The sequence below is a fragment of the Lemur catta genome, chromosome 1, assembly GCF_020740605.2.
Source record: "Lemur catta isolate mLemCat1 chromosome 1, mLemCat1.pri, whole genome shotgun sequence".
In the NCBI taxonomy this organism is placed as follows: domain Eukaryota; kingdom Metazoa; phylum Chordata; class Mammalia; order Primates; family Lemuridae; genus Lemur; species Lemur catta.
Window position 1 is genome coordinate 123,948,278 of NC_059128.1, and position 72,089 is coordinate 124,020,366.

Below are 72,089 nucleotides of genomic sequence, written 5' to 3' on the forward strand. Positions count from 1 at the left end.
GTTTTACACATTCATGGAGACAGGAATCACAGGCAAAACCCTAAGTCAATACGTGGAAGGTGTGCATTGGTTCTGCCCCAAAAGACGGGACATCTCAAAGGGGGGGGCTTATGAGTTATAGGCGGATTATAGGGGTTCTTCTTTGGCAATTGGTTGACAAGTTAATCTTTGTCTAAAGACCTGGAGTCAGTAGAAGGGAACACTAGAGTTAAGATAGGGGGTCTGCTGGGATGCTCAAGTTAAGATAAGGGGGGTCTTCTATCTGTCATGTGATGCTTATACCAGAATTAGGTTGAAAGTAAGCCACATTATATAGGATTAACAAAAACCTGTTTAATTGAGATTTTATCATTTGTAGGCATGACTCACCAGGCCTCTTAGAAAGGAATTTGGGCAAGAGAGAAAAAAAAAGGTCAGAGTTCACTCCTCACTTGTATCATTTTGAATCATACGTATTATTAAATAAGATTCAACAAAGCTACTTCAGAGAGGAATCTATTCTGTGTTTCTTGTTTACTATTTGTTTTACTCTCACTGGGGAACTAAAAAACTGAATCACCCCCACTCTAGTGACAAACTTCTCTGGCCGGCTCTCTGCCCTCTTTGTAATCTTTCTCCCTCTTCTTTTCCTCTCCTCCGTACCTCCTCTGGCTATCTGGTTCCTTTGTCATTTTAATCCTGGAAAATTGGCAGAAATTGCATGAAAAACTTAGTTATTTTTAACAAAGGAAATAGATAAGCACTACAATACTAGCAGTGAGAGGGACAGTCCTGCAGGCAGGGGGATACAGTTCTGGGGGAGGGGAAGAAGTGCTGGCAGTTAAGTCTTTTTGTTTTTAGAGATGAGGTCTTGCTATGTTGCCCAGGCTGGTCTCAAACTCCTGGCCTCCAGTGATCCTCCCACCTCTGCTTCCCAAAATGCTGGCCACTGCGCCTGGCCGGCATAAATCTTGACCAGGGAAGATGCCCCCGTTCCACAGGCAGGGGGAAATGAGTGCCCTGAGGAAATGGAAGAGGAAGAGCGAACTTCAGTGGGACTGGGGGTGAGGAGAGCCCGGCAGGCTGCTCCCATCTCAGGACACGGAGCTGAAGAAGGAATTCGGTGCAGAGTTTAGGATTTGGGGTGAACCAGAGGAAGGAGCTGCTGCCCACGTCAGTATTCTCAAAATGCCAGTTGGTTTTCTTGGTTGTGAAAAGCAAGAATAAAACCAGGAATGCTGAGGAGATGGATTCTGAAATACCTGGAATCCTACAGGATGTACAGGGAGGTATCGCACCCCACTGTGGTCTTATCCAGAGACCTCTTTGGGTATATCTGAGCAGATGGGGTCAGGGCCCTCTGCATAATGAATCTATTACTCTGTCTTTGAAGCTTCTCTGCAAAAGGGGAGAGGTCAGAGGAGGGAGAGTGGGACATGTGAATTGATATGGGCCAAGGACTGGCTGGGTGCAAGACGGGCATCCGGTCAGTAGAGACAAAAGCGAAAGTGCCAAGGTGACAGGGAAGAGACGTTTGCAGACAGGGCAGCAGAGGGAGAAAATCCCCACACACGACATCTGTGCTTTTTTTTTTCAGGAAAGAGAAAAGCAAGGTCATCTGCTGAGAATAAGAGGGAAAGGGCACAGGGGTTTGGGAGGACTAATGAGAGTTCATAATTATTAATCTTACATGCCAATTGAAACCTGAATGTATTTTAACTAAAAACTATCAACCCTTTAATTTATACTGGCCTTATGGAGTGCGCAGAGACAGAAGAAACAATTCTCTCTCTCTCCAGCAATTTAACAGGGCTGAGGGACTCTGGAGACTATCCTGACAGTGTAGGTTTAGGAGAGATGAGAAAGGGGAAAAAACACTGACACATTATCAGGAAAGACAAATGGCTTTAAAATTAGGACTGGATGAAATACCTGGGTTCTTTGTTCTTTGGATTTTTTTGCTTGTTTCACTCCTGCGTAACACAAACCGTGATCACATAATCTAGTTGGCAGAGAAACAAGCAAAACTCTGTTTACCAAAATCACACAGAAAAGAAATGGAACGTGATATTGAAATAATAATGTATACTTCTAAAAAATATGTATTGACTACTTTTCATTTTCATTTTCCACCAGCAGTGACAGTACTGAATGAGGCAATTTGAATATGTAGATTCAACCAATTCATATTCTAGTCTTATTTGCATTCATGGATTAAAGAAAGATTATTAAATGTATTTGGTACATATTGATTTAGCAAAACAAAACAAAAATACTCATCACCATTACCCTACCCCAGACCCTCACAATCTCTTCTTCCTTTTCTTTTACTCATTTGCCTTATTTCATTATGATAGAAAGACCCCAGGCTGGGGATTTTAGGTCCTAATACACCAAAATCTAGGCATGTGATCTTGAGCAAGTGGCCAAACCTGCCGGAACCTCAGTCTTCACATTAACAGGAAGGGGGGGAAAGGCACCAGCTCTGCCTCTTTCTGGGATATTGGAAAGATGTCCCCAAGCTTCTGTCTTGCCCAGAGACTTTCTTCTAACTCACTGGAGAGGCGAGAGTTACAAAGCCGACTTTTTTTTTTTTTTAATTTCAGAGTATTACGAGGATACCAATGTTTTTGGTTTCAAGGATTGCTCTTGTAAGGCTTGAGTCAGAGTTATAAGTGTGTCCATCACCCAGATAGTGTTCATTGTACCCATTAGGCAGATTTTCTCCCATCCTTCCCCCCGATTGATTTCCATTGAGTTATACTTCTCTCTATGCACATGTGTGCTCATCGGTTAGTTTCAATTTAAAAGCGAGTACATGCGGTGTTTCTTTTTCCATTCTTTAGATCAGTGGTCCCCAAACTTTTTGGTACCAGTGACTGGTTCCATGGAAGACCGGAGGTTGGGGGGGGGGTGGTTTCGGGATGGTTCAAGCACATTACATTTATTGTGTACTTTATTTCTATTATTATTACATTGCAATATATAATGAAATAATTATACAACTCAACATAGATTGGGAACCCCTGCTTTAGATACTTCACTTAGGATAATGGTCTCCAGTTCCTTCCATATTGTTATATTTCAAAGATCTAGAAAAAATAAGTCTACACTTTGGAATCAGAAAAGAGCCCAAATAGCCAAAGCATCTTAAGCAAAAAGAACAAAACTGGAGGCATCACATTAGCAGACTTCAATCTATACGACAAGTCTGTAGGAACCAAGACAGCATGGTCTTGGCACAAAAATAGAGACACAGACCAATGGAACAGAACAGAAAACCCAAAGCTGAACGTTATAGTTAAGAAAGCACCCTACAATTCCTGAACACTCCAGAGCAAAGGCTCCGGGGCTTAGTTACTGAGAGATGGGCTTCCTGTTTGGGGGGGACTTTTGGAGATTCAGAGTCATGTAACGGGAATATGAAAGTGAATGTGACTTTATTCTGTAGTCACAGGCCTGGAACATCTGAACCACATCTGCAATATCTCATTTAGTCTTCATGACAGACTGGGGGGAGAAGAATTATCGTTCTCAAAGTGTAGATGAGAAAACTAGGATGTGGCCAGTTAAGTGTCTTATTCAAGATCATCGAGTGGGAAGCACAGAGCTGAAATTCTAATCGGAAATTTCTGAGACAAGTCTTCGTTTACAGGACTGCCGTGCTTTATAAAGGGCCCTTTCTGCCCAGGAATATTAAGGTCGCATATTGTCAAAATAGAAATTTCACACATGCTAACACTTGGGCCTGTTCTCAACACTTGGGGCACAACTTAGAGTATAGTTATTTCCATCTGCTTCCTGTCCTAAGCTGTAAACTCCTCAAGGACAGGAGCTGTGTCATAGTCATCATTGGATGTCCAACCAAGGAGAGTTTTTTCAATTAAACATTTGCTGAATGACTGGACATATGTGTGACTAAGCAGATGAATGAATGAACAAACATGCGAGTATGTGTCTTGTCCTCTTGCTGGAGCACAATCCTGAAGAGTGGGGACCCTCATGGCATCTAGTGTAGAGTTCAGTACATCATGCTCAATGAAATAATCAAAATTCTTTGACTGACATTTCTGGTATGATCTTAAATATCTAAATGCACTGACTTTCAAATTGCTTTCTTACAAGTACACATTAAACCATGATAGTTGATATCAACACGCCACAAACCAAGAACGATATTAAGAAGGCTCTAGAAGAGAAGCCAGAGATTGTAAGAACAAGTAACATCCAATAAAATATAGTTGTCTACGCGGTCTAGTTATTTCTGCAGGAGTTTCTACTGCTTTTTAGTTCAAACAATGAAATATCTGCTCACTCACCTGGGAGAGGAGGTTCTATTATAGTCAACTACATACAACTTATTTTTAAAAAATAATCTATATTTGGTAGCGTATGTGTTAGAACCGGTTCCCCATTCGGCCCCAGGAACAGAGTGGCAGAGACCAAGGCTGCAAAAGGCAAAGGAGTTTATTGGCTGGCTCGAGCCAGGGTCCAAGTCCCAGAGCACCAACGCAGTGGTCTCTTTACGAACTAGGACCCCGCCCTGGGGTAAAAACTAAGCTTTTATGCTTTTCAGTAGGTTACATACGCTGTGCACACCATTCCCCCTCCCCCCTTAGTTCATTTGCTCCTTCAAAGGTGGCTTGATCGAGTTGTCTCCTGATTGGTTGGCTCCAAGGTGCTCCACGTCCCAATACTTTTCCAGCTGTTTTGCAGAGTCATTGGGCGGGAAGAGGAGGACCCATCCCAGGAACTCGTGACTTAAGCCCACCCGTCTTGGGGAAACCGAAACTTAGGCCTGTGTCAGGAGATTCAGCCTGTCATGGAGTCACTCCTGCTCCCCCTTCTGCCCTTCATATATATCCTTTTGTTTAATTTTTCTGGAAGAAAATCACTTTATTCTCATTAATTCACAAACAATTAACAGCATAACAGCTCCTCTAAGGAAGCCACACAATCTTTGCCCAGACCTAAATCCACACCATCTTGACTGATTCCTCCCCAGGAAGAACATCCTTCTGCCATTGTGATTCCGAAGCAAATACAGGTTTATCTGGTGGTTTTGCACTTCATCGTTTCTCTGTCCATTTCAGTTGTGTGCTAAATTAACTTGGTCATGAGAGCCACACACTTTCCATTTCTTTGGTTTAAATTTTTTGATTTGGGCTGCTCACTTGCAAACCTGCCCTCCGTCAGCACCTCACTGACCGCCCCCATCCCAAAGCTTAAGGTCACTCTGGGTCTAGGCACACTCCAACAGCTTTCATCTCCTAGTGGCAGGGACTAAACTGCTGCTGGCATGCGGGTGGGACTCCCTGAGGTTTTTGGTCCAGCAGTTACGTCTTCCACTGAAGCCCCAGGGATGGTGTCAGGCGACAGGTCAAACCACGTGCTCCCCAATGATGCCTCGGGACTCGGCACGAGCAGCCCCGGCTAAAACAGACTTCCTTGGAATCTCCAGGAAACCGTTGGGTGCGTGGCGATTGGCAGCTTTGGCCACCAGTTACTTTTCCTCCCACTGGCCCCAGTGAGAAGGTCACCTGTGCTTCCCGGAAATGAGGCTCAGTCGCTCCCAGGTGGCGCCGAAGAGAGCGGGCGGGAGGTGGCGGTGGGGCCTGACCCCGAGCACGAATCAGAGGCACTGGAGGCGGCAAGCCCCGCGTCCCGGGAGCCGTCGGCTCAGGGACAGGAATGGCCAGAGAGCTCGCCTTCGGGGCAGGCCTCGGAGCAACGACCGTGGATCAAGCTGGAGAACCAGCCGACGCTGCAGGACGAGCCGTCGCGGGAGTCGGGGACGAGAGACCTGTCCCGGGGGGAGCCGGAAATCCAGACGCCCCGGGCCACGGGCCGGCGCCGCTGTCCCGCGCCTTCTGGCGGCTGGGCTGGGCGGTGGGCGAGCACCCCTGGCTCTTCCTGCTGGTGCCCGTGCTGCTGACGGTGGCGCTCTGCAGCGGCCTGCTCTACCTGCCCGGGACGAAAAGGAAGACCTCGAGGAGCAGTACACCCCGATCAGGGGCCCCGCCAAGGCCGAGCGGTGCTCCATGCAGGCTCACTTCACCACCAACGACTCCTACCACTTCTCCGCCGCCAGGAGGAGCGCCGAGGCCAGTTTCGCCTCCATCCTGGTGGTCGGCACGGCCAACTCGCTGCTGGAGGAAGACACCTTTACGGAAGTGGGTAGACTGGATGACGCGGTGCAGTCTCTGTCTGTGGGACAGGTTAACGGCACCCAGATCCCGTACACGCAGGTGTGCGCCAAGTACAAGGACCTCTGCGTGCCCCCCAACCTGCTCCTGTACACCTGGCAGAAGAACAGGAGGCTCGACCTGAGAAACGTAACCTTCCCCATCTTCCACCACGAAGGCCACCCCATCTACCTGACCGGCTTCTTCGGAGGAAACACCCTGGGGAAGAGGATGGGAAGGAACCGGTTGCTCCTGGGGACCAAAGCCCTGCGGCTGCTGTACTACCTGAAGACCGAGCGACTGGAGGACAAGCTGCGGAGCAGGCAGTGGCTGACTTGTTTCCTGAACCAATTCAGCAACACTAAGAACCGTCTGAACTTAAAGAAAATCAAGGTACCTGGCGGTTAGAGTTTACAGGGAGGCCCGGAGATGGGAGGGATGAGGAAGACTTGCTCTGACAACACTAACAATGGCACTCCCTGACTATGTGATAGGGTCCTTGCCTCAAAGCTGGGTGTTCTCTACTGTATTTGGTACTTAATCCAACTTTCTTAAATTAGCACCAAAGGATGCCACAAATCATAAATCCCTGGTAACATTCTAGTCCATAACACACATCCTATATCCACCAGGTAGATCTGTGCGGTACGGACATTGAGCTTCACATTTAATTTGGGAGTTTGGATTTCTAATCAAATTCCAGTACTTTGAAATTCTTACTTTTAGTTAGTCTTCACTGGTTTGGGAGAGTCCCCTAAAACTTGTTTGGAGTTCATTGGGACGAAAAACAACTTTTAAGTAAAAGTGCCATGGTTAGGAAGGTAACTAGCTCAGCATTTTTCCAGTGAGCTGTAGAGAGCGCACCTAGCTTAGTGTGAGGAACATACTAGATGTTGAGTAATTGTTGGGTCTACGACTCAACTAATACTTATAAACATGCCTGGCAGAGGTGAGATGGCTTCTGTTAAGAGCCTTTGAAGACCAGGCCGTCTTGAAATGATATTTATGCAACTAAAACAGTAAAAGATACCAACGTAATAAAAATTTAGAGAAAGCTACCCTTTCTACAGTTTATTAATGAGGACAAGATTTCACAGTTTTGTATAAAATTCAGATTCTATATATTCAGGAGTTTTAAACTTTGGATTTTGAAAGAAACTTTGGAAAGTACACCATACATTTGTGGGAAGAAGCATATTTACATTATCTTCTCTATTCTAAAATCATAATCCATGTATTTTGATCTCTTACTGAATTTTAACATGTTTCAATAAGATAAAGTGTTTCAATGTGTTTTGTAATTCACACATGAATACTGGAATTGTAAGTTATTTACCTGAGTATATTTTTGTGGCAGGTGGTCCACTTTACATCACTTTCTAGACAACTGGAATTTGCGGCAACTTCTAAGACAGTGATGCCTTTGTTTCACTTCGCATACATTCTAATCATACTGTTTTCAATCGCATCATGCTACAGGTAAAATGATTTGACTAATTTTTTAATCTCATACTTTGTAAGAAATATTGTGGTAAAATATATATAACATAAAATATGCCATTATAGCCATTCTGAAGTATACAGTTCGGTGACACTAATTACATCCACGCTGCTGTACAGCCATCACAAGAGTTTCTAAATATTTTCCATCACCCCAAACAGAAACTCTGTAACCATGTCACAATAACTCCCCAAGGCCCTCTCCCCTCCAGTCCCAGTTAACCTTTAATCTACTTCTCTATGAATCTGCCTAGTCTAAAGATTTCATGTAAGTAGAGTAATACATTTGTCTTTTTGTGACTGGCTTATTTCACTTAGCGTAATGTTTTCAAGGCCTTGTAGCATGTATCAGAACTTCATTCCTTTTTATGGCTGCATAATACTGAGTCTTCCAACTTTGTTTTTCTTTCTCAAAGTTGTTTTGGTCATCCAGGACTCCTTGCAATGCCATGTGAATTTAAGGGTTGGCTTCCCTATTTCTGGGGGGAAGAAATGGTTGTTGACAGGGATCGTGTCAAATCTGTGGAGTGTTTTGAGTAGGACTGGGCATTTTAGCAATATTGAGTCTTTATACCCATGAACTAAGCATCTTTCCATTTATTTAGGTCTTCTTTAGTTTCTTTTACCAATGTTTGGTAGTTTTCAGTGTGCAAGTCTTTCACCAGGTTGGTTAAATTCATTACTGGATATTTTATTCTTTTAGAGCTATTTAAATGGAATTGCTTTCTTTCCTTTTTGGGTTGTTCACTGCACACCTATAGAAACACAACTGATTTTTGTGTGTTGGTCCTGCATCCTGTAGCTTTGCTGAATTTGTTTATTAAATCTGGTAGTTTTCTTGTGGATTTTTTGGAATTTTCATATATAGGACCACGTAATCTGTGAAAAGGGATAGTGATATATTTCTTCCTTTCAAATTTAAATGCCTTTTGTTTCTATTTCTTATCTAATTGCTCTGGCTGGAACTTTCAGTATAATGTTGAATATCACTGGTTAAAGTAGGCATCTTTGTCTTGTTTCTGATCTTAAGGGAAAAGCTTTCTGTCTTTCACTCGAGTATGATGATGATTCCATGATTTTCATAAATGCCCTTATCATTTTGAGGAATTTCCCTTGTATCTCTAGTTTTTGAGTGTTTTTTATCATGAAAGAGCATTGGATTTTGTCAAGTGTCTTTTCAGCATCTATTGAAATGGTCATGTGGTTATTTGTTGTCCTTTGTTCTGTTAGTGTGGTATTGATTGATTTTCCCCTGTTGAAACACAGGATTTTCCCTGTTGTGTTTCGGGGATAAATGCCACTTGGCTATGGTATACAATCCTTTTAATATGCTATTGGATTGGGTTTGCTGGTATTTGTTGAGGACGTTTGCATCTATATTCATAAGAGATATTAGTTTATAGTTTTCTTGTGGTGTCTTTGATATTGGTATTGGTGTAACGATGGTCTCATAAAATTAGTTAGGAAGTGTTCCCTCCTCTTCAATTTTTTGGAAGAGTTTGAGAAGGATTAGTGTTAGTTACTGTTTCCTGTGACTTTCCAAATTCCCCAGCATACATGGTTGCTTTTCAATGTCTTAAATTGCCAGAGAAGCGCTCCCCATCTTTTGCCTTAGATAGTCTTTTGTACATTTGGGTTGTAATCTTTTGCCCCAGGCATCTATCTGAAGGTGGTTAATTCTGGTTGGTTATGATGTTTGCCAGCTCTTAATACTGTCACACTGGGGGTTACGTTTCAACACAGGAATCTTGGGAGGACACCAACGTTCAGACCATTGCAAGAAGGAAGGAAACATTAAAGATTAGAACAGAGATAGACAAAATATAAAATATAAAAATAACATAGACAATAATACCAAAAGTTGGTTCTTTAAAACAATCAACAAAATTGACAAAATTTTATCTATGATGACAAAGGAAAAAAACATAGAAGACACAAATGACTAATCGGATATGAAAGTGGAGATATTACTACTGACTATTCTACTACTAGAAATAGAAAAGATTATAAGAAAATACTATGAATAACTATATGCCAACAAATTGGATAACCTAGATGAAATGCACAAATTCCTACAAACACACCAATGACCTAAACTGGCTTAAGATGAGATAGAAAATCTCAACAGGTCTATAACAAGACTGCCAGCGCACCAGGGAGGGAGGGAGGAAGGGCACGTAAAATTACTACAAAACCTGTCTTGGAGTGCCTTTTTTTGGATTCATTACTCACTTGGTTGCTGTAACTTTTCATTGTTTTCCAGAGTTCATAAAATTGGTTCTGATGTTTTCTACTTGTTTTTTGATGTTTCTGTGAGAGGACAAGAGCTTGCAAAACTCTGCCATTTTGCTGACATCCAGTGCTAAACCGTTATTTTATAAACCTGGTGACTGAAAAAATTTTACCCATCAGTAATAGTGTATAATCAAATGGAATAGTAAAAATAAACTGTGGCCAGTTTTGTTTGATTTGGCATATCTTTTTTAACCTTACGTATTGCATCAATTATGATTAATTGTTCTATTTTGAAGGCATATAAGTTGTTAGAACTAAAAGCAGTCCTATTTCTACTATGAATTTGAAATAGTACTTTTAATGTATAAAAAAAAATAAGCTCTAATTTAATTGGATGTCTCCATCATTCTGATGTGAGGTTTACTTTGCTAAGCATTTAACAATTGTTATCTAGGTATTAGGGATAGTTTGAGTTCTTGAGATCAGAAAACTAAAATACGAAAGATATCAACAAACAATAGAACTTGGATGTAGAAGGAATCCCACAGATCATTATTCTACATTAGAGTCACCCAGAGAGCCCTAAACCTTATATTCTCAGGCCCTGCCCTACCGAATCAAAATATCTTGGGGTTAAATCTAGGAATCTATATTTCAAAAATTTCTCTAGCTAATTCTCATGTGTAGGTAGATTTAGTAACAAATGATATAATTTAACCTATCTAGATTTAAGGAGGATTGCTTGAGCTCAGGAGTTCAAGAACAGCCTGAGCACAAGTGATACCTCGTGTCTACTAAAAATTGAAAAATTAGCTGGTCGTTGTGTTGTGCCTCTGTAGTCCAGCTACTTGGGAGGCTGAGGCAGGAGGATCACTTGAGCCCAGGTGTTTGAGGTTGCAGTGAGCTATGATGACACAACTGCACTCTTCCCAGGACAACAGAGCAAGACTCTGTTTAAAAAAAAAAAAAAAAAAAAAACAATGAAAATCAAAAGGGCTTCAAAGAGACTGTTACTAAAAGCCTGATGGCCCTTGAAGATGCCAACAGGAGGAGTCTCAAGGCCAGAAAATGATACTGAAATTTCATGAAAGTGAAAATGATACTGGAGGAAAGGGCATGGCTGCTACGTAGCCGCTGAAGACAAAGGCAATGTGAAAGATAAGCTCAAGAAAGAGTATTAAATATAAAGGAAGCAGGACTTCCTGGTTTCAAATATGTTTCCCGTTTGTAGCTTCCTCATGTCAAACTACCAAATGCAGGTGGTCCCCAACATAACAACTTTTCAACTTTACAATGGCACAAAAGCCACAAATGCTGAGCACACTCCTTGACTTACAAAGGGGTTAAGTCTGGACAAGCCCATCATAAACTGAAAATATCGTAAGTTGAAAACATACTTCCAACTTCTGACATTTTCACCTACGATGGTTTATCAGGATGTAACCCCACTGTAAGTTGAGGAGCATCTGTATTACTAAAATCAATGGCCTCTGGGAAAAAATCAAATTCAGGGTGCTGCCAAGAAAATATGCTCTAAAGAGGAAGCCAAGACCATGACTGTAAAATCCTTTGTTAAGACCTCACAAAGATTTACCATGGTGCCTCAAATTCCCTTAAGGGTTTTTAAGGGTATAAGAGTCTTTTTGAAATTAAATTAAATCTTTTTTGATAGAGATGGGGTCTTGCTATGTTGCCCAGGCTGATTATTCTTTGTTGTTGTTAGTGTTCCCTGTTTATCATTTATAATTTATATGTAAACTGATGTGCTGGAGTGTCTCATACTTTTTAATAACCACATTAGATTTTACTATACCATTGTGTAAATGTATCATTTATTTTTATTTTGTTATCTTTAAATTTTTTTTACAGACAGAGACTCACTCAGTCACCCAGGCTAGAGTGCAGTGGCGTGATCATAGCTCACTGTGGCCTCAAACTCCTGAGCTGAAGTGATCCTCCTGCCTCAGCATCCAGAGTAGCTGGGACTACAGCCATGTGCCACCATGCTCTACTAATTTTTCTTATTTTTTGTAGAGGCAGTGTCTCGCTATGTTTCCTGGGCTGGTCTCAAACTCCTGGCCTCAAGCAATCCTCCTGCCTCGGCCTCCCAAAGTGCTGGGATTCCAGGTATGAGCCACTGCGCCTGGCCCTGGTATAAGAATCTTAAAGGCACTGTCCTAATACAGCTTCACAGGAAGAGCTCATCTCCAAAAGATTTCTGAAAGGGGCTTTTCTAATGGCATAAACCCCAGTAAAATTCACAGGAGACTCAAAGTTTATAAGAGAATTGCAGTAGCAATAACACTGCTCGCTAGCTTGGACTAAAACAGTAAAAACGAAAAGAGGCCTTTGGACCTTAGAAGTTCCACAGGAAGGAAGCAGGTTGAGAAAGCTACTTAGCTGCGAACACAGGCCACTGCTCATGAACAGACAGAACAAAGTGCCCAGAGGATGTGGCGAAGAGCGGCGGAGAGTCATTCCCACGTCTGGGACTAAGTGGTAATCAAAGCAGTGGAGGCAGGCATCAGGCTGTGTTTCAGAAGTGCTAAGGGTTAGTGCCTCCTGTGCGCCTCCCATTTTCCCTCTGTTCAGTGTGAGAGTCTTCGGCAGGTCAGGAGACTGCTGGGTGCGTGGGTGGTAGGCAACTTGGCCCTTTAGTTCTTAAGTCTTATATTAAAAGGAATTGTATTCAAGGGCCTATACTCGAGAAACCACAACCCAGGTATGCCATCCCCACCTAGACCTGAGAAAGATGGCAAGATCCCACACTTCAAGCCTGAGTCTGATGCCATAACAACTGAGGTATTGGGGTATTGGGTGGGAATGAGTGTATTTTTCAAGTGGGAGGAATATTTAAAAAAGTGTAGCCTAAGTGTAGATTGTGCTGGTTAAAATATATTTGCATATTCTTTATAATTCATCCCATATGTAGAAATGTCATCAAGATCATTGACTGGTGGCACCTCACTCACCTCCTCCACAAAGAAGGACCAAAACAGCGAGTAGATAACTACACCTTGAATAAAGCATCTAAGAGCGATCACTTAAATTCAGCAGGAAAGTGACAGGGACGCTCTGAGGCACAGAAGGAAAGGGAAGCAAAGCAGCCGGCTCAGCCAGGGTCAGCTTAGAGTCAGGACAGATGCTCCATTACGAGGAAAAGGCAGGCAAGAGTTCCCCAGAGCCCTGGACAGTGTGTGGGGGCACTGGCGGTGGCATGGGCCTGTCTTCTGGCCCCTGTATGGTCCACATTCCCACCACAGACACCTGCAATCCTAGCCCACTCCTCATATGCCCTGAGCCTAGTACAGGGAACTGCCTGGACCCCACGTAACTGTATTGGTCCAGGGAGGGAGCTGCGTCATGGTGCCATTAGAAGAGCCAGCACCCACCAGACTACATCCTGTACTGAGGCCCAACAGCCTCTACATCTCCACATCCCTGGAGCCCTGCTGACATCCCCTGCACCCGCCATCTACCTAGAGGGTGCAGCATTGTGACATCAGCTGGACCAGTGGTGCGGCTGGATTCCTAGCACTCTACCCCACGCAGCACACTATATCCCTGGGAACAGGCAGTCCAGCCCACCAGGGAGACTGCTCCCAAGATGAAGGAGCCTAAGCACATGATCCCCTGAGCCTTGGTCAGGAGTCACCTGACCAAGACCACTGCCACCGACAGCAAACCTGCTCTCTCCAACAGAGTGGCCACTGCATACTTGTGCATGCCTTGAGGGGGCCTGAGGATTGCCCCACCCAACCTGCCACTGTTGGTGCCCAGGTACACCATACAGGGGCCAGAAGACAGGCCCATGCCACCTGCCACTGCAGCCACCAGTGCCCCAACACACTGTCCAGGGCTCTGAGTATCAGCCCACTGCATCCAGGCCCAAGCACCTTCTGATCTGAAAACAGGCCCACCCTATCTGCCACCACTGCCACCAGCATCCATGGTCTGGAGCTCTGAGGATCAGCCCACTCTACCTGCTGCCGCTACTGCCCACACGCACTGTTCAAGGGCCTGAGGAGAGTCCCACTGCCTGCAGGCACCCACATGCACCATCTAGGGGCCGAAGACAGGGCTGCACCACTGACCACTGCTGAGGGCTCCCACATATGCCCACAGAGGGCCTGAAGATAGGCAAGCCCGGGCCACCACCACTGGGACCCACCTAAGCACACTATACAAGGGCCTAGGGACTGGCTCGGCCAGTACACCACCAACACACTGCACACGCTACCCGGGAGCCAAAGGGCTGGCCCACTACTGCTACCATTACCACCTGTCCACAAATGCCATCTGGGGGCCACAGGACTAGCCCACTGCTGCCACAACTGGTGCCAGCACACACAATATGGAAGACCAAGGAGCAGCCTGCCCAGGCACCATGCCACCAATGTCAGTGCCCACATATACTGCCCAAGGACCCAAGGGCCTACATGCCAAGCCAGCTGCCACCATCACTAGTACCTGCACGAATCATCCAAGTTCCTGAAGACTAGCCTGCATGGCTTCCCCACTGCCATCAAAGCCCTGGCACAGCCTCCACTAACAACCACACCCAAAGTCACTGAGGAACTCACAGACACTGCTAATGTTGATTATAGGCGAAAAAATCATATGGAGACTATACTACTGCATCCACCCAGAATCAAAGCCAAAGCAGCTTACCCAACCAACAATATAGATATTTCTATAGGAAAAAGTCTTTCCCTGTAAAAGCAAATCCCTAAAATTGGAGGAAGTGACTGTTACACCAGATGTGCAGATATCAACAAAAGGTCACAAAAAAGAGGAAACAGCAAAGAAACATGACATCTCTAAAGCAACAAATTAATTCTGCAATAACATCCCAAAGGAAATCTATGAAATGCTTGCAAAAGAATTCAAAATAATGATTTTAAGGAAACATAGCAAGATACAAAAGAACACAAAAAGATATTACAAAGAAACCAGGAAAAGAATTCATGATCTTAGTAAGAAATTCAATGATCAGATACAAAGCATAAAAATGAATCAAACAGAAATCTTGGAATTGAAAACTCAAGGAATGAAATAAAAAATGCAATCAAGAACTTCAAAAAGACTAGACCAAGCAGAAGAAAGAATTTCAGAACTTGAAGGCAGGTCTCTTGAAATAACCTACTCAAACATAATTAAAAAATAATAAAAAAGAATGAAGGAAGCCTATGTGACCTATGGGATACCATCAAGCAAGCAAATAATTGAATTCTGGAAGGTTCCAGAAGGAGAAGAGATGGGAAAAGGCATAGTAAACCTATTTAATGAAATAATAGCTGAAAAATTTCCAAGTCTTTTGAGAGATATGAACATCCAGATACAAGAAGGTCCAAGATCCCCAAATAGATTCAATACAAAAAGGTCTTCTCCAAACCAAAGTATACTCAAACCATCAAAAGTCAAAGACAAAGAGAGATTTCTAAAAAAAACTCAAAAAGAGTCAAGTCACATATAAGGGAATCTACATCAGACTAACAGATTTCTTAGCAGAAACCTTACAGGCCAAGAGAGAATGGAATGATATATTCAAAGTGTTGAAAGAAAAAGACTTCTGATCAAGAATACTATACCCAGCAAAGCTATTCTTCAAAAATGAAGAAGAAATAAAGTCTTTCCTAGATAAGCAAAAACTTATTACCACCAGACTGACCACACAAAAAAGGCTTAAGTGAGTCCTAAATCTGAAAGCAAAAGGATGATATCTACCACCATGAAAATATACAAAAATATAAAACTCACAGATAGAGCAGATATATAATTGAGAAAGAAAAACTAATCATACATTTTCACTACAGAAAGCCCCCAAATTATAAAGGTAAACAGTAAAAGGAATGAAGGAACACAGGATACAAAAAACAATCAGAAAACAATTAAAAAATGACAGGAATAAGTCCTTACCTATCAATAACAACCTTGAATGTAAATGGGATCAATTCAGCAAGAGGATATAACAATTGTAAATGTACATACACCCAACAACTGAGCACCAAGATATATAAAACAAATATTATTAGAGCTATAGAGATAGACCCTAACACAGTAATAGCTGGGACTTGGGCACCCCACTTTCAGTGTTGGACAGATCATCTACACAGAAAACCAACAAAGAAACATCAAAAATTAATCTGCACTATAGACCAAATGGATCTAACAGACACTTAAAGAACATTTCTTCAAACAGGTGCAGTATACATATTCTTCCATTAGCACACAGAACATTCTCCAGAGCAGATCATACATTAGGACACAAAACAAGCCTCAAAAAGTTTTTAAAAATAAAAATCATATCAAGTATCTTCTCAGACCACAATGGATAAAACTAGAAATCAATAACAAGAAGAATTTTGCAAACTGTACAAATGCATGGAAATTAGACAACATGCTCCTGAATGACCAATGAATGGGTCAATGAAGAATTAAGAAGAAAATAAAAAAATTTCCTAAAACAAATGAAAATAGATAAACAACATACCAAAATCTATGGGATACAAAAAAGCAGTGCTAAGAGGAAAATTTATAGCAACAAATACCTACATAAAAAAAGTTGGCAGACTTCAAATAATAATAAAAAAAACTAACAAACCCAACCTTCAAATAAACAACCTAACAATGAAATGCACTTAAAGGAACCAAAAAGCAAGAATAAATCAAACTCAAAACTAGCAGAAGGAAACAAATAATGAAGATCAGAGCAGAACTAAAAAAAAAGGGAGACTAAAAAAATACAAAAGATCAATTAAAAGTTGGTTTTTGAAAAGATAAGCAAAACTGATAAGCCACTAACTAGACTAAACAAGAAACAGAGAGAAGGCCAAATAAATAAAATCAAAACCAAAAAAGGAGATACTACAACTGATACCACAGAAATATGAGGTATCATTAGAAACTATGATGAACAACTATATACCAAGAAATTGGAAAATCTAGAGGAAATGGATAAATTCTTAGACATATATAACCTCTTAAGACTGAACAACAACAAAAAAATAGACAACATAAGCAGACCAATAATAGAGAATTACTGAGAATGAATCACTAATAAAAACTTTCCCAACAAAGAAAAGCTCAGGACCAGATAGCTTCACTGCTGAATTCTATCAAACTTTTAAAGAAGAACCAAACACCAGTTCTTCTCAAACCATTCCAAAAAATTGAAGAGGATGTAATTCTTCCTAATTTGTTCTACAAGGACAGCATCACCCTGATACCAAAACCAGACAAAGACGTGTCAAAAAAAGAAAACTAAAGACCAATATCCCCAATAAACATAGGTGCAGAAACCTAAGAATTTATCTCAGAGATCAAGGATGGTTCAACATATGCAATTCAATAAATGTAATACATCACATCAACAGAATGAAGGACAAAAACCATACGATTATCTCAACAGATGCCGAAAAAGTATTTGATATAACTCAACATCCTTGGTAAAAGCTCAACAAATTAGGCATAGAAGGAACATTCCTCAACACAATAAAGGCCATATATGACAAACCCACACCTAATATTACACTGAAAGACTTCTACAATAAAAAAAAAAAAACCTACAAAACACTGATGAAAGAAACTGAAGAGTACACAAAAAAATGGAAAGGCATTTCATGCTCATGGATTGAAAAAATTAATATTGTTAAAATACTACTCAAAACAATCTACAGATTCAATGCAATCCCTATCAAAATACCAATGACATTCTTCACAGAAGAAAAAAAAAAACATGAAATTCATATGGAACCAAAAAGACCCTGCAGAGCCAAAGTAATCCTGAGCAAAAAGAACAAAATTGGAGGCATCACACTACCTAACTTTAAAATATACTACAAAGCTATAGTAATCAAAACAGCATGGTATTGGTACAAAAACACATACCAAACAGAATAGAGAACCCAGAAATGAATCCATGTATTTATGGCCAACTGATTTTCAACAAAGGTGCCAAGAACATACACTGGGGATATCCTCTTCCATAAACAGTGCTGGGAAAACTGGATATGCATGTGCAGAAAAATGAAACTAGACCTCTATCTACCAACATATACAAAAATCAAACTTAAAATGGATTAAAGATTTAGACCTAACACCTAAAACTATAAAACTACTAGAAGAAAACACAGGGGAAATGCTTCAGGACATTGTTCTAGGCAAAGACTTTATGGCTAACTCTTCAAAGGCACAGGCAAAAAAACAAAAATAGACAAATGGGACTATATTAAACTAAAAAATCTCTGCACAGCAAAGGAAACATCAACAGAGTAAAGAGACAACCTGTATAACTGGAGAAAATATATGCAAACTATTCATATGAAAAGGGACTAATATCCAGAATATACAAGGAACTCAAGCAACTCAACAACAACAACAAAATAATAATCTGATACAAAGGTGGGCAAAGGGTCTGAATACACATTTCTCCAAAGAAGATATACAAACAGCTAATAAGCACACGAAAACATGCTTAAAGTCATTAATCATTAGGCAAATGGAAATCAAAACCACAATGAGGTACCACTTCATACCACTAGGATGGAATCTTTCTTCAGTCAAAAAGATGGAGAATAAGAGTTGGCAAGGATGTAGAGAAATCAGAACCCTCATACAATGCTGATGCAAATGTAAAAGGATGTACCCACTTTAGAAAACAGACTGGCAGCTCCTCATAAGGTTAAGCATAGAGTTACCATATGACCCAGCTATTCCATTCATAAGTATATACCTAAGAGAAATGAAGGCCGGGCACGGTGGCTCACGCCTGTAATCCTAGCACTCTGGGGGGCCGAGGCAGGTGGATCGCTTGAGGTCAGGAGTTCGAGACCAGCCTAAGCAAGAGTGAGACCCCGTCTCTACTAAAAATAGAAATAAATTATCTGGCCAACTAAAAATATATATAGAAAAAATTAGCCAGGCATGGTGGCGCATGCTGGTAGTCCCAGCTACTTGGGAGGCTGAGGCAGGAGGATCACTTAAGCCCAGGAGTTTGATGTTGCTGTGAGCTAGGCTGATGCCACGGCACTCACTCTCACCTGGGCAACAGAGCGAGACTCCGTCTCAAAAAAAAAAAAAAAAAAAAAGAGGCCGGGCGCGGTGGCTCACGCCTGTAATCCTAGCACTCTGGGAGGCCGAGGCGGGCGGATCGTTGGAGCTCAGGAGTTCAAGACCAGCCTGAGCAAGAGTGAGACCCCGTCTCTACTAAAAATAGAAAGAAATTATATGGACAGCTAAAAATATATATAGAAAAATTAGCCGGGCATGGTGGCGCATGCCTGTAGTCCCAGCTACTCGGGAGGCTGAGGCAGAAGGATCGCTTAAGCCCAGGAGTTTGAGGTTGCTGTGAGCTAGGCTGAGGCCACGGCACTCATTCTACCCTGGGCAACAGAGTGAGACTCTGTCTCAAAAAAAAAAAAAAAAAAAAAAACAAAAAAAGAGAAATGAAAACATACACAGACACAAAAACTTGTACATGAAAGTTCATAGCAGCATTACTAACAATAGCCAAAAACTGGAAAAAATGCAAAGGTCCATCAGCTGATGAGTGGATAGATAAAATGTTTGGTATATCCATACAACGCAATATTACTTAGCAATAAGAAGAAATTAAGCACTGATACATGCTGTAACACAGATGAACCTTGAAAACATTATGCTAAGAGAAGGAAGCCAGTCACAAAAGACCAGATATGGTGATTCAATCGATTTGAGTATCCAGAGTTGGCAAATCTATAGAAACAAAGTAGACTGGTGGTTCCCTAGGACTGAGCAAGGAAGGAAAAATTGGTGGATGACGATTAAAGAATGTGGAGTTTCTTTTTAGGGTGATGAAAATGTTCTAAAATTGACTGTGGTTATGACTGCATAATCCAGTGAATGTACTAAAAGTCACTGAATTGTACACTTTAAATGTGTGAATTGCATGATATGTTAATTAAATCTCAATAAAGCTGTTACCAAAAGAATTGATTTGGTAGTAGAGATTTTGGATCAGGTGATGGTGTACTGCCATTAGATCACTAGCCAGGCTTCAGGACATAAGAGAATCAACAGTATGCCATTTTATAGACAAATGATGCAGTAAAAAGCTATCCTTTTCATTAATTTCAAGTCCATAAATTAAAAGAAAAATCTTTATTTCACTGCTCAAAGCACTGATTTATATTTTCCAAAATTAAGTGATTTTTTTTTTTGGTTTCAAAACTGATTAAAAATTACCTTGTGTTTTAGCTTATTAATCTGGATATCCGTTTCAAATTGACTGGTTTTTAAGTCTCCATAGACACTAAACTCTCCATTTTCGTATTCATTTAACTTCTTTCTTGTCATTTTTAAAAGGTTCTTAAATCTGCAGGAATGTAAGTCAAATTTTTTAAAATTAAATATCTAATAATTATTTAAACAGATATTACACGTTCTGGCATATAAAAGAAACAAATCTATAAATTATGATCCTCTCTCATTTGCTTCAACCTAACATTGAAAACATTCTAACATTACAATCTTAGGTAAATAACATGAAGAAAATTTTTATGACATATATGACAGGTAAAGAGTTGATACTGTAAGCATACAGTTTTTATAAGTAAATGATTTATATCTACTTTAGTATGTTAATATAAAACATTAACCTACTATTAAATATCAGCTATAACCCAGAGATCAGTATACAGTACAAGCTAAAGAAAAGCATACATATACATAAACATTTGAAAAAGACCCCAAAATATATTTTGATATCCATTGACCACCATCCGTAAGAACAAAAGAAATTACACATGAAAAACATCAAGCAGATCATCTGAAGTAGAAAAAGAGACAGGAAAGACAACATCTTTGAAGTCTGAGTTGAGGGGGGAAAGAATACAGGCAGAGACTTAAAAAGAAGGAAATAAGGAGGGAGATAAAGCACTAAAACTTGAAGACTTTTAAGAAGAGATCTAGAGATCTTTGCTAGCACAGTGTTAACAAAATGAAAGGGATGCAAAACCATGTAAACAGAGGTCAGGAGTTCGAGACCAGCCTGAGCAAGAGTGAGACCCCCGTCTCTACTAAACATAGAAAGAAATGATCTGGACAGCTAAAAATATATATAGAAAAAAATTAGCTGGGCATGGTGGCACATGCTTGTAGTCCCAGCTACTCGGGAAGCTGAGGCAGAAGGATTGCTTGAACCCAGGAGTTTGAGGTTGCTGTGAGCTAGGCTGATGCTAGCCCAGGCAACAGAGCCAGACTCTGTCTCAAAAAAAAAAAAAAAAAAAAAAAAAAGAAAGAAAGAAAGAAAAAAAGAAAAAAAAAAAAAAAACCAAACCATGTAAACAAAGACAATTAGAGAAAAATATTGATTAGAATCAGAAAACAAATTTAAGTACTCGGCAAATAAACAGAAAAGCAGAGAGGGGAGGAAGGGATGGGTAAAGTCACTCCTAACGGGTATAATACATACTATCCATGTGATGGACACACAACTTTGACTCAAACTGTACAAAATCAATTCATGTAACCAAAATATTTATACCCCCGTAATATTCTCAAATAAAAAAAAAAAAGCAGCCATGGTGGGGGCTTCAAAGGCACTGGGAAACATTCCATTTTTTTAATCTGGGTTGTAGAAAGAAAAGTGTTCCTTTTATTTTTCCTTCTTCAAGTCATACATGTATTTTTATATGTATGAGAGATATATACATAACATTTTAAAACAAACAGAAGTTTAATAACATGTATACTTCACGTATACATGGGAGACGCCCACAGAAAATAAGTAAATTTCCATGATATATTTTACAATTTTTAAAAAAGAGGCAGGAGGAACATGTAATTAAATCAAGACAATTTTCGATGTTGTTACAAAATGACACACATAGGTATTCGGACATTAAAGGATTTGAATACTGAAAGGAAGGATACTACCAAAATAAGGAAAGATTACCAAAAACAGGTTAAAATATCTTCAGAAAGAAAAACTCAAAGTAGATGATAAAAAGAGTACAGTTGGCATTATATGCAAAAGGCATTGTCATTATTGTTTTCAAAATCATTAAAGTGTATTATTTTGGCCACTGGAAAACAGTTTCAGATTGTGTTGTGAGTTCCTGAAATAAATTTTTATATGGAATAATTTATTTATAAAAATGCAGATACAGAATGAATTTACATTTAGGTTTTAATAAAGTAAAATTATAGCTAAATGAATTAACAGATGAAATGATCTAGAATATTAAAATCTTACCCCGATAATTCTTTTTCTAATTCATCATTTTTCTTCATTTCTTGATCCAAGTTATATTCCAGAGATTGTTTTGACTCAGTAAGTTTCTTTAATTCTTCTTTTTCGTCCTCACACTTTGAAAAAAAAATTTTTTTTAATTATGTTTAAAAATCTAGAGATACTTTCCTTTCTTAAATATATTATTTCTCATCAGTTCATGAATAATATATGTTTGGACAGATTTATAAAATGCAATTTATAAATCTGATGCCAATAAGGACAGATTTCAAATTAATAACATTTCTTTAAAAAGCTCAAAATGATTCATACTCTCATTATTTCTTCTGGAATTTAAAATCCCAAAATTTATTTGAAAAAAGTAGTTAGGTTTTTACACATAAAATACTAAGTGTTAACGAAAAATTTTTAGAAGAGTAGTTATGCTTATATTGTAGTTTTCAAAGATGCCCTAGGTAACATCGTCAGCAATAGTTTAAGATATTCCAGATTATGTTATATCTTCCTAAGACAATTTTTGGAAAACTCCCATCTGTTCCCCATTACATTTTTGATTGTCACATGACTTGAGGATGAGCTAAAAACCCTCATTCTCTGTAAACATTCTTCCACGGGTTTCAATTTTTCCTGTCTTAATAACCATTCCTTTTTAAATAAAGTTTAAGTCTTCTCTATAATAAATAAAAAGACAACTTTTGCCTAATTCTTGTGGCTTTTCTGTCAGCCTATTTCTCCCCTTCCATTGGATTACAATATTCTTTAATAATGGTCTCATCCAGAGATCTACTTTTTCATCACTTTTCATCACTTCGCTTTTGTTTTTTTATATTAAAATCTGATTTTTAATCCTGTAATTCCAATAAAAAACCTCTGAGGGCCATGAAGGTGTGGGAAGCGTGGACGCCATTGCAAGATGGCGCCGATTTCCGGTGGCCTGGCTGAGGTAAACAAGTGCGGCACATGCGTAGTACATCTGTAGGGTTGTTGCATAAGTATGCATATGAGGTTTTCTGGCTTGGCCTATTGGTGACCGCTTGTGATTGATTGTGGCCTATCACTGTTACTTCCTGTTTCCCTGAGAGTATATTACTGTGTGAGAGCTTGTGCTCAGGGTCTTCCGCATCTTGAAGCTTAGAGGGATCCCCAATAAAGCACTGTAGAAGAACTCCTGTTGCCGCGTCTTCCTTGCTGGCGAGGCGGGCGCGACAAGTGGTGCCGAAACCCGGGACCTGTACCACCAGGGCACCAGCGGAGACGACCTCTTGTGAGGTGAGTTCAGAACTACAGTGTGGGACGGCCAATTTCCCCGCCCCCAAGAGAGACATGGGCAACATACCACTACGCCGGTTTCTGTGGCCTCTGAAAACTCTGCTTGCTGAAAATAAAATCCATGTTGACGATCATGACCTAAAGAGATTGTTGAGGGAGGTGGACCGGGTATCCCCTTGGTTCCTAGCCTCCGGCTCGCTCACCATACCATCTTGGAGGAAGGTGGGCCATGATCTACGCGAGGCGTTAGATTTAAGGCCTGGCGTCTTGATACTTCATAGGTTAGTTATGGATTGCCTAAAGTGCGATCCGCAGGGTTCGCAGAGTGCAGCAGAACAGCTTGCGGAAGTGCAGTCTCAGCTCTCAGAAGGAGGGAGAGGGGGAGGAGTTGCAACGGTTAAGGACGATCAGTCATGTCAGGTAGAGAACCGGCGAACGGGTGACGACCCGCTGTTGCCAGAATTTGCAGATTTGCATTTGTCCGAGGCGGAAGGTGAATCGTCCGCCTCGGAGGGGGAAGAAGCTACCCCCTCTTTTCAGCAGTTGAGAAAGGAAATGAGGGGACTTAAAAAACAGGATGTGGTCCAGCCGAGAAGGCAGGCCCCGCCCAGGCTCGATATAGAGACCTGGCCTCCCCCGTATTCCCTGCCCCCACCTACAGCGCCCCTCGTTGGGCCCGCACCGGGGGGTGGAGCGTCTCTCCTCCCCCCAGAAGCGCGGAGAGAGCTAGGATTTGCTTTCCCTGTGTATGTGGACAACAATAATCAGAGATATTGGCAACCTGTGGACCATAAGCAATTAAAGGAATTTGCAGAGGCGGTCCGCAACTGGGGGCATAGCGCAGCCTACACTTTAGTAATGCTGGAGAGGCTCGCCACTAGTGCCCTAACGCCCACGGATTGGCAGCAGGTGGTGCGCGCGGCGCTATCCACGGGCCAATACCTAGACTGGAAGTCCATGTATCATGATGGGTGTGCCGCGCAGGCCCGTGCGAATGCAGCCCAGGGAGGAGGTAGAGCAGCGTGGACTTTTGACATGCTCACTGGACAGGGGCAGTGGGCCAATAATCAAACAGCTTACCCGGAGGAGGTGTATCGCCAGGTAAATCAGATAGCCATTAAGGCTTGGAAGGGTTTGCCCAAACGGGGGGAGGTGCGTGGCAATCTGACAAAAATTGTCCAGGCTCCGGCAGAGCCGTTTTCGGATTTTGTGGCCCGCATGATGGATGCCGCGGGAAAGATTTTTGAGGACCTAGACTCGGCCTTGCCGTTGGTTGAGCAACTAGTTTATGAGCAGGCCACTTCAGAATGTCGGAATGCCATTACGCTATGGAAAAGTAAAGGATTAAATGCATGGCTGAAGGCTTGCAGGGAGATTGGGGGTCCTCTGACTAATCAAGGCCTGGCGGCCGCGGTCATAGCGGCACAAGCCCAGCAACAACGCTGTTGCTACAACTGCGGCAAGCCCGGTCACTTGAGAAGACAGTGCCGAGCGCCAAGTAAGGTGAAGCAATCATCTTCACAGCCGGGGGTTTGCCCCGTGTGCCAGAAAGGTCGGCACTGGGCCGCAGAGTGCCGATCCGTTAAAGACAAGGAAGGCCGGCCCATCTCCCGAGGGCCTAGCGGCAGCATGGTTGCACTGCCAAAAAACGGGAGGCGGGGCCCACGACCCCAGGGCCCGCAAACATATGGGGCGATGCTGGCGCAGGACAGCCCCCAGGGGCCCCCGGGCCCGTCTCTGCTGACCCCGGGGACTCGTCCCTCCTTGAATCCGGCGCTACCGGGGGGGAACCTAGGAGGGCCACCCCCGGTTCCGCAGGATTGGACCTCCGTGCCACCACCCTCACAGTTTTGACACCTGGGTTAGGATGTCAACCTATCCCTTCAGACTTTAAAGGACCTCTGCCCAATCATACTGTGGGATTAGTGCTTGGGAGGTCATCGGCTACCTTAAAAGGGCTGATTGTCCACCCGGGGGTTATAGACTCAGACTTCCAGGGGCCAATAAAGGTCATGTGCTCATCACCTCGGGGAATTATCTCCATCCACCCCGGGGACCGATTTGCTCAGCTTCTGCTCCTCCCTAGCCTTCACGCTTGGTTCCCCAGCAAGCAGGAGCCACGTGGTAGTAAGGCGTTCGGGTCGTCCGGAGGCACTTGTACCTTTCTGTCTTTGGATTTAAACACCCGTCCGACCCTTGTATTGACTGTTCAGGGAATAAAATTTGAGGGTTTGCTGGATACGGGAGCAGACACTAGTATCATATCTGAGCGGTGGTGGCCTAAAGGCTGGCCGCTCACCCGCTCAGAGGCAACTTTACAGGGCCTGGGTTACGCTTCGGCCCCAGCCGTGAGTGCCCGAACTCTGTCTTGGAGTGATCTTGAAGGCGGTAGGGGTAGTTTTAAGCCTTTTGTTCTCCCCTTACCAGTGAATCTCTGGGGCAGAGACGTCCTGAGACAGTTGAACCTTAAGTTAACAAATGAGTATTCTGCTCAGAGCCAAGAGATGATGAGTAACATGGGATGGGTCCCGGGTAAGGGCTTAGGAAAGAATTTGCAAGGCAGGAAAACGCCACTTATGGCTAGCCCCAATCCTGGTAGACAGGGGCTGGGTTTTACCTAGGGGCCGCTGAAACCGCCTTGCCCATTCCCTGGGTTTCGGAGGACCCGGTGTGGGTGTCTCAGTGGCCATTGCCCTCCGACAAATTGCTTGCAGCCCGTGAGTTGGTGCAGGAGCAGCTCACTCTTGGGCACCTTGAACCCTCTCATTCGCCTTGGAACACCCCTATTTTTGTGATTAAGAAAAGGTCAGGAAAGTGGCGCTTACTGCAGGACCTAAGGGCAGTCAACGCCCAGATGCGCCTAATGGGGCCTGTCCAGCGAGGGTTGCCCCTTCTTTCTGCCTTGCCCAAGCATTGGAATCTGATCATTTTGGATATTAAAGACTGTTTTTTCTCTATTCCCCTTCACTCATCTGACAAAATTAGATTTGCATTTACACTCCCTTCCATGAACCATGAGCAGCCTGATGAAAGGTACCACTGGCGGGTCCTGCCTCAGGGCATGGCTAACAGTCCCACTCTATGCCAGATTTACGTGAGCGCGGCTCTCCAGCCTGTTCGACAGAGGTACCCTAAGGTAAGAATCATCCATTACATGGATGACATTCTACTATGCCATCGGGATGCCCAGTTGTTGCTTCAGGTCTTTGCCTTCCTTCAAACTCAGTTAAAGGAAAGGGGGCTGTCCATAGCTCCCGATAAAGTGCAGGAAGGGGAAGTGGGCTCATTTCTTGGCAGTAGCATCTTTCCTGATAAAATTGTGCCTCAGAGGCTGGCCATTCGAAGAGATGCTTTGAGAACTTTAAATGATTTCCAGCGGTTATTAGGAGACATCAATTGGCTTCGGCCTTTTTTGGGCCTTACCACTTCTGAACTAAAGCCTTTATTTCAGATTCTTGAGGGAGACCCTCATATCACATCCCCTAGAACCTTGACTCCGGAAGCCCTAAAGGTCTTGCATAGGGTTGAGGAAGCCATTAAGAGTGCGCATCTGGTACGCATTCGTCACCAGGACCCTTTTCTTCTCTGCCTGCTCCCCTCTCCTACACTTCCTACAGCAGTGCTTTGGCAGGATGGTCCCCTTCTCTGGGTACATCCTCAAGCCTCTCCGGGAAAGGTGATTGGTCACTACCCGACCTGTGTAGCTGACCTCGCATTAAAGGGCCTTCACATGGCTCTCTCCCACTTCGGGCGCTACCCAGAGAGCCTCATCTGTCCATACACTTCTAACCAGATAGACACCTTATGTGCCACTCTTGATGCATGGGCAGTGCTGCGGTGCGCTTTCCCAGGAGGCATTGACAATCATTACCCCAAACATCCCCTATTACAATTTGCTATGAGAAATGACCTCATTTTCCCGAAGGTGACTTCGGCACACCCACTGCCTAATGCCCTGGATGTCTATACTGATGGCTCTAAAACAGGCATTGGGAGTTATGTTGTCCGGGACCAGGTGTTTACTAAGCAATTCCCTTACGCCTCCCCTCAGCTGGTGGAGTGTGCAATAGTTGGCCTGGTTCTCAGCACCATCACCGATCCCATTAATATCATCTCAGACTCTTGCTACGTGGTTAACGCAGTGAAGGTTTTGGAAACTTCCCCTTATATCCTTCCTAAAAGTACAGTTTTCTCCTTATTCACGGACCTCAGAAGCATCATCCTGAGTAGGACCAACCCATTCTCTATTCAGCATATCAGAGCACACTCCCTCCTGCCTGGACCCATGGCGGCGGGAAATGCAATGGCAGACCAGGCCACCCGCACTCTTTGGGTGGCTGATAACCTTGCTGCCGCCAAAGATTTTCATACACTCTACCATGTGCCAGCTGAGACCTTGCGTCTCCGATTTCACATCTCGCGCGCCGAGGCGCGTGAGATTGTCTTGCAGTGCCACACTTGTGCTCCTTTTCGCAATGTCGCACATACGGGAGTAAATCCCAGGGGTCTGCGACCATTACAATTGTGGCAAATGGACGTCACTCATATTCCCTCTCTGGGAAAAACTCAATTTGTTCATGTGTCCATAGATACCTGTTCTGGAGTCCTCCACGCCACGCCACTGGCGGGGGAAAAAGCCAGTCATGTCATCATCCATTGCTTGGAGGCTTGGGCTGCCTGGGGCAAGCCAAGTACTATTAAAACAGACAATGGCCCCGCTTATACCTCCAGAGTTTTCCAACAATTTTGTGCTCGCCTCGGAGTCAAACACCTCACTGGCCTCCCCTACAATCCTCAGGCACAAGGCATTGTGGAGCGTGCCCATGGCACGCTCAAGGCTTATCTACAAAAACAGAAAGGGGGAGATGCCCTGGAGGCCATACAGAGGTCCCCTAAAGGTACCATTTCCCTTGCCCTTTTTACCTTAAATTTTTTGACTTTGGATGTGTCCGGCCGCTCTGCGGCAGAGAGACACACGTCCCCCCCCCCCCCCCCCCGGTGGCTCACCGCGAGGCGGTAAAATGGAAGGACGTCTTAACGAGCCAGTGGAGAGGCCCGGATCCGGTTATAGCCAGGTCCAGGGGAGCTGTTTGTGTTTTCCCGCAGGATCACGAGGACCCTATTTGGGTTCCGACGCGCTTGACCCGCTCGGTGCACACCACGGCTGAGGAGGACGAGCGTCCGGCGGGCCAGGATGGCGTCACTGCAGATGCTGATGCTGGCGGGAGTCCTAACGACGGCGACGGCGGTACCGGAAGCGCGCTGGGCCCTGATGGATGTCTTCCCTCTGCCGATGCCCGTCCGGCATGACGCCACAGTTTTTCCCCGCTTTTTTACCACCAACGAGTCTCTAGAACTACCTTTCCTCCCGTTTGATATCCCTGTGGAGGCGCCCTCGGCCACGATGCTGTATCGGCAGCGACGCGACTTTGGCATCACCGCAGCCATAGTTGCCGCCGTAGTGGCCGCGGTGGCTGCCGCGGCGACGGCTGCAGTTGCGCTCACCACTTCGGTGCAGGCGGCCACCGCCTTGAACAACTTATCGTCGGGGGTGGCGACCGCCCTGGCGACCCAATCAAACGTCAACGCTCAGCTGAAAGGAGGCATCATGATTCTCAACCAAAGAGTGGACTTGGTTCAAGAACAAGTGGACTTGTTGATGCAGGTCATGCAGCTCGGATGCGAGTGGCGCCTGCCTGGCGTGTGTGTCACCTCTATCCCTTTTCAGAACGCTTCCCGGGCAGCTAACCTATCACGAACCCTGTCACAGCAATTGTTGGGTGCATGGTCCAATGACTTTGAGACTCTGCTGGAACGGCTACAGGCTAGTATAGTTCACATCAACTCTACGCGAGTCGACGTGAACTTTGCCCAGGGGCTGTCGGATTGGATGTGGCAGGTGGCCAACCATGTAAAAGAGTGGGCAGGAATGGGCTGTTTGTTAGCCTTGCTCGCGACTATGGCCCTGATAGGATTTGTAGCCCTTACCCGTATGGCGCGCCGCAATCGGCGCAACCAAATGTTGATGCAACAAGCCTTTGCCGCACTGCAACTCGGCCAGGACCCCCACGTGTGGTTGGCCGGGTTGTAGGCGTTCCGCGACTTGCCTGCTCTCCCCCTCTCTCGGCTGTAAGGTACCTCAATGACGGGAATGCGTGGGTCCCGCGCCTGGATGCACACCGGTTGGTGCCAGGCCGGGAAGCAGCCCGCGTAGCCTAAGACAGAGGCCTTACCCACGGCCGCCTTTATGACCAGCCTCTGCACGTCTCCGAGTTCGCTCATTGCACGAGACGAGGTGGTTGTAAGTCTGGCAGGCTTTCTTAAATAATAAAGAAGGGGGAGATGTGGGAAGCGTGGACGCCATTGCAAGATGGCGCTGATTTCCGGTGGCCTGGCTGAGGTAAACAAGTGCGGCACATGCGTAGTACATCTGTAGGGTTGTTGCATAAGTATGCATATGAGGTTTTCTGGCTTGGCCTATTGGTGACCGCTTGTGATTGATTGTGGCCTATCACTGTTACTTCCTGTTTCCCTGAGAGTATATTACTGTGTGAGAGCTTGTGCTCAGGGTCTTCCGCATCTTGAAGCTTAGAGGGATCCCCAATAAAGCACTGTAGAAGAACTCCTGTTGCCGCGTCTTCCTTGCTGGCGAGGCGGGCGCGACATGAAGGCCCTAATCTTTAGTCCTTAATCTGCTTTACTTCTCAGCACCAACTGCCAGCACTGACCATACCCTGCCCTCTGCTCCTCTGACCCCACTGGATTTCTAAATGCAGCACCCTGATGTTTAGTCCTATCCCTCGCTATTCCTCTTTTTAAATTCTCTCAGAGCTCCTTAAAGCTAGGGCTTCAACCCAGATTACCTCATCTACCTTTCTAGCCCTGACCTCTTTACTGAGGGCTCCTCCTCCTAGTTCACTTCTCATTGACGATACACTCAACCCCACACTTGTCAACCATTCCTTGTGTGTACAGCTACTAGTCTACATTTCATGTTGATTCCTACTGATGTTATTTTGAAAAGTTGTGTTATTTTCTAATCCTGGGGGGTACCCTCATTCTTAGGATGTGGACCAGCATCCTTTGTCCTTTTTTTTATAATGCACAAGGGTCAGATTATCAATTGTTTGCCTTTATTTTCTTGTGAATAATTTCCTTGTCCACAGCGCCTTATTGTAAAGTTTCTTTCAGATGCACACTCAACTATATCATTTGGAGGTTTTTGCCAACTAGAGTTCTCTTGTCTTCCCAATCCAGATTCTTCACCTCAAAATTGTGTCCTTCAAATATCTTAACCCAGGCAGTCTCTGGCTTAGGAATTCATGAGATGAGAACCTCTGGAGGAAGTTAAGGGGTATTGACTGAATTGGCTGAAAGCTGTTTCTTATGAAATGTTTGATTCACACGGTGGACTTCAAAGTGGCTAACAATTCTAAGCCACATTCCTAACTCATTTCTATGGGAATTTATTAACGCAAATTTTCCAACTTTTATACCTTAATGTATTCATATCTGACATACATGTAAGCGAACATATCCTGGCACTGTCATTCACAGAAGACTCCTTATCAATGCATTGTCATGTCACTTGTATGAAAAAAAAATTCTAATAAAATGGTAATAATTTATATGAAGCCTAGAAAAAAAAAACTTTTCAATGTTTCCTTGGCCACAACAACAGTTGCAGTTCGCCCGATAGGTGTATCTCTATAGAATTGACTTAAAGAAACTAGTTAGTAGGAGCATTTACCTCAGTGCTACAATTTAGTATTCACAATGCAATCTTTTGATCTTCATTCCTACAAAGGAAAGCATGAATGACAGGGGAATCCTGTTCTGCTTGGTAAATAGTTATATAGTTTTCACTATACATCAAAAAATTGGTATCCTAGAATACACATCAATTTTTTTCTGAGATTGGACTGTGAAGTCTTTGAAAGGCAGATGAACACAGCTGAATGGAAAAAAACTAGTTTCTGAATCTGCGTTGCTAAGAGTACTATATAACTCCGTAATGCCCTGCTGGAGCAACCATTTCTACTAAATCTGAAGAGAGAAAGACATTCCTTCAGGGGAAAAAATGCTTGTAAAATGACCCTGTTTCTCATTCTTGATGGGGAATACAAATTACAATCTTAAAAGCAATTCATCGTCAAAATCTCACTGAACGATTTAGATTATAAAAAAAATTCACAATTCTAGATCAAATCATTACTCAAATTTCTGCCTAGAGTTTTATAAGGTGGTATAAAATATGAGCGGGGACTCAAACAGTTGTGCACCAATGTCCACACCAGCATTATTCACAATAGCCAAAAGCTGGAAATGACCCAAATGTCTATCTATGAATGAATGGATAAACAAAATATGGCACACATAAAATACTAGGCCTGGCTCAGTGGCTCATTCCTGTAATCCCAGCACTTTGTGAGGCTGAGGCGGGAGGATCATTTGAGGCCAGGAGTTTTGAGACCAGCCTGGGCAACATACTGACATTCGGCCTCTACAAACAATTTTAAAACCTAGCCAGGCATGGTAGCACATGCCTATACTCCTAGCTACTCAGGAGGATGAGGCAGGAGAATGGCTTTAGCCCAGGATTTTGAGACTGCAGTGAGCTATGATCATGCCATTGTGCTCCAGCCTGGGGAACAGAGTGATACCCTGTCTCTAAAAACAATGAGTAAAGTACTGTTTTTAGAGTATCATAATTTTGTTATTAAAATATTGCCACCAAAATCATTAATTTCATGAATTCACTCAACTTCTATAAAATCAAGAAGACTTGCACTACAAGTAGCAAGCATGAAAGCAATAAACATTTTTGTCAATGAGACTTTTTATATTGTCTAAAGTATTCTTATCTATAAATAGTTTCCAACTTACGATGGTCTGACTTGCGATTTTTTGACTTTACAATGGTGTGAAACCATTGTAACTTTGACACACTTATAATGGTTCAACTTAAATTGTCTGACTTTGCAATAATTTGAAACCATCACAATTTCAATGTATTTTGAATTCTGAATTTTTATTCTTGGTCTTTTCTCAGGCTAGTGAGAAATTGTGAATATGTGGTACATGAGATATACGATACTTTATTATAAGACAGACTTTGTGTTAGATGATCTTACCCAACTACAGGCTAAAGGAAGTGTTGTGAGCATGTTTAAGGTAGGCTAGGCTAAGCTATGATGTTCGGTAGATTAGGTATATTAAATGCATTTTCTTCTTATGATATTTTCAACTTATTAAACAATGGCTTTCTTGGGAGGTAACCCCATCATAAATCGAGGAACTACGAGTTGAGCATCCCTAATCTGAAACTGTGAAATCCAAAATGCTCCAAAATCTTAAACTTTTTGAGGGCATACATGATGCCACAAGTGGAAAATTCCACATCTGATCTCAGGTGACAGCTCAAGATACTTTATTATATACATAAAAATATTCCAGAACCCACAAAAATCCAAAATCTGAAACAGTTTTGGTTGCAAGCATTTTGGATAAGGGATACACAACCTCCACTACTAGAGAAATAAAATTTTCAGTATGACAGAAATTAAGATACTGACTTATTGAACTTGCACTTAAGTTTTTCTGAAGCTGCTCAATTTTGTCCGCTTGCTTTTTAATTGTAACTTTTAACTTGGAATTTTCTTTTTCAAGCCTAAAACATATATTTTAAAATAATTATTCTCATAGATAAATTTTTAAAATATCATGTAATTTTTAAACAAACATCTGAAAGTATAATTACATAAATTAAGGATCTGAAAAGTAGGTAATTTGGTAACTATTACTTTCTAGCTGTTTTGTAGATAACACAAAATAGAGGGTTAATGTACAAAAATTGTGCATTTCAAAATAGTTTAAAGCTGAAATTTTCCCTTGCCTTCACAGAGATGTACTTGTTGTCATAACTGATACAATTCTCACACTACACTGCTTACGTGCTTTATAAATACTCAAGTTATTCTATGTGCTGCTTTAAATTGTACTTTTGCATGTGATCCTGTGTCTTCTCAGCGCATCTCACAGCCTCTGCATGTTGATCCCATGCTTCTTCCAACTAAAACAAAGAATTAAAAAAAACCCACTTTACTAATAATCAAGTAAAATCTGTTCATCACCTGTTTTGGTAACTAAATTATATTGGAACCCAGCCACACCCTTTCAATCTGCACACTGTTTTGGCTACTTTTGTGCTGTAACTGCAGAATTGAATTGTTGCAACAGGGATCTTATGGCTCACAAAGCCTAAAATAATATATCTGGCCCTTTACGAAAAAGTTTACCAACCTTGCTCTCAGACTAAAACACATTATTCTTGTTCTCAAACTGTATTTTATCAGATTCTCAAATTTACAAAATTGTTAACATAGGGGAATATGGGAAATTATGGTAAGCATGTATATTTTTGAATCCCAACTATAATTTTAGTTAATTACTATCACATCAACTATAATTTTAAATAATTACATATGAGTGACCATGGCTATGCCGGTGATTATAAAAGTTAAAATTTACATCATGACATATTAGGTGACAACCATATGTTTCATGAAATAGTTTAGAGGCAGAATCTACACAGAAGCCAGAAGACCTGGTTCTGAATCCCAGCTTCACCAGTTCCTAGCTGTGTGACCCTGAGCAAATAAACTTTCTGTGTCTCAGGTTGTTCATCTGTAAAATGGAGAGAATAATAGCATCTACTTCACTGGGACATCGGAAACATTAAACTGGGGAATATATGCAAAGTACTTAGAAGAGTATGTGGCCCACTGTGAGCTACACATAATATTTGCTATTAGCATTACTATTTTTATATTTTAGGCAGGTGGCATGCCAATGAAAATGGCCTCCTATAGTTGCATTGAATGACTCTTCATACCACCAAAAATGGCAGCAAATGGGCAGCCTGAGGCCTGAATACATCCCCAGTACTTCATAAAACTGTCACTAATTCCACTAGTCAACAGTACTTTTGTCCACTTATAATAATTTATAGCTTACTTTCTCTCTCTACTAGGTGGGCAATGATCACATACTGCAATGCACACAGCACTTCCTGGATTGAGTAGTACAGAACTTATGTGACTATCAGAGGCAGGCAAAAGCCAGTGACCTGAAAATATGGGACTCCCTTGCTAAATCAGCGTTCCCGAATCAATTCATTTCCAGAAATTGTTTAGGTTGGGGTGCTTCCACAAGCACTCTGATGAGCAGGTTAAGGTTATGCAGTATGGCAGATCAGAAAAGAGAGGCACTCAGAGCTTTTCAGTGGGTAAAGTGGTATCAATCTATAAAATTCAGTTGGAGCTACATAATGAAGGAAGGTAAATTTAGATTTTTTGTTTCATAGTGAGAAAAAGATAAGAATGTGATTGAATAATTCTCCTCTATTAGATTAAGTGGTTTTAATTTTACATTTAATTGCTTAAAATACATTTAGAATAAAAGCTTAATATGCCAATATCTCAAAGAAGAAATTATTAGTATGGTACAAAGTATTTAATTTCATCCAAACAACTCTTAGGCTAAAATATTTTTAATTTATAAAAGGATAAATGATATGCATATCGGATACCATTCTTCCCTTAGGTGAATTTATAATTATACAAGATTATCTTTCATAAAAAAATAAAAGCAACATAAAATTAAGGGCTAAATTGTTCTGCACAGACTAGACAACAAGTACTGAAGTGTAAGGTGCAAGAGAGAACAGTCAGAGGGAGCTTTATAAAGAAGGGGAAATCGTGCATCAGACTGAATGAACGAAGCTAGAAGAACAGACACAGAAGGGGCAAGAAGGACAGCATGAGTAAGGCAGAGAGATGATGATATCAGCACAATTAACTCTGAGGATAAGATCCAATGCAGGGAAATAAAAATATATGTCCACACAATAACTTGCAAATGAATGTTCACAGCAGCATTACTCATAATAGTTAAGAAGTAGAAACGACCTAGAGGTCCATCAGCTGATGAATAGATAGCTGGTAGAGCCATGTGATAAAATATTATTTGACAATAAAAAGAAATGAAGTACTGATACGTGCTACAAGATGAATGAACCCTGAAAACATTATGCTAAGTGAAACGAGCCAATCATAAAGGACTACATACCGTATGATTCCATTTATATGAAACGTCCAGAACAGACAAATCTATGGAGACACACAGTATTTGCTGGTTGCCTAGGACCGGGGAAGGTGGAGGGACATGGGAGGGATGGAGAGTGGTGGTGACAGCTGAGGGATGTGGGGTTTCTTTTCAGGGTGATGGAAATGTTCTGAAATTGCTTGTGGTGATGGTTACAGAACTCTGTGAATACACTAAGAGACAGTGAGTTGTATACTTTAAATGGGTGAATGGTATAGTATGTGAATTATATCTCAATAAACTTGTTTTTAAAAGTCCAATGGCAAGATCTAGATAATTTTAATTCTCCATTTTGTAGGTACACATTAATACTACATGATCTGAATATTTCTATGCTTTTACAATATATTTAAAATGAAAGGAAAATGAAGGAAATGCCTCAACTTATTAAATAGTTGGTAAATTAACCAAAAACATATGCATTTTAAAAAACAGTATTAATGGCCTTCTTGTACAAGTTAATCTGAAATCTATGAAATAAATATATATTCTATATCCATTCACAAAAGTAAAGATAAGAAAAAAGACAAATTGATCAACACTTATGTGTACACATGGAAATAACATTCATCGGGAATCAAGCAGGTGGGAGGGGAGGAGGGAATGGGTAAATTCACACCTAACGCGTACAGTGCACACTATCTGGGGGATGGGCACACTTACAACTTTGACTCAAAGGCTACAAAAGTAATTTATGTAACCTAAATGTTTGTACCCCTGCAATATTCTGAAATTTAAAGAAAAAAAAAAAGATAATAATTTTCTGGAACATTCCATTAAACATTATCCTCTGATTTAATCTGGCTTGCCTTACCATGGCAACAGAGAAATCACTAAAAACTACTATTTAACAAGAAAAAAGTCTCTGAGAAATGATACATAATTCTCAACTTTCCTAATGGTAAATATTAATAAGAAAACATATATGTAATTAGGAGAAAAAAATAGCAAAGTGAAAGCTTAAGAAATAAGTGCATTATAAAGATAACAAAATTGTAATAAGATTAACTATAATGAAAATAAAAAAGAAAACTGTAATATCCTAAAACACTCTATATTATTGAACTAGCTGTAGATTAATTGTTGACATGTTAATCTACATGACATGTTAGGATTTCATACGTACTTGACTTCTGATTTGACCTAATTTCTTCTTTAAATCCTGCGTCTCATCTTCTAAATTAAGGCGATAACGCGATGTAACCTCTAGGGAAGCCTCTGACATAGACTGTTTTTTTAGGGTATCAGCCAGTTCTTGTTGAAGTTGTCTCACAACTACCTGATAAGATAATTATTTGTTACTCATTTTATAAATCACCTTATTATTAAATTATGTCAATAATGTTTAACCCTAACATATATAATTTGACAAACAGCACCATATACATCAGTTCACCTTCTTTTCCTCACGTGTACACATTCCTGTTTTATCACTTAATTCAGTGAAGGACACAGAAGGTTTTATCTTCCTGTCGAATCAGTATTCTGTTATTTAGACAACAGATTCAGCCCACTATTCATTTGTCTCTTGATGAATCTGCAATGCTTAACAACCTACTGAAGTCTCAAAAAGAAATGGGGATATCGGGGGGACTGGTGGTGGTAAATTCTGCACTGTGAAATGTTTTCCCTCTTTTTTATTAGAAGCTCAAATCAACCTCACAGTTCTTCATATATTTCATATTCAACCACATGCTCAAATCCTTCCAGTAGATTCCTGTCTCAGAATAAAAGCAAAATTCCAATGGCCCTAAAGGCCCTAGGTAACCTCCCTCCCTGCCCTCCCTGCACTCAACTGCTACAACTCTCTCCCCTACTTACTCCATTCCCACTATACAAGAATCCTGACAGCCTCATTAGTATGAAAATGGAAATCCAATGCCAAACTCTTAGTAATAAATCACAGATAGCTACAGCTATCTTTGTCGTGGACAAAGTTATATACAAACGGTAATCACTGAGCCTTGAAATAAAAATTACAAGCAAATTATCTATAAAGAAATTCATGGTAAATTATAGATACCAGTGAGAAGATTGTATCAAATATGGTTTTGCTAAAATTCACCACGTGTCCCAAATTATGATTTAATAAAAGGTAGAGCCCTTTAAGGAATTGAGAGGTCTTATAAGAATACATAAATTAAGATTGAAATATTTTTCAGATTTAAGTCAAATTAACATGAAAAAGCAATATTATACCAACTAAAATATATAAAAAACTACTGAAGGAAAAGTATTACAAGATACAGCAATACTATTTAGTTCATCTGGGAAATCTGGAATTAACTGTCAAAGTAACCGCCTTAACTGAATCTTAATTTTGAAATACTCATTTCAGGTATGAGCATTTCTGTTTATCTGCTTCATCATGGTCTTAAAATGTACCAACATAAAGACATTAAAATTCTTATTTCAGGCCAGGTGCAGTGGCTCACACCTGTAATCCTAGTACTCTGGGAGGCTGAAGCGGGAGGATCACTTGAGACTAGGAGTTTGAGACCAGCCTGAGCAAGAGGGATACCCTGTCTCTACAAAAAATTAGCTGGGCGTGGTGGCATGTACCTGTAGTCCCAGTTGCTCCAGAGGCTGAGACAAGAGGATCACTTGAGCCCAGGAGTTTTAGATTGCAGTGAGCTAGGCTGATGCCACCACACTCTAGCCCAGGCAACAGAATGAGACTCTGTCTCAAAAAGAAAATTATTTCAAGAGTATAAGACTACACTATTAATATTAGTCTATATTTATTAACAATTTATAATTTAACCTCTTAAAATTTCATAGGTGACATTATGTTTTTATGCAAAGTAAAAAGTATCTATCAGCTCTTTCTTTTTTTTTTGAGACCTAGTCTCACTCTGTTGCCCGGGCTAGAGTGAGTCCCATGGCGTTAGCCTAGCTCACAGCAACCTCAAACTCCTGGACACAAGCAATCCTACTGTCTCAGCCTGCCGAGTAGCTGAGACCACAGGCGTGTGCCACCATGCCCAGCTGATTTTTTCAGTATATATTTTTAGTTGTCCATATAATTTCTTTCTATTTTTAGTAGAGACGGGGGTCTCGCTCTCGCTCAGGCTGGTCTTGAACTCTTGAGCTCAAATGATCCACCCGCCTCGGCCTCCCAGAGTGCTAGGATTACAGGTGTGAGCCACCGCACCCGGCCACCTCTAACTTTCATTTGGTGGAAACAAGGTATGTTTCTAAGCTGATACAGTACACACATTTATCATCTATTTATTTTTGTATTCAACTAATTCAACATTTATACATAACCAAATATTACTTTAAATTTTCTTTCAGGAAGTCTGAAAAATATTTCTTTCTTGATACTTACTTCTCTTTCTGCTTTCTCATTTTCATATTGATACTGTCTTTCTTTCAAATGATTACATTCATTGATTAACTCTTTATTTCTTTCTTCTAGCAGAAGACTTTGCTTTTCACTCTCAGCTTCAAGTTTTTTGACTATAGCATGAAACTGGTCCTGGATATTAATTACTGTCTTTTCTTTATTATCAGCTTTGTTCTGAGCATCATCCAGTTGCTGTCGAAGCAGCATATTTTCACTTTGTAGTTGAGATAATCTCTCCTCTACAGATTCCTGCTTTCCAATGTATTTACTCACTTTACCTTGTTCATTTTGATACATTTGTTCAATTTCCCTCATTTGACTCCGTGTTTGGCTAAGGTCTCTTTGTACACGTTCTAAAACCAAAGTCTTTTCTCTGAGAGCATCTCTTGTGTGATGGAGCTCAATTTCTAGGCTATTGAATTTGCTTTCAGTTTTACAAAGTTGTTGATCAAGAATCTCATTGTTATCTTTTAGGTTAGACACATCAAAATTCATTTTGTCCCGTAATCGAAACCACTCCTCTCTTGCTCTCTGGAAAGCAAGTTCTACGTCTCTTTTGATGTCTGACTTTCATCACAATCATGTACAGCAGCAGCCAGTCTAGAACGGTGTGATTCAACTTCTGTTTCCAGTCTTTCCTTAGTTTGTTTTTCATTCTCCAGTTTAGAATTCAGCACTGTATTCTCAGCTGTCAGAACATTAAGTTGTCCACTATACTGGGATATTGTTTTTGTTAATGTTTCCTCATTCAGTTTTATAGTCTTTTGAAGGTCCTCATTCTTTTCTTTCACAATTTCAATATCCTCAAAATATTTCTTTTCCTTTTCCTGGTTCTGAATTTTTATCGTGTCTATTTCCAGTCTTAGCATGGCAATTTCATCCTGCAACATGTGATTTTTATGCAACAGGTCTTCTTCTTTTTCATGACTATGAGAAACCTAAGTAAAACAAAGGAAACTTTTAGCTAGCATTCAAGTAAAATGACATATCATAATTTCCTCTGAAATTAAAGAATAACCTGTACATTTATACAATAAAAGGGCTGTAATAAGTGCATAAACAAATGGAAAAATCACTGGATCAAAACCTCAAACCTTACAGAACTCCCAAGAGTTCAAAAATTTATTTGAAGACAATGAATCACTGAATGTAATAAATAAACCACTACAGAATTTTTAAGAATCTCAGAATTGGCAATGTCTTTCTCTGAATTACAACAAAATCAAAGGTATAAAATAAAAGATTAATAAATTTGACTATATTAAAAAACTGGGTTTGTATTCTGATATCTAACCTACATACTACCCCATAGTAAGACCCTTAGCTCTGCATATATTAATATTTGGACAGATGAAATTTCCCAAAGTTCTAAGTTCCCTTTTCCTGAAAATATTCTATAGATATTCTACTTTTCTAACATTTTTATAGTCAGTTGTAAGAATTATATTTATTGATAAATCTGGCAATGTACCAAGCACTTCTAGATACATCAAGGAACTCATTCTGAAAAGGAGAGGTTAAAAATGTAAGCAATCTGCAGGATTTTCCCCAAGTCTTCTGACTCTATTTCTAGTGCTCCTCCACCAAATCAGTTACTTCTCTGGTGTAAACATATAAATACAAAAGAAGCCTTTTATTTCAAAACACTAATGGTAATTAAGATAAAAGTTATTATAGAGCTCTTCTTAGAAAATCATGAGATTATTATAATAACTTTTATTTCTTTTTCATAATGTTTAAAACAGTAATAAATGTGATATAGGGGAAAATACACTGAACTATTTTACTAGGAATAAAATACTTATCAATAAATTATCACTGTATATTTATGGCATATCATTGTTTTCAAAAGCTCTTTGTACTGAAATAAGATACTACTTGGAGCAAACTGTTAACTCGTCTCAAAATAGAGGAAAATGAAATCCAAAATATGGTCTCTGAGCTGGCTGTACTTTTCCTCCTTACCTATTGCTGGGAGTAATAAATTAATCTCTCCATTAATATATCTAGTGGATCAAATTACTTCCAAAAACTAGAACATTTATTATTAGTAGCAAGGGCTTTGAGATTATAGAAAGATCATCAATTCCCCTGGAAAATATTAAAAACTTTTCCTTTGAATGAGGCCACTGTGAATGTCACTACTTGACTGTACAGACAAATGGAGTTGAATTAAGAACATCATTCATTCAATGGGCCAAAAATGCCACCTCCAGCCACCAACCCTAAAATATATATACATATACATAACACAGTTTAAAAATCCTCTACATGCATATAGTTGGGTTTTTAAATATATACACATACAAATATAGAGACATACATACTTGAAAATGACTAAGAAAATACCTCAGAATTCATTTTCTTTTGAGCCACTTCTATCTCCTTTTGTTTGGAAAGGTGATTCGTCAGAATCCCATCTGGTAATATTCTGGCATTCTGTTCTCAAGAAAGTTGCCTCTGAGTGTCATCTCGCTCTTGTACTACCTACAGATACATTAACTTTTTGATCTTAAGTAGCACTGAAAAAAATGTCTAAAAGGTTAACAGCAGAACCCTTAAAAAAAGCTGTTAAAAAGGGCTGGGCGTGGTGGCTCACGCCTGTAATCCCAGCCCTCTGGGAGGCCGAGGCGGGTGGATCACTCCAGGTCAGGAGTTCGAGACCAGCCTGAGCGAGACCCCGTCTCTACTAAAAATAGAAAGAAATTATCTGGCCAACTAAAAATATATATATAGAAAAAATTAGCCGGGCATGGTGGCTCATGCCTGTAGTCCCAGCTACTCGGGAGGCTGAGGCAGTAGGATCGCTTAAGCCCAGGAGTTTGAGGTTGCTGTGAGCTAGGCTGATGCCACGGCACTCACTCTAGCCCGGGCAACAAAGTGAGACTCTGTCTCAAAAAAAAAAAAAAAAAAAAAGCTGTTAAAAAGAAGTAGCCTATTAAAACACAAGTATTTTTATTCCTCAAGAAATTTAACTGCATAAATTACAGGTAAATTCATCGAAAAGCAGAAACAGTTCTTAAATACAGTCAGATATAATATTGTGATATAAAATTTCTTTACAAAACATTTTAGTTTCATTATAATTTTAAAACTAGCCTGTATTTTAATATAAAAATGCCTAAATTAACATTTATATTAGTGATTAAACTCAACTTACTTGCCATTCCTTCATTCAGAAAACATATACTGAGCATGTATTAGATGACAGGATTTATAATAAATAATATTAGCTATTAATGTCATTGTAAATTTTTAAGATGAGATAACATTTTTGTTTGTTTTAAACTGAAATAAGATATATTAAATCAAAGGGGTAAGTAATATTGATGAAATAAAGTTAGGATTATAAAATTTTTACCAAAGATTGATTTACCTGATCCAAATTATTTCTTACAGTCCTCAATTCCATATCTAGTGTTCTGAGAGTGAGTTCAAGTTGTTGTTTCACTTCAACTTCTTTCCTATATTGCTCTTCTTTTCTTCTCAACTGTTCCCTATTTTTCTCATACAACATATCAGCATTTCTTCTCTTCTCTTCTTCTTGTTTTAAGGAAAATCTGCAGTTAAATATGCTTCCTTAAAATTTGTTTTGTTAGACAATAAAGGGTTCATTATGTGATCTCGTTCTTGATATGTTGGTTTATGATCCTAATAAAATTTCTATGTTCTTGAATATTTTTCCTCTCTAGTTCTTAGGTTTTTAATTTCTGATGTCAATCTCTTCCAAAGGACATATATACTGTAAAAGTAGTGATGAAAGAACATTCTGCTAATTCATAAGTTTCTGTTACTAGTAATTCCAGGAAATATACTGGAAATTATTCAGTAAAGTGGCAAGTTGAAAACTACCTTTTTCTCCCACACGGTCATAATTATACCTCAATTAGAACAGATCATTTAGAATTAACTAGGTTAAAAAGAAGATACTGTTTATAAAGAAGTTTATAAATTTTCTAGAAATCTTCATCTTCATGAAATATTGCAGATATCCCTAAAAATAATTTACAGTGTAAGATAGCACCTTCAGATGTCTTTACCACATATATCTGCAGAGTACCATAATCCAAGACTAGGCTAAATTTAACATCTGTTACCCCACACTTTCTATGTGTTTTTAGGTACTACTTTCAAGTTATCTTGTTGATTATTATGTATTTTATAAACAATTTTAAAATCCCTTTTGCAACAAGACAGGACTTAATATTTAATTAAACAATAAAGAATAATATGTGTTTTCAACATAGAGCTTTGAACTACTTTTATCTGTATAGGGGAGAAAGATGTTGAGTAAACTAATCATCAATCACTTTCCACTTTGATTTTTATTCTATGTATATTAAGCATGAATTTGTATAAATTTTTTTCTGAAAATTATTCTGGGTTCAGAAAAATAGCCATTTCATATTCTGTTGGTAGAATTATAAATTAATATAAACTTTCTTGAGAATAATTATAAAATATTTATCCAAGACCTTTTAAAAAGTGTCCTATACTTTCATCAGGTAATTCTACACTGAAGAGATTATTCAAAGTAAATACTTAGAAATGTAGAAAAAGATTTATAGAAAAGATGTTCCTTGTAGCATTAATTATAATACAGAAAGTTTTCAAAACCCAAAATTCAATGCCTTAAATAAATAATGAGAATTCCATATGGTGGACTTCCATATAACCATTAAAATGATGACTTACAAGAATACATGTATTTAATTATTGGAAGTATTCACAGATAAGAACTTGTTATGTTATTTCCTTCTAAGAATTTCATATTCCACAGGACTAAGACGTTTTCTCCTCTATTAAACCCAAGAAGGTAAATCAGCCATACAAAAATTCTGCTACATATCTTTAGGAAAGTAGATAGTTCAAACATTTTTTAAAACTGGGATATCATACCTCAAACTGCAGAATTCTCGTTCCAGCTCAACTTTTTGATGTTCTAACTGTGATTTGATTTCTTTTGTTTCAGATAGCTCCTTCTGTAGGACACTAACCTTATTTTCCATTTTTTAAATTTTTATGTTAAGTTGTTCACAGTGATTTTTTTTAAGTTCCATTAATCTTTCACATGAAAAAACTGCATCCTGGATTTTCAAAAGGCTAACAGAATCTGTACCAGAGAGAAAAAAAGAAATAAAACATATTAATATGAATACTTTCTAGATATAAAGGACTGTATATTTTAATATTCACTCATTCACACACTGAACAAATACATATTGAGTATGTACAGTGTGGAAGACATTATACTAAACTCTGCAGATAAAATAAACAGGACCTCTGATCTTTGTTAGCTTAAAGTGTAGTAACGAACAAAAACTGCATTTCTGTATGATAGCAATAAACAATCAAATTAAAATTTTAAAAATTTCACTTATAACTTCATAAAAAAAAATGAAATACGTGCTGGGCTCGGTGGCTCACACCTATAATCCCTCCCAGCACTTGGGTGGCTGAAGTGGTAGGATTGGTTGAAGCTAGGAGTTCAAGACCAGCCTGGGGAACACAGCAAGATCCCATCCCTCCAAAAATTTTTTTAAAAATTAGCCAGGTGCAGGAGGCTGAGGTAGGAGGATCATGTGAGCCCAGGTGTTGGAGGTTGCAGTGAATTGTGATTGCCCCACTGCACTCTAGCCTGAGTGACAGAGTGAGACTCTTGTCTCTTAAAAATTTCTTTTTTAATTTTAAAAAATGAAATACAGATACATCTGATAAAATATGGAAAGAACCATACACCAAAAACTATATAATATTACTGAGAAAATTAAATACAACCTATATAAATGGAGAGATACACTTTGTTAAGGAATGGAAAGATTTGTTACTATTAAGATATCAATTCTTCCCAAATTATAGATTCAAAACAATCCCAATCTAATTCCCACCCCAGCAGGCCAGCAGGCTTTTTAAAAAATTGACATGCTGATTCTAAAATTCATGTGGATATGCAAAGGATCTAGAATAGCAAAAATAACTCTGAAAAAGAACAAAATTAGAGCGTTGATTTCAACAATTATTATAAATCTATAGTAATCAAAAGAGTGTGATACTGGTACAGGCTGAATATCCCTTATCTAAATGCTCTGGACCAAAAGTGTTTCAGATCTTGGATTTTTTTCAGATTTTAGAATATCTGCATATAGATCATGAGCTATCTTGGAGATGGGACCCAAGACTAGACATGAAAATCACTTATGTTTCATATACATCTTATACACATACCCTGAAGGTAATTTTAGACAATACTTTTAATAATTTTGTACATGAAACAAAGTTTGTGTACGTGAGGTAGGACATGGAATTTTCCACATGTGGTGCTATGTTGGCACCCAAAAGTTTTGGATTTTGGAGCATTTCAGATTTTGGATGTTTGGATTAGGGATGCTCAATCTGTATAAAGAAAGAAAGCCAAATACAGATGGTCCCCAACTTAAAATGGTTCAAATTATGATTTTTCAACTTTAAGAAGGGCTCATTAGGGTATTAAACAGATTTTCGACTAGGCAATGGGTTTACCAGGACGAAACCCTTATTATTAATTCAAGAAACACCTGAAGATCAATAGAACACAACAGACATTCCAGAAATAGACCCACATATACACAGCCAACTTATTTTTAACAAAGGCACAATGGCAATGTAATGGGAACAGACAGCCTTTCAACACATGGTGCTGGAACTATTGTATCTCCATATCCAAAAAATGAACTTGAATCCATACCTCACACCATAAACAAAAATGAATTCAAAATGGAAATGAAAGACCTAAAACTATAAAACATACAGAAGAAAGCATAGGAGAAAATCTCTATGACCTGGTGCTAGGCAAAGATTTCTTAGATGTGACACAAAAAGCAAAATCCATAATTGAACAAACAAATTAGACTTCATCAAAATAACAAAGTCTGCTCTTCAAAATATACTATGAAGAGAATGAAAAGTCAACCTACAAACTAAGAAAAAAAATGCCTGCAAAAAATATAGTAAATAAAGGAATACTATATAGAATATGTAAAGAACTCTTAAAACCCAACAAATAGGAAAACAGGCCGGGCGCGGTAGCTCACACCTGTAATCCTAGCACTCTGGGAGGCCGAGGCGGGTGGATTGCTCAAGGTCAGGAGTTTGAGACCAGCCTGATCAAGAGCGAGACCCCCGTCTCTACTAAAACTAGAAAGAAATTATATGGCCAACTAAAAATCTATATACAAAAAATTAGCCGGGCATAGTGGCACATGCCTGTAGTCCCAGCTACTCGGGAGGCTGAGGCAGTAGGATCGCTTAAGCCGAGGAGTCTGAGGTTGCTGTGAGCTAGGCTGACGCCACGGCACTCACTCTAGCCCGGGCAAAAAAGCAAGACGCTGTCTCAAAAAAAAAAAAAAAACAAAACATTAATTTCAACCTGTTTTTTTTTTCCACTTTTTTCTTAATGTGGCTAAGAGGAAAATTTTTCATTATATTAATATGTGGCTCATATTATATTTCTATTGAACAGTACTGACCTATTCTGCGATGACTCCTAAATGTTGATCTCTAACTCTTGACTCTTCCCTGAGCTTCAGGATAGCTATCTGGACTATCTGTCCATCCAGGTGTCTAACTGGTATCTCATACTTAACATGTACAAAACATAACTTTTGCTATCCTCCCCCCACCCCACCCCTGTGTGACCATCTGCCACCATCTCCCCAAATGTTTAGGAAAAAAATTTAAACTAGGAGTCATCCTTAGATTCCTCTATCTCATATCCAACACCCAAGCCACTAACATAGCTCATTCAGCTCTGCCTTAAAAATATCCCACTGATTTAATTCTTCACTATGATACCCTCTACTTATTGCACATACCCTCCCTGCTGGTTGATTCTGCTCTTGCCTCCCCTTCATCTACTCTATTTCATCTATTTCCACTCAGTAGCCTGAGTGATTCTTTAAAAAGTAAATCAAGTACTCCAATGATAACTCCATTACACTTAGAATAAAATCTAACATACTTCCCTGGCCTACAATGCTTTAGGTAATCTGACCCTAGCAATCTCTCCAACTTCTCTCCTGCCAGTCTCCCTCTCACTAACTACCCTCCAGCCACTTTACCCTTAGAAAAATTTTTCCCATCTCAGAGCCTCTGTACTTCCTTTTCCTTAGACATCTACATGGAAGACACGGCTCTAACCTCCCAATATCAACTCAAAAGTCACCTCCACAGAGTATCATTTCCTAACCTCCTTAGTTTAAGAAGTCCTCCTTCCCAATCTCACTTCTCTGTATCCCATCTCACTCCATTTAATTTTCTAAATGCAACTTCTCCGTATCTAAATACAGTCTTATTTTTTGGTGTTTATTGTCTGCCCCCACCTCTTTATAATGAAAACTCCCTATGGGTAGGGACGGTGCTTTGTTCACTATTATCTCTCTGGGACCTAGAATAGTACCTGACACCTAATAAAGTAATCAAAGGATTTTTATCAAATGAAGAACAAATGTACAAATAAATACAGTAACCTTTCACGTGAATTACAAGGATCTAACAAATACGTAATATTCAGACCGAGAGGAATGAGTATTCTAATCAAGGAGAACAACATTTGCAAATGCAGGTAAGAATGAGATTTCAAAAATCGAAAGAAGGCCAACATAACCAGCAAGATGAAGCCAATGGCACGAATATGGCAAGACTCGAAAGACAGAAGCTATACTATATAGAGCTTCTTAGGCCTCACTGAAAGATTGTGTTATGTCTCAGTCCATTTATGCTACTATAGAGTGGGTAATTTACAAATGATAGAAATTTATTTGAGACCCTGTCTCAAAAAAACAAAAAAAAGAGAGACAGGGTCTCACTGTCACCCAGGCTGGAACACAGTGACTCCATCATAGCTCACTGTAGCCTCCAACTCTTGGGCTTAGGTGATCCTCCCACCTCAGCCTCCTGAGTAGCTGGGACTACAGGCATGCGCCACCATGTCTGGCTAATTTTTTAGAGAAGAGGCCTTGCCATGTTGCCCACGCTATTCTCAAACTTCTGGCCTCAAGCGATCCTCCCACCTCAGCCTCCAGAATAGCTGGGACTACAGATACAAGCCACTATGCCTGGCTACTGAAAGATTTTTAAGCAGGGAGTGACATGAAGTACACAGGAGCTACAGTGTGGATAATGGATCAGAGAGGGGTATGTGGTGATGAAAAGAGGGCAGTTAGGAAGCTACAGCTGTTGTCTAAGCAACTGAAAATGCTCTGCAATGGGGAAGTATAATGGAGACAGACAAATTTAAGAGTCATTTAAGATGAATAGTCAACAGGACCTATTACAGATAAATTAGTAGTTTTGGGATGGGGGCACGGGCACAGATGCAGGGAATAATGGAGGAATCAGGATGGATGCCCAAGTTTCTAGTGAGTGAATAGTAGTAAAGTTTTGGTGGGAGGCAATGAGTTCAGTTTCTAGCATCCTAAGTCTGACATGTCTATATTCCAAACCGGCAGAGGTGTCAAGCAGGTTATTAGATGTATGGATCTAAACCTCAGTGGAAGAAAGATCTAATCTGAGACTCAGATGGGAATAAATCAAACAGCCTGAGGTGACATATGTAGAAAGGAGCCTAGACAAAGTCACTTTAATACTTAATGGCAAAGGAAAATAAGGAGCAGAGAGTAATAGGAAAAGCAGGAAAGAAAGAATCATAGAAGCCATAGGATTAACTTCTCAAAAAAAAGAGAGAATGATAAACTGTGAGAAATGATGCTGAGAAGACAAGCTAGATGAGAACTAAAAAGTGTTCAATGAATTTTGCAACATGGAGGTTATTAACATAACTTCATGGAGTAGTGGAGATGACAAACTAGATAGAACAGGTTAAAGAGTGAATGCAAAGTGAGAGATGGAGGAAGATGTCAACAATAGTTTTAATAAAACTAGTTAAGTCATAAAGGAAAGATCAGTTACTAGATAGGTATATGAAATTAAAGGGGAGTATTCTAATACAGGAGACACTTGAAATGTTCCAGTTCTGACTATACAAATTCAGTAAAGGGAGAAGGAATAAAGACATAAAAAGTGCAAGGTTTCTGAAAAAGCAAGAGAGGATGGAAGCCAGAGCAAAGAAAGGACTCACTTTAGCTAGGAGGAAGGATACTTCTCCATCATAAAAAAAGAAGGAGAATATGATGAGCAAGGATGCCAGTAGGTTTGGAGATGTAGTGGTAAGAAATTATAAATCTTACATGACGAAGTCTATTTTCTCTGTGAATTAAAAGACAAGAAAGTAAAGAGTCAGATTTCAAAAAGGAAGAGAAAATTTAAAATGGTTTATGGTGAGTAGAAGAATAAACTGACAAGGAAAATACAGTGGGACTGCCAAGCTATGTTGAGGGCCACTTTTGAGTGATAACCACGATTTTAAAATGACACCCATGTACTCCCTCCACTATACTGCCTTCTTAGAATAAGTATTTGTTATTATAAGTCTTAGCTTGCTAATATCTGAACTAAGAAGCACCTTTTTCTACATAATGCAGAACGAGTTCTGAAAAAGTTCCACACTTGCCCTTCCACAGAAGGAAAAATAAAATTGACCAAACACGATTTTATCGCAGCATGTAGAAATTATTAACAGGAATTAATTACAAAGCATTCAGGAAATGAACAAATTAAAGCTAAGTTAAAGTTTTTCGGTAACATATTTCTTCATTGACATAGTATTTTTGTTCCCTTTAAGTTTCAAGCAGATAAATAAAAATTGGCCCCAACTGAAAGCCCCTGAGAACATCCAACTATAAATCTTGCATACTGTTTCATCTAAATTCTGAGTAAGAATATAATGTCATACTTGATTTAATAATTAGATAATTTCATAGTACTAAAATTGTTTTTGGTTTTCAAAATATACTATGGCTGAAATACTTTCTGCCATAGTGTAAATAATATGACTTTATTAATTAGAAAGCATAAAGAATAAGCATATTTTTCATGTATTTGTTGTACAGCATGAAAAATAAATATATTCACTAAAGGCTGTTCATAGGAGTGATATTACAAAGGACTTATACTATCTAAGCCATATAGTTCTAAAAAGTTTAAAATTTGTACATTTAACATATCTAATATTACTTTGGTAATCAAGGGAAAAATTACACTTTTATATAAAGTGAAAAATTAGGTTCCAAGGCTTAATTTCTATCAATGCACACTGAAATTCTAAGTATATGTTCATGCCTGGGATTCCTTCATACAATGCAGTACAGTGGTAGAAATTCAAAATTATCTAAGTACAAACTTAGACAATTATGTATTTCACAACAAAATATCATCATGAACCACTCCTAGGTATATACTCAAAAGATCTGAAAAGCCCTCAAACAAATATTTATAGATGAATGATGTTCATAGCAATACTAGTCACAACAACCAAAAGGTAGAAACAATCCAATGGTCCATCAAATAGATGAATGGATAAACAAGATATGTCATATACATATGATGGAATATTTTTTATCCGTAAAAAGGAATGAAGTACTGATACACGCTATGAAGACAATGACCCTCGTAAACATCATGCTTAACGTAAGTGAAAAGAAACCAGCCACAAAGGCCACATATACACTTATTAAAATGTATAGAATAGGTAAATCCAAAGACACAGAAAGCAAATTAAGAGGAGAGGAAAATGGGAACTAACTGCGTAACAGATACAAGGTTTTCTTCAGGGGTGATGAAAATGTCTGGAACCAGATGGAGGTGGTAGTTGCACAACACTGTGAAGGCACTAAATACCACTAATTGTAAACTTTAAAATGATTTACTTTATATCATATCAAAAATTACACCTCAATTTTTTTTAATTCCATTATGAAGCAAATAATATAGCTATATTTTAATCAATCTATGTCAGGAATCACTAACAAAATTAGCTGTAAATTAAAAATATATTATCTACTTTAAAGCTCTCTATTCCTTTTTCTCACAAATACATTGGATTAATAGTCACTTTTTCCCCCACATATAAATGTTACAGAAGATAACTTACATCTTTTATCTGTTTTTAGAGATACATACTGAACTATCTATGAATGAAATGATCTCTCAAAGATGTGTTTCACACTAATGGTGAGGAGATATGAGAGAATACAGATTAAAGACTAGCCATGAGTTGACAATTGTTAAAGCTAGGTAATGAACATACAGGGTTCATTATAAATACTATTATTTCCATTTCTGAATATGCTTGAAATTTTCCAAAATGAGTTTTTCAATTACTATGCTAATAATTAGTATAATAAGATTTAAATTAGTTTCCTTATACTGTAAGCTTTACTTGAGATTTTCCTACCAATATTCCTTAGTCAACATAAAATTCAATTACACAAACATTTGCTGAACATCTACATGTAAGGAACTTGTTAGGTACAGATGCATATCAAAATTAGAATCCATTTGATCACAAATACAGGTTGAGTGCTTGCTTCAGCAGCACATATACTAAAATTGGAATGATACAGAGAAGATTAGCATGGCCCCTGCACAAGGATGACACGCAAATTCGTGAAGCGTTCCATTAAAAAAAAAAAAAATACAGGTTGAGTATTTCTTATCCGAAATCCTTGGGACCAAAAGTGTTTCTGATGCAGATTTTTTCAGAGTTTGGATTATTTACATATACATAATGAGATATCTTGGGGATGGGACCCAAGTCTAACCACAGAATGCAGTTATGTTTTACATATACCTTATAAACATAGCCTGAAGGAAATCTTTTGCAATATTTTTAATAATTTTGCGTATGAAACAAAGTTTCACTGCAATCTATCATGGGAGGTCAGGTGTCGAATTTTCCACTTGTGGCATCATGTTGGCACTCAAAAAATTTCAGATTTTGGAGATTTCAGATATCAGATTTGGGATGCTCAACCTATACCCATAATCTTCCTTAGGATGTTTTGTTTGTTTGGCTTTCAGATTTTTTTTCACAAACACTGGTTCACTACCAACTATTTCTGAGAAAGTTTTATTTTGTAAATGGAGAAAATTAGTAGATCCAAGGTTAAGAATACTTAACTTGGGTTGACACAGAGTGGTCAACATCAAGCACTAAAAAACAAATATTGAGTCTCTAAGGAATGGATGTTTATTGTTGAGATGATCAAGTCAGCTATTTCCTTTAAAAACAAAATCCAATAATTGCTCTTTTCCCAGTGTCTTATCTTCTCAATGATGCACTGTTTTTAAAAATCTCGTATTTTGTAGTATAGTGTCTTGTTAAATATTAAGATCTAAAAAGTATATAGTCCTGGAGTTTGACTATTATTTCTTCTAAAATCAAGCCATAACTTCAATAAATATTACAACATAAGACATTAGAAAAAATATAACCCCCAATCAAAACTTTTTAAAAGCTTCAAAATTGTCATTTAACTATTATTTTTTCCTTATTTCTTTTTACCCTTACCAACATTATTTTCATGGATTTTATAGAATTACATCTCCATTATCTCCTAATGTTTGATTCAACCTCTTGTCCCTATATTAGCAGTCTTCCTTTCTGGCCAATATAATCTTGACTGTTAACTCACAAATGTTGAATTCTTTTTTTTTTAATTATTTTTATTTCAGCATACTATTGGGGGGTACAAATGTTTAGGTTATGTATAGTATCCTTGCCCCACCCGAGTCAGAGCTTCAAGCGTGTCCATCCCCTAGACGGTGCTCACCGCACCCATTAGGTGTGAATATACCCATCTCCTCCTGCCCCCTCCCATCTGCTTGACACCAGATGAATGCTGTTATTATAGATGCACTCAAGTGTTGATGAGTTAATACCAATTTGATGGTCAGTACATGTGGTGCTTGTTTTTTCATTCTTGTGATACTTCACTTAGTAGGATGGGCTCCAGCTCTATCCAGGATAATACAAGAGGTGCTAGATCACCATTGCTTTTTGTGGCCGAGTAGAACTCCATGGTATACATATACCACATTTTATTAATCCACTCATAAATGTTGAAGTCTTAAGACATAATTTGACTAAAGATAAATACGGTTACTGTAAATAGCCACACAGCAGATCCACAATTGCCCAAATATTTCTTTTCCACAGGACTATTAGCATTCCTCAGCTATCAGAATCAACTGGAAAAAGCAGAAGTCTAACCCTCCTAAGACTCTTTCTTCGTCAACCTCAAGAGAAAGTTCACATTGTCCCCTCTGGCTTGTGCCAGTGCCAACCTTTCCAGGCGCACAGCCTGCCCTGCACACACCAGGCTGACCCCAGGGATGCAGGGACGAAGCAACCAGAAACCTACAAAGGAACAGAACAGAGGAATTAGAAAGTATCCTAAGGGATTATTACAACAATTTTCTAAAAAAACTCTCCAAAAGACAGAAGCATGCTAAAGCTGAGGATCTAAACACACCAGAACCAGATGGAAAGATGATATGTAAAGCTCTTTTTTTTTTCAGCTTATTATGGGGGTACAAAAGTTCAGGTTATATGTATTCCCCATGCCCCCCCATCCCACCAAGTCTGAGCTTCAAGCGTGTCCATTCCCCAGATAGTGTACATTGCACTCATCATGTAGGTATATACCCATAAAGTTACAAAAGAAAAAAAAGAGAGGATAGTTTTAATACAAATGTTCAAATAATATATAGTCCTAAGAATATTCAGCATTTTCTTTTAAAGTACTAGCAAAAACTGATATGACATTCTGTAATATGGACTTTCAGAAGAACTGATATGCTAGGTGAGATCCTGCTCTACCCAGCCCAGTATCATTCTTGACGTCATTAATAAACACGTTGCAACATGGTATGGGTCTATTTATCAATTAACTGAGGATCTTCCATAAAATTATCTAAACTTGTTTAATTCTTTACATTTCCAACCTATATCTCTAACTTTGCTAGCCACTGCTTTACTCAAACTTCAAAGTGCAATTCTAAGAATTCTAACCATTCCAGTCTACCTTAAATATCCTTAATCATTTTTGACTCTTTCCTCAAATCTGGTTTGTACTGAAATCAGATCTACCCAAAATATTTCAAGACATTTTTTGTTAACCTCTATTAATTCTTCTACAGAATTACTTACCACAATTGCAACAATGAATCACAATTTAAGAAAAAAAAAAAAAACAGGCAAGGATGCACAGAAAAGGATCCAGGGAGCTCAGTGAAAAACTAGCCTATGATTTCCTATACACACGCTCAGTATCCCTAATCCGAAATTCAAATTGTTCCAGAACTCAAAACTTTCTGAGTGCCAACAAGACACTCAAAGGAAATGTTCACTGGAACATCTCCAATTTCAGATTTTCAGACTAGGGATGCTCAACTGGTAAGTATATAACGCAAATATTCCAGAATCCAAAACAAATCTGAAATCCAAAACACTTCCGGTCCCTGGCATTTTGGATAAAGATACTCAAGTGCCAAAACTACTACTATAATCTGGGGTGATACAGTAAAGTCCCTAAATTTATAAACACACCTCTGCTTAAATTCACAACTTGAAACTCAGACTGCTTTTCAAAAGAAACAACGGTAAAAGAGTTATTAGGTTCCCAGACTTGCCCAACAAAAGCCTATTCTATTTAGTCCGTGACATTCCTAAACAAGTCTTGAGATCCAGATTCATTCGTGTGGAAACAACATAATATGGAAAGAGCGTAGCCTGTGGAGTCTGCCAGAGTAAGACAGAAATCCTCACTGCCAATTACTAGCTATAAGACAAAACAAAATTTACTTAACTTTTCTAAGTCCAAATTTCCTCATATATACAAGACAGCACTGCCTATCATGGGGAGTTTGTAAGTGTCAAAGATAATATAAATCAACCAGCAGAGATTGTGACAGCGAAGGTATTCAATAAACAAAGTCAATTATATTAATATTACCCTCTACCCTTCTCTATTACCCTCTTCACACATTCTTTTTATCCCCTGTGCTGCAGTTAAGCACCCCGCTCGGGATTTATTAAAAGGAATTTAGGATTTGGAATCAGAAAACCTCAGTTTGATTCCAGGCACTGTCTCATACAAGCTATTGAACTTTACAGTAGACATTTAACATCTCTGAACCTCAGACTGTTCATCTGTTACTCAAAAAAAAAAAAAGGAAAAATCAGAGAATTATTATAATTGTGACACAGTTTATAAACTGGCATAAACGGTACAGTACCAGAAATGTTAGCTTTTACCTACTCCAACATACTCCTAACTCAAAAATTACCTGCCTTCCAAGATCAAATGTGTATAACTGAGTAAATGTCACGGGAGGAGTAAAGCAAGTTAAACTACGTAGCTCACGGTAACAAACTGTGATGATGTCCTCTTTACACTCCCAGAGTGTAGAACATGCTTGATAACACAAATGAAGCTCTTGTTCATGGAATTCGAGGAAGAAAAAGAAAAATTAAATTTAAAAGTTAATCTGTATGGAAGACTTTGGTGTCCTAGCAATCTGCATCCTGAGGAACCTTCCTTAAGCAGTTTCTACTCCTTTTCATTTCGCTTTCCTTCCTATTCCCCCAAACAGTTCCCGTAACAAAGCCAGTGTGGACCCCTAAGGTAGAGCAGAGAGAACTGACTAGATGATGAATAAGTGTGTTCAAATTAAGGAGTGACTGTCCTTGCCATTATCCACCAAAAAATTCAATCTGGTCACATCAAACAAAAGACGGAAAAAGCAAAAAGACCTTTTTTCCAAATGTCTACATAGATGTCTATATAAAAACACTTTCTATTTTTAATATTATTTACCTCACAACAACTTTTAAAACCTGTCCTTCTTAAGATAGTGGAATCTTCTGACAAGTTTTCTTGTGAATAACATAATTTAATAAAGTCAACAGGACCCAAAGAGCTAATAAATTGCTCCAAGGACTCAAATGCAGTACAGCCAAAAGAACTCAATTAAACACCTTAGCTAAACTGGACTGCGCTTTCAAACTGTAGGAAAACAACAAAATGAAAATTGAATTCTCAGGATAAAAATCACCTAAGCAGTAACATAACTCACCTTCGGTATAAAGAAATTCTCAAAAGACAACTGACTGCATACTTCCCCTGAGAGGAGGTGCATTTATGAAGGGTATTAGTTATAACGCAATAAAGTTCACGAAAAGGATATGGAAAGACCTCAGTAGACACTCAAGTGGCTATTTCTAGTACTATTCATTACACATTCATAACAAAGTTAGTGGCACCACCTACCACATCAACCTCCACATCATTTTCTGAGCTTGTCTGAGCCTGACTCTGAGCTCCTTGGGAAGGCAACTCGTGGCCTGGATCATGCAGCCCAAAGCTTAAACATTGAGATAATCATGGCTATGTGTGAATCTCATCTTTTTTTTTTTTTTTTTCAGTAAGATCAGAATACCTCACTGGTGTCACCTTTAAGACCACCAAAAGAAAACTTGGGGCTGGGCACGGTGCCTCATGGCTATAATGAAGGCACTCTGGGAGGTCAAGGTGGAAGGATAGAGGCCAGGCATTCAAAACCAGCCTGAGCAACATGGCGAGACACCATCTCTACAAAAAATTTAAAAATAAGCCAGGGATGGTGGTGAACACCTGTAGTCCCACCTACTTGGGAGGCTGAGGCAGGATGATCACTTGAACTCAGGAGTTTGAGGCTGCAGTGAGCTATGGTCATGCCACTGCACTCTAGCCTGGGCAACAGAGCGAGGCCCTGTCTCAAAAAAAAAAAAAAAAAGAAAAAACTTGGGACCAGTAACAATGGCTCTTGGCACTATGGTGTTAATATTTTTTAAAATGAGAGACTACATGAGAAATAAGACTTATCTTAATACCCATATTAAGCAATGAATTTTTAAAGTGCTTCAAAATTATATGACGGTGACAGGAGGGGGAAAGGATGGGGTCAGGGAGGGGGGAAAAAAGCATTACAGCATATAACTATCTGAAAAAGAAATAGTAAATACACAGGTTAAAACATGTTTACAGTTGCTAACTGTTGCCAACACATAGCAGTTACCACACCATATACTTGTCAGATTTCTCAACATGCAAAACAAAAAGGAGCCACCCCCTTATGAAGTACTTATCTGCTGACTTCTAAAGAGAAGAAATGACTTTTCTGGAATGGGGGCAATTTAACTTCCTATGCTCTCCCTTTGACTTTTAAAATCTTGGTAAAACTTTCAACAAATTAAGGTTCTCCTCAATTCCAAGGCTTTTCATGTTAAGTTGAATAAAAGTTGCATATTTTTAATACTGATAAACTACAAGATCAATTTTCTATTTGCAAACTATGTCCACATTTCTACTAGATTTTAAAATGCTTTTTAAAAGGCTAAATATAAAGTTTGCAAAAACAAGTAATGCAGTAGACATGGCAGACATTCAACAAGTTTACTTATCAGAATTCCTAAAGAAAAAGCTTGAAAAAAATTATGAAGATAAATTCCTAGTAGTGCTACTGAAGATACAATGTTACTAATATGGAAATTGAGAAACATTCAAAATACTCTGAAAACAGTATCTCCCTCTAAAAATAAAGACGAGAAGCATTTACCAACACACACACTACTGGTTCTTAAAAATGATAATCACATGGGAGGCATTTCTATAAATAATTTTGTTCTGAATTGCAACAACCCTAACCTTTCAAAGCGAGTCTTGCCTTACCAATAACAAGCCCATTTTTGGTGTCATTATATTGATACAAAAGGCTCTGCTATTTTATTTGCTTCTACTGCAAACTGTTGGTTTACACAGTTAAAGATCTACAAAACTACCACACACGCTTCACTTCCAATCATTAAACATGAAGAAAAAAGCATCTGTTATAGATAAGGTCCCAAGAATTTTCTAATTTACGACAACAGATATCTTACGTTGTAGTTCAAAGGCTACATACATATGTTCATTAATCTATTTGGATTCATATTCTACACGTTTACTTCGGTTGGATAGACAGAAACCTCAGAAAATAAGCAACGGCGATGACACCATTCTATTTTAAGTTACTTATAAAGGCTACAGTTCAAGAACTTTTGGGGGAAGAGAGAGCGTTTAAGACAATTCCCCAAGTAGTTAATAATTCGTGTTTTATCATTAACCATAGCCCTAACAACCCCTAGAATACATCATGGTGGGGGAGGAAGTGAAAATGATGGGGGGGGGGGAACCCGACTTGAAAACGGACAGGCAGGCAAATTTACAAACCTTCAATTAAAGGAATTTTAAGATTAACTTCTCACAAACGCCCTCCCTCACTCCCCACACCCGCTTCCTCCTCTCCTCCGGGAGGTCTCTGTAATGTGACTCACGACAAATTTTTTTAAAAAAATAAATAAATAAAAGACACACCCTCTGGGTTGAACTGACATAATCGCCCCCACCCCACCCTCCGCCGACACACACCCCGGTTTTCCTCTCCCTTCTGCGGCTTCTCCCTGCGCCTCGTCCCTGCCCTTTCCTCTCCTCTCACTCTCCGGGTCCCAGACCCCTCTCGGGGCGCGGCGGCGGCGCGGCGGCAGCTGGGGGCTCCGGGACACAAGCCCGGCGAACGGGAGCTGCCGGCGGGCAGCGCGACTCCGGGGGCCGAGCCCGCGGGGAGGCGGACGGCAGGGGGGCGCCGGCGGCGGCAGCGGCGGGCTCCCGGCTCCCTCGCCCATTTTCTCTCTCCTCTTCCATGGGTTTCAACCACCACCGCCACTTCCTGTATCGCAGCCCGACTCCCTCAGCCGGGCCACTTGCTCCCTCCTCGGCCGGGCCGGGGCAGCCGCTGAGGTTAGGGCAGTTCCCCACCCCGCCCAGCGGGCTGGTCACTCGGGCGGCCGCGGCGGCTCCTCCACCCGGCCAGCAGCGCCCGCCGGCCGCCCGCGCTGCTCACCTGTATGTAGTTGTTTTCACAGTAGTCCGCCACCCGGGTCAGGTTCTGGTAACTCTCTATCATCGCCCTCTTGCCAGACGGGATCTCCTCCTCTAGTAACATCTGCAGCTCTGCCATTTTCCACCCCTCTGCATCGCTTCCTCTCGCGTTAAAGAGACAGAGGCAGCAAGGTCCGCCGAGGCTCCGAGCACCTCACAGCCCGGATACAAACCGCCTACCGCCCTCCCGCCTGGTATTGTGGGAGTGCACCTCCTCCTCTTCGTCCTCACTCTCTCCAGCCTCCCTCCACCCGCTGCGCGCCGCCGCCTGAACCTCGTTCTCTCGCGAGCCTTCGTGTCTCCCCTCGATCACGGGATTTTTTTTTCCTTTGGCACGGTCTTCTGGGAATTGTAGTCTCACATAGGCTAGCGTCGCGTCTAGGGCGCATGCGTCCAGAGAGCCTCCGAAAAGCGACGAGGAAGAGCGCCATAAACAACGACGACGGATGGTGGCAGTGTTAGGACCGCGGTTTCCTCACAGCTCCGGAAGATGGCGCCACCGGGTGACTGTGGGGAGTGAAACCGTTTCCGAGAAAGCTGTGTAAATTGGCAGAACTCGGTTAATTAGGAAGTAATGAATATGCGACATCCATTCAGATACGCACTAAAAAGGGGTAGAATACAGGAAACTCCAAATCTTTACTTCCTCTGTCTTCTTAGACACAACGCGACACAGGCTCTACTTTGTAAACTTCCGCCCCCATGAATGAATTTTAATTCATTTAAAATGTAGCGAACATTTGTTGATTGCCAGCTGTGTACCAAGCCTTGTACTACACACTGGGGTACAAGTTGAGTAAGGATACTCTGTACCCTTAAAGACTCACAGTTTTAACATAAATACTCAAAATTTTTAGTTCTTTCCTGTGCTAATCTTTTTCTCTGACTCTCCTTTGGATACATCTTACACTTTTTAAGTCATGTGTACATTATTTCTCTTGTTTGTGCATGATCATTTTTGTTTTCGTTCTTTTTTTATCATCACCTGCCTCGAAGAGTCTCAAAAGGCCTTGTATTTCAAGCTTTTCACTTCAACAGGAAGATAAAACACTTTTCATAGTGAAAAGTGGCGTCCAAAGTCTGAAAAGGAAACTAAAGATCACTTTAAAGTCCATATTTTTATTTCTTTCCATGAAATCACTTGAAATCATAATAATTATAGGAATAATAACATTGCTCAACCAAATTAAAAAATTGCCACAAACAGGTATATATTGCATATTGCCTTTACTAGGGGCCATAAAATGTTCAACCTCTAAAAGGAAAAACTTAACTCTCTTAAATAAAAGAGGTAACTTCCCCTTGCCACCAGCTTCTCCATCGAGGACTCTAGTGCCTATAAATCAATAAATGGATTACTTTCCATAATATCTAGAATAGGTATAATAGTCATCCTTTAATATTTATCATTAATCCAAACATGATTTAATACAAGTTAGTAAAATATAACATATTCTTGATCTTGGTCTCTACACGAGCCAGGTTTAACTATGGAAATCGCTCAGCTTGCATATATCCATATATTGACGCATTTCAACAACATTGGGAGAGTGATTAGGGAGGTGATACTGCTTTACTATTTGCAAAGTATTGTCAATTTCTTTAATGCTCATAACTCTGAGAGATAAATAATTTAAATATTATTTTCTTTCTTTACCAAATAAGGAAATTTAACCTTGGACAGGTTAAGGGATTTACTTAAGGGCACTGAAAATAGCGGTCAAGTTTCCTAGGTCAGTGATCTTGCCATTAACCAGAGAATAGTGCAACTGTATACAAATATGTGTAGTACATATAAAGTCCACTTAAAGAAGTTATCCTTCATACCTTTAAGGTGACTGAATTAAGTATGCTACCCTTTGTATTTTTATCTTAAAAGAAACCTAGGTCCCAGTTTGAGGGCTGTAATCCCAGCTAATTCAGGAGGCTGAGGTAGGAGGACTCCTTGAGGCCAGGAGTTCCAGGCCGGCCTGGGCAACATAAGGAAACCCTACCTCTATTTAAGAAAACACAAAAAAACAGGGAAAAAAAAAACTAGTGTCCCTGATAATTATGGTCTGTAATCAAGCAATACTTCTTTATTTAAAATCAAATAGGTTGTATGAGGATAAAACCATAAAACACAGCACCATACTCTGAACAATGGCTTTCAAATATTTTTTTGACACAATTCAAAATAAGAAATAAGATTATACAATGACTCGGGACATATATATGATATAAAAGTTTCACAAAACTAAACATGATACACTCTGATATTTCCTATTCTATTTCATTTTATTTAATGCTAGTAAGGACCATTAAATTGATTTCATGAACTACAAAAGATAAAAGAGTCATATCCTCATAGCACTAAAAATAACTCTCAACCTAGAATTTAAATGCAACTAAATGTTGTTTGAAGGATGATCATGTTGCAGACATACAGGAGAGTTTACTGCCCTATATGTCTGAACCATTATCATCCTGGTTAAAAAAAAAAAGCAGAAAGAAAGTGTGCAATATAAGAAATAATGAAAACAGTGAATCAAATTGGTGAATTTGATTACCTATGGCTTAACAAAATAATTTTCTCAAGTTAAAAAAATAAAATATCTGAGATTTTTATATGGTATGTTAAAAAAATAATCCAACTATATTTTGCTTATAAGAGACACCTGTAAGACAAAACCATCCTTGAAATAAAAGGATGGAAAAATATTTACCAGGCAAATATAATCCTGAAGAAAACTGTCATAGCAATAATAATACCAAGTTAATTAGAATCAAGGTCAAAAAAAAAAAAAAGAAAGGATAGAGGGATATCCTATAATAATAAAAGGAACAATTCGTCAAAAAATATAGTTATCATAACTTCTTAGCAGTAAATATCACAGCCTCTCAATTTATAAAGCAAAAACTTTACAAAGAAAAATTAACATATCAACAGGTATAAATGGAAGATTTTAAAACATCCCTATCAGAGACCAAAGGAGCAAGCAGAAAAGTTAAGCTATGAATGTTTGAAGGGTAAGATTAACAAAGGTACAAATAATCATTAGGAATGAAAAAGAGGGCATAACATAAGTTACAATGAGGAAAAGTAAGAAATTTTCAGGCTTCCAGTAGTAATTAGGCTAAGTAACACGTATCAATTCTATCTGTACTTCTTTGGTGAAGTCTGTTCAAATCTTTTTGCTTGTTTTAAAAAACTGGTTTTGCATCTTATTATTGAGTTTAAGAGTTCTTTATACAATTCCTTTACCAAGATACTTGTTTTGCAGATTTCTGTACTTCCTTCAGTTTAACTGGTTAAGAGGGAAGGGGTAGAGACAAATTATATGTCTACACAAATCTGTGCAATGATGTGGGTTTCTTTTTTTGTTTCTTTTTTTTTTTCAACTTCTATATCCAATGGCAGCAAGCGGGCTTCAAATTATCTTCTAAAAAGAAATCTTAATTTGAGAGTCAAAATCCCTTACCACACCACATTGAAATGGGTCATAAACCTAAATGAAAGAGATAAAACTATAAAATTTCTGAAATAAAACAGGAGAAAATCTTAGTGCAGTTTGGTTAAGCAAAGATTAAATAGGACATAAAAACATGAAATGAGAAATAAAAAATGATGAATTAGGTCTCAGTAAAATTTGAAACATTTGTTTTTCAAAAAACACTGGTAAGAAAATGAAAGAGCACCATGAGCAGCAAAGTCTCCCGTGACACTTGCACAAGTGCCAGAGTTTTTGCAAATGGTGGAGCTGCAGATCTCATTGAAGAACCATGACCCTAAGTAAGACAGTTGGTTCTTAGGTACCATCAGGTGTAAGTCCACTCTCTGCCCCAACTTCTCCGTGTGTGTCCTGGGGTACCAACAGCACTGTGACAAGGCCACGGCTATGGATATCCCCCATGTGGACATTCAGGCGCTGAAGAAACTCAACAAAATAAGAAGCTAGTCAAGAAACTGCATGAGAAGTATAATGATTTTTTGGCCTCAGAGTCTCTGATCAAGCAGAGGTAAAGTCCACAATCAAGTTCCAGATGAAGATGCTGTGTCTGTCAGTGGCTGTTGGCCATGTGACAATGACAGATGATGAGCTTGTGTACAACATCTACTTGGCTATCAACTTTCTTGGGTCATTGCTTAAGCCTTACACATCAAGAGCACAATGGACAAGCCCCAGCACCTACACTAAGACACATCCTAATCCTAGTGACAAAAGAAAAAAAGAGAGAGAAAGGAGGAAGAGGAGGAGAAGTAGTAGTGGTGGCAAAACATAACCTGGGAGAAAATATCTGCAAAGCAAATATTTTGATAAAGGAATTGTATAAAGAACTCTTAAATTCGATAATAAGATGCCAAACCAGTTTTTTAAAACAAGCAAAAACAGTTGAACAGATACTTCACCAAAGAAGACAGGCATTGGCAAATAAACACAAAAAAGATGCTTAACACCATTAGTTATTAAGTAAATGTAAATTAAAACCACAACAAGATACCACAGCACACCCTGTAGAATGGCTAAAATTTAAAAGATTAATAATACCAGTATTGTGAAGGATGGGGAGTAACTGCAGCTCTCACACACTACTAAGGAGAGCTCAAAATGTTCAGGCCACTTAGGTTATATAGTTTCTTATAAAGGTAAACACACACTTATGATCCTGTAATTTCACTCCTAGGTATTTACCCAAGAAAAATGAAAACATATGTCTACATGGAGACTTACAAACAAATGTTCATAGCAGCATTATTGAAAATAGACAAAACCTGAAAAGAATCTTATGTCCATTTACATATACTAATTGTCATACATTTATACAATGGAATATCACTGAGCACTAAAAAGCAAGAAACTGATACACCAAACAATATGGATGGATCTGAAGAGCATTATTCTAAATGAAAGAACCCAGAGATGTAAAAGATTACATACTGTATGATTCCACTTACATGAAATTTTAGAAAAAGCAAAATTACAGTAATAGAAATCAGATCAGACTTTGCCAGAGGCCAGAATGGTGGTGGTGGGGTAACTCCAAAGGGACACAAGTGAACACTTAGAGGTGATGGAAATATTCTAGATTGTGGCTATACATAACTGTATACATTTGTCAAACTGAATTCCACACTTAAAATCTGCGGAGTTTTATTAAAACTAAATCATACCACAATGAAGCTGACCAAACAAAGTGCAGGCAGAAGAAAAATCCTTTGCTTCAAATAAATATTAAAGAAAAGGAAAAAAATTACATGTCTTTATTGCCTTTGACATATGAAGAAAAGTCACATCATCCTAAAGGATAGGGCACAACTTGTGTTTCCAAGTAATAAAGGTGACTAAATGGTCAAGAGTTAACATTAAGAATTACAGATACATGACTGAAACAGATACTTTTCAAAAAAAAAAAAAAAAGAATTACAGGTAAACATAAAAATAAATTAACAGTGTTATACTAACGTTTTAAAGTCCAGCATCTCTCCTATAATGTGCCTTTTATACTCCTTATTTAGTATTTTTCTGTGGATTTTGTTCAAATAAATTATAATGAAATCCCTTTCAAAGAAATTCCAACAGAATAAAGAATCCCAGTATTCATATTACACTTAGTGATGTATTCCTAGGGTTCAACTTATAAATCAGCCCTGTACATTTCATTTCATGGATGTCTAGTTAGGCTAATCAATTTTGTCAAGAAAAACAGTTTGTAACTGCAAATTCTGCACATATGCATGAAGAGAAATAGAAATTTCATGTATTTCATTTGAAATAGCAGATTGCTGACAATCATAAAGACCTTACTTCCGAGGGATTAAGAGATGTGCTAGGCAAAATCATAATTCAGACTATTTTGGTACATAATTGCTGCTCTTGTTGTCTGGCACACAGAGTGAGACTGCATACTTAGAAAACCTCAGACTTTCACAACATTAATTCCCAACATGGCATCCCAGGACACTAAATTGAAAGTGGGTGGTCAACAAACCAGAATGTAGAGTAGCAACGTGATACAGCGGAAAGCAACCGGGGGTCTCTCACCTCCCTGCACTCCATGCCACCACCACCACTATGTGACATGCTCGCCTTCTCCTCTACACAAAAAAGGGGAGGGAGAAATGTGTTAATATTACTCTGCTAGCACTGCTGTAACAAAAAGCCACAGACTGGGTGGCTTAAACAACAAATATTTATTTCTCACAGTTGTGGAAGCTGGAAGTCCAAGATCAAGGTGTTGGCAGGTTTGGTTTCTCCTGAGGCCTCTCCTTGGTTTGTCGATGGCCATCTTCTTGCTGTGTCTTCACAGGGCCCGTCTTCTGTGCACCCACATCCCTGATGTCTCTTCTTCTTCTTATAAGGACACCAGTCACATTGGATTAGAGCCCTAATCTAAGGGCCTAATTTTAACTTACCTCTTTAAAGGTACTGGGAGTTAGGGCTTCAACACATGAATTTTGGGGAACACCATTCAGTCCATAGAAAGGACTGACATTCTAGGATTCTACAACCCTCAATTATTTCCTCTTTGCTTCTTTTCAAGTTAATGTTACCATCCAGGAATCCCCCAGAAAGAGAAGGAAGATTAATGGAGCACTCTGATCTGTTTAGCAAAGCCCACACAAGGCAAGAGGATTTCAGGAGACACATAAATTATGACCCCTCCTTCAAATTTCATTATAATTGATGGTAGAAATCCTTTTATGCGTAGTGATATTTGTAACAGAAAAGACCCACAAACCAGTTTTCAAGATGGTCTGATTATTAATTTAGCATAGGGGAAAGATCTTTTTAGATACCTGAAGCCAAACCACTGCAGAGTGCCAGGGTTATTTTAGTGTGGAGTGAGCTGTTATCACGAAATAATTAAAAATTAGCAATGTGTAAAAATGCAAGGTGCCTGGGTGGGGTCCTGGGAGAAAAATAAAGCCTTTCAGTGAAATTTTATATTGGTTTTTCTTCTTTTCCAGAAGCTGCAATATTTGCAGTATGGTTTGGATGAGTTATTCTCTTGTTAATTTTGGAAGCTGCTGAATCAACATCTCCTCCTCCACCTCCCTTTCTCAACTTCAGTAAGATACTGTAAGCATTTGTAACAATCAGAGCAGATTCTGGAGCAGTTCAAGTACCTCATTCTCTGAACCTAGTAATGAACTGGGAGCTGGTAATGCCTTCCCTGAATTTTGTCCCTCCAAACCTTCCAAAAGTTTTATAAATCCCTTACTGTTTGAAATATCTAGAGTAATTTCCCTTTTCCTGACTGCACTCTGACAAATACAACTAAATAAAACACATTTAAATGTTCTATGTAGGCCAGGCGCGGTGACTCACGCCTGTAATCCTAGCACTCTGGGAGGCCGAGGCGGGTGGATCGCTCGAGGTCAGGAGTTCGAGACCAGCCTGAGCGAGACCTCGTCTCTACTAAAAATAGAAATTAAAAAATTATCTGGCCAACTAAAAATCTATATAGAAAAAATTAGCCGGGCATGGTGGCGCATGCCTGTAGTCCCAGCTACTCGAGGGGGCTGAGGCAGTAGGATCGCTTAAGCCCAGGAGTTTGAGGTTGCTGTGAGCTAGGCTGACACCACGGCACTCACTCTAGCCCGGGCAACAGAGCGAGACTCTGTCTCAAAAAAAAAAAAAAAAAAAAGTATTAACTGCACTATTCAGTACTCCAATGGGTTTGCATATACATCTAATATTTCTGAGGTGAACTATGCTGTGTTAGGTTGAGTAATGACACCCAGGGATATTCAGGTTTTAATCCTTGGGAATGTAGATGTTCCCTTATATGGCCAAAGGAATTTTACAGATATAAATTAAAGATTTTGAAATGGGAAGATTATCCTGGATTATGCAGTGGGCCATAAACGTAATCACAAATGTCCTGGTAAGGGAGAGACAAAGGAGGATTTGACACAGAACAACAGAAAGTGATATGAGAATAGGATTAGAGATAAGAAGGATGTGGTGACAAGTCAAGGAATGCCAGTAGCCACCAAAAGCTGGAAGAGGCAAGAAAACAGATTCTGCCCTGGAGCCTTCTGAGGAAGCATGGCCTGGCTGACTCTTTGATTTAGTCCTATAAGATTTAGTTCAGATTTCTGGCTTCCAGAACTATAAGAGGATAAATTTCTGTTCTTTTAAGTCACTAAATTTGTGGTATTTTGTTACAGTGGCTGTAACTAGGTAGGAAACTAATATATTAATACATGCTATAATAAATAAGTTCTAAATGTGGTATGACTTTATGTTTGTACAAATCTTTCATAGAGATTGGTTCTTATCATCTTCGTGAGATGGATTAAAATTATAATTTTAAAAGGATATTATAAAATTATATAATAGTCTTAAAATCATAAGGAAAACATGAAAAATTCCTGAAGTTTCCTGATAAATTCCTATTATGAAATAGTATTTTTTATCTTTAAGACTAATATCCAACATAAACAATTACTAACTTTCCTTTCCTGTTTTTCTTATAAATACTGAGGACCAACAGTAAAATGATTTAGAGCAAATTTCTTCACCTTCTTCTTGGGAGGGAGGACGCCTTTTATAATTCAGATTAATTAAGCATTCTTGCTTTAATTGTAGTCATCAACAAAGTAAGTTTGTAGAGGAACAAGCTATAATGGAGGTACAATAATATAGATTATAGATTCTTCTCTGAATGTGAATACATGCTACAGAGCATATAAATGTTTATTTAGGGGATAGAGGGACTAAACCTTTTCTGGGCATCAAACTTTATTTCAGCATTATCTAAAATAAAATTCACTTAATTATAGTGTTGCTAAGTATTGATATATATATATATTTACTTTAAGTTCAGGGTTTTTCTTTTTTTAAAGAACAGGTATACTAAACTTATTTGTTGAGCTATTAGTTATTAATATGAGTATGGTAACCAGACCTTCGTGCCCTAAGAAGACTTACAACATATTTATTCGAATAAGTAATCTAATGTGTAGGGGTCAGAAAACTGATCCATGGGCTAAATCTTGTCCAGCCCCCATTTTTGTAAATAAAGTTTTATTGGAACATACTTGTATTTCTTTGTTTACATATTGCCATGGCTGCTTTTGCTGCTGCAGTGGCAAAAGTTGAGTATTTATGGCAGAAACCATCTGGCTTGCAAAGCCTGAAAGATTTACTCTCTGGCTGTGCCCAGACAATGTTTGCTGACCCCTGATGTGGTGTTATACGAACATTTACTTCAGAAAATTTAGAAAATGTTCTTGGGATTTAAAACCAGTTTCTCCAACTACTTATAGTACGTAACTTTTTTTTAAAAGCAATTTTTCTGGAGGTTGACTTGCTGAAATTTCTGAAGGAGCCGGAAATTGTGAAGAATGGGACTAGTACATATTGTGTGATGATACAAATTGTGCATATTTATGGCTTTATTCCTCCTATATCCTTAGAATATAGGCATTGGGTTAGTGTGTGTAAGATATGATGGAATACGTTCTGTTAGGGGTTTGCTATTACTTTTTGTTTGTTTGTTTTAGAGTCAGGGTCTCACTTTGTTGCATGGGGTAGCATGGCTCACTGTAACCTCAAACTCCTGAGCTCAAGCGACCTTCCTGCCTCAGCTATTTTTTTGTGGAGATAGGGTCTCGCTATATTGTTCAGGCTGGTCTGGAACTCCTGGCCCCAGGTGATCCTCCTCCCACCCTGGCCTCCCAAAGCTCTAGGATTATAGGCGTGAGCCACTGTGCCTGGCCATGGTATTATTCTGACACCAGCTTGAGTACTGCATTACTAATCTGATACTGACCACCCAGAGTTGGTGTGGACCCCACAAGGTAAGGGCTCAGTTCCACAGTTCAGGCACCCACAGCAAGCCCACACTTCTAACCAACTGGCTACAAGTCTGGGCTGAGGGTGGGAGAGGTTCCCAGCATTAATAATTTACTAAAATGACTCAGAATCCAGGAAAGCACTATCTTTATGATTATAGTTTTATTTAAAGGGTACATATCAGGACCAAATTAAAAGACACATACAGCAGGGCCTGAGGGTTCCACACACGCAGCTTCCATGCCCTCTCCACGTGGAATCATGGCATATCACCCTTCTGGCACGTTTGTGTGTTCACCATCCAAGAAGCTCCACCAAGCTTCACTGTCTAGAGTTTTTATTGGTTTTATTATGTAGTTCCAGGGCTAGTGCTGTTCACTCACAGTTGTTTCTGGTTTATGCAGAAAGTAAGTAAGGTAAATCTAGTGTTTATGTATATCATAAGTTGATGAAATGTCAGGTAAGGCTTACATTGATTCTAAGATTTCCCCCTTTTGGTGTTAGAATGATGGGCCGGGTGCGGTGGCTCATGCCTGTAATCCTAGCACTCTGGGAGGCCAAGGCGGGACGATTGCTTGGGCTCAGGAGTTTGAGACCAGCCTGAGCAAGAGCGAGACCCTGTCTCTACTAAAAATAGAAAGAAATTAGCTGGACAACTAAAAATGGAAAAAATTAGCCGGGCATGGTGGCGTGTGCCTGTAGTCCCAGCTACTCGGGAGGCTGAGGCAGGAGGATCACTTGAGCTCAGGAGCTGGAGGTTGCTGTGAGCTAGGCTGACTCCATGGCACTCTAGCCTGGGCAACAGAGGGAGACTCTGTCTCAAAAAAAGAAAAAAAAAAAAAAAGAAGAAGAGTGATGCTTACTGGTAGTATTTTTGTTTGTTTTTAAAATATTATTGGCCAATAAAATTGGCAGCAATACTTTCTGCTTCCTTCTCTCTCTTCCCCCCTCCCACTACTCTCTCCATCTCCCTCTCTCCCTACCCCTCTCTTTTCCTTCCCTCCTTCCTCTCCTCTCTGTCCTCTCTCTCCTCTCTCCTTCCCCTCCTCCCCTCCCCTCCCCTCCCCTCCCCTCTTCCCTTCCCTCCTCTTCCTTCTTCCCTTCCCTCCTCCTTCTTCTCTCTTAAGTCCTTTTAAAATAATTTATTGATTTGTGAAATCCACAGTTATAATAACCCAAACTGTTCTCTATCCCAGTTACCTGCTAACACGCATACACAGCAACCCACCATCCACCTCATAATGAACAAAGAATGAAAGAGACTTGAACCATCAACCTTAGAGGAGCAGAAAATTATTTATTTTTAGGATAAAGAGAATAGGGGCAAAGCTATGAATTTATTAATACTTTCTGTTCCACAGTAAACCAACCAAATGATCTTCCTGTGGTAATGACAGAATAGTTTAGCCACGGATAACCCTAACTCTGAACAAACTATAAGAGACAAAGACTACCTGAAAAGCAACTAATAGCAGTCAGAAACTGGGGAGAAGGGGGTGTTAGTCTACACTTGTAAAAATGAAACAGCCCTGGTGGGTTTGCTACATTGATAGCCAGTTGGCACCATGCGAGACTGCTAAAACTCTGATAGAAAACTTCATAGAGGTAGATGACCCATAGAGCAGAGTCCATGGTTCATGGTGACTACAACAGTTAGAAACTGAGGGGAAAAAAGAGGCCTGAAGGGAAAGAGCCCCAAATTTTGCATTACAAATTTACTGTATCACAAGCTGAGCCGTGTTTGGAACATACTGCCTGCATCCCAGCCAAGAACTAAACAAAGATTTCAGCTGCTGCCTATCTTAGGGGAGAAAGTTTGGAGTTTAAGTCAAGCTAAGTTCACAATACACACTTTTCAAAGGACTATAACAGGATCTAGAATTTCTATAAGGTATCATTTACCATGTACAGGATGTAATCTAAAATTACCAGACCTTTGAAAAAACAGGAAAACGTGACCAAAACTCAAGAAAAAAGGTAATCAATGGAGATCAAGCTTGACAGAATATACCTGTTGGACAGATAACTATTTCTTTGTCCATTCCTGGATTCAGGGACTTAAAACTTTTTATGGTCAAAGGGAATTTCAAGATACTGATTCTAGTCTCATTCTTCAGTGTTTTTCTTATGTATCTAAAATCTAAGCTACACATAACAGTTTGTTAGTCTCTTACACAGATCTTACTCACTTTCTCTCCTCCTTGGTGTACATCTTCCCCTGTGAGGTGTTAACTTGTTTAGTTATAATAATATATGAGCCAAGGTCCAGGAAACAGAAACCGTGCTAGTTATTTTAAATATAAATTAGGTCCCCACAAATAAGCCTCAGACCTCAGGAGCTGATCCACTGGGGAAGCTGTAACCACTGATGGTGCCACTGGAATTGTTAAAGAACTGAGGCAGGGATTTCAGGCCAAGGTTTAGAAAGTTTCTCCCACTGTTGCTGCCTGAACTGCCTCTTGACATGCACAAAGCTGGTGACTGGGCATTGAAACAGAGTCTAGCTGTTGCCTCCAGTACAGCTTTCAACATCCAAAGAATTTGAGAATGTATACTGGAGCACCACTTTGGGAAGTTATCTTATTTCTTGAATTGTTTGATAATAGAAAATGTAAAGGGAAATCCTATGAAGGTATTTCATTGATAGACCAGAAATTGTATCCAGAAGCATGGTGGTAAGAACAGTTAGACAGTGTTGATTTTAGCTTTTTAGATTCTGCAGCCCCAGAATGTACGCTTGGGGTGGGTTGGGGAGGGTGGAATGAAGATTGATTGAGCTGGTCTTACAGCATACATAGAAGTGACTGACATTTCAGTTGGGTCTTTAAGGAAGCCTATGCATTTATCCTGTTGACATGAAGTACAAATGCATTACAGTCTGAAGTAATAGCGTTTGACAAAGACATGGATAGCTTTACAGGGTGACTAGGATGTGGGGTGTAATGTTTGAAATGAGGAATATACCTGGAGGTTAGTTTGGAAAAATAAATCTGAATTATAATTTATTTCCCCTGGGCATGGTTTCACTGATGAGGCTGAATGATAACTTGTGTTGTATCAGGGGTGTAGATGGTATCCCTTTGCTGTCCCTCTGCTTCTCAGATCTGCTTGGTGCTGGAATTGTATAGCTCTTGAGTCAGACCAACATGCTTAGGAAGCAAATGTCAGTCTTCCTGAACCATCAGATGGCAACTGATGTGATTAAACCCTGAATCAAAGGAAAGACAGTATCTTTTGGAAATTGGAGGCTCTGTTCTTGCCTTTCAAGACAAACAGCAGGCTCTCCTGCTTCTGTTCAGTATGCTTTTTGGAGAAATGAATCACTCAAGCCCACAGTCTGCCTCAAATAATCTGTGGGGTTGAGGAAGCAAACCTTCAGTCCCCTCCCTGTTGATTATGAAGTTTGGACCAAACCATTCTTTGTTGTCTTACTTAATGGTATTACTATAACGGGACTGCACTCATCTCACTCAGAGTAAACACTACCCTTTTTCA

The 72,089-nt window shown here is 39.6% G+C and overlaps 1 protein-coding gene, 1 long non-coding RNA gene and 1 other non-coding gene across 3 annotated transcripts; 1 reads left to right on the forward strand and 2 right to left on the reverse strand.

Moving 5' to 3' along the window:
- Positions 1-8,629: 8,629 nt before the first annotated feature.
- LOC123624860 lies at positions 8,630-20,208 on the reverse strand. Its single transcript, XR_006730236.1, has 3 exons — positions 20,124-20,208; positions 9,897-10,054; positions 8,630-9,411 (listed from the first exon to the last, which is right to left on the reverse strand). It is a non-coding gene; the product is annotated as an uncharacterized LOC123624860 (long non-coding RNA).
- A 1,376-nt stretch (positions 20,209-21,584) lies between these two features.
- Positions 21,585-59,088, reverse strand: LOC123624849 (ankyrin repeat domain-containing protein 26-like). Its single transcript, XM_045533067.1, is given in 9 exon segments — positions 21,585-22,247; positions 33,402-33,472; positions 36,692-36,844; positions 38,897-39,469; positions 39,472-39,852; positions 41,264-41,401; positions 42,291-42,474; positions 43,814-44,027; positions 58,772-59,088. Coding segments are annotated over 8 exon segments (1,635 nt in total). The 5' UTR covers positions 43,924-44,027; positions 58,772-59,088; the 3' UTR covers positions 21,585-22,222.
- On the forward strand, positions 51,368-51,474 carry LOC123631090. The gene has a single exon (XR_006732966.1). It is a non-coding gene; the product is annotated as a U6 spliceosomal RNA (small nuclear RNA).
- Positions 59,089-72,089: the final 13,001 nt, after the last annotated feature.